This window comes from Zingiber officinale, chromosome 7A, assembly GCF_018446385.1.
Source record: "Zingiber officinale cultivar Zhangliang chromosome 7A, Zo_v1.1, whole genome shotgun sequence".
NCBI classification, from domain to species: Eukaryota; Viridiplantae; Streptophyta; class Magnoliopsida; order Zingiberales; family Zingiberaceae; genus Zingiber; species Zingiber officinale.
The window spans coordinates 85,648,957-85,709,904 of NC_055998.1; the positions used below are offsets into that span (position 1 = coordinate 85,648,957).

At 38.3% G+C, this 60,948-nt stretch overlaps 1 protein-coding gene across 1 annotated transcript; it reads left to right on the forward strand.

Moving 5' to 3' along the window:
* Positions 1-40,598: 40,598 nt before the first annotated feature.
* On the forward strand, positions 40,599-43,852 carry LOC122000228 (beta-eudesmol synthase-like). The gene is made up of 7 exons (XM_042554700.1): positions 40,599-40,793; positions 40,963-41,221; positions 41,691-42,063; positions 42,423-42,641; positions 42,826-42,961; positions 43,042-43,290; positions 43,358-43,852. The coding sequence occupies exons 1-7, from the start codon at positions 40,671-40,673 to the stop codon at positions 43,649-43,651; spliced, it is 1,653 nt and encodes a 550-aa protein (XP_042410634.1). The 5' UTR covers positions 40,599-40,670; the 3' UTR covers positions 43,652-43,852.
* The last annotated feature ends 17,096 nt before the right edge of the window (positions 43,853-60,948 follow it).

The following is a 60,948-nucleotide window of genomic DNA, read 5'->3' on the forward strand; positions in this document are numbered from 1 at the left end:
GGCTCAACTAGTGAGAACCTATTTATCTTGTTAGAAATATCAAAATATTTCACATCATCCTACTGAATTATTGAAGACTTCTATAGTATCTTGTCCTTTTGATCAATAGGGCATGGATATAGTAGGGTCTTTCCCTCTTGCGCCTACTCAGAGGAAGTTCTTATTAGTAGTTGTTGATTATTTTTCTAAATGGATAGAAGTGGAACCATTGGCGAGAATTATTGAATATGTAGTTATTAAATTTTTGTGGCGACATATTGTTTGTAGATTTGGTATTTAACACAAAATAGTTTCTGATAAGGAAGGCAATTTCAAGGTAGAAAAATTAAGAAATGATGTTCTTATTATGACATCACACAAGCTTTTACCTCTATGACATATCCATAGAGTAATGGATAAGCCGAAGTAACCAACAGAGAAATTATCAGAGGAGTTCAAACCAAATTAGATCATGTTGGTGGTAGCTAGGTAAATGAATTACCCAATTATGGGCATATCGTACTACTCCTTGAGAAGCCATAGGAATTACTCCTTTTCACCTGGTTTATGGGGGTGAAGTAGTGATTCCAATTGAAGTCGGAGTAGAGTCCCATCGAAGAAGGCTTTATGATGACAACAACACGGATCGACGCCTTATGGAGCTTGACTTAATGAAGGAAGCACAGGACAAAGCAGCAACCTGGCTTATTTCCTATCAATAAAGAATGAGACAGAATTATAACAAAAGAGTTATTCCATGGTTCTTTTAGGTAGGTGATCTGGTATGGAAGACATCAAGCCTATGAGAGATAATAACAAGCTAGACCCCCAATGGGGAGGACCTTATAAAATCATACAGAAACTTGTATCGAGCGTCTATTACCTCCAAGATGTGGAAGAGAGAAAACTCGAACGACATTGGAGTGTTAATCATTTGCAACCATATAGAACTTAGCGAATATGCCTATAAGTCATTTATGTATCTTGTTCAAACGTTGTTAATATAAATAACAGAGAAAAGTGCAGACAATATTATTTGGAGAGGTCATATCCTCTTCTTTAAACCTCCATACAGTCGATCGGGGACCTTAAGGAGTGACCAGCCTGGCTTCCTTAGGGGGAACCAGAGACTTTAAATCATAGCAGTCAACCGGGGACCTTAAGGAGTGACCGACCTAGCTTTCTTAGGGGGGGGGCCGGAGACTTTAAACCATAACAGTCGATTGGAGACCTTAAGGAGTGACCAACCTAGCTTCCTTAGAGGGAACCGGAGACTTTAAAGCATAACAGTCCATCGAGGGCCTTAAGGAGTGAACAGCCGGCTTCCTTAGGGGAATCGGAGATTTTAAACCATAACAGTCGATCGGGGACCTTAATGAGTGATCAACCTGACTTCTTTAGGGGGAAACTGAGACTTTAAACTATAACAGTCGATTAGGGACCTTAAGAAGTGGCCGACCTGGCTTCGTTAGGGAGAACCAGAGACTTTACATCATTGAACAATAGATCAGGGATCTTAAGGAGTGACCGGACAAGCTTCTTTAGGGGGAATAGGAGACTTTAAACCATAACAGTCAATCGGAGACCTTAAGGAGTGACCGACCTGGCTTCCTTAGGGAGAACCGGAGACTTTAAATCATTGAACAGTCAATCAGGGACATTAAGCAGTGACTGGTCTAGCTTCCTTAGGGGGAACTGGAGACTTTAAACCATTGAACAGTCGATCGAGGACCTTAAGAAGTGATCGAACATGATTCCTTAGGGGGAACCAGAGACTTTAAACCATAACATTCGATCGGGGACCTTAAGGAGAGACCGACCTGACTTCCTTAGGGGAAATCGGAGACTTTAGACCATTGAACAATCGATCGAGGACCTTAAGGAGTGACCGACCTGACTTCCTTAGGGGGAACCAGAGACTTTAAATCATTGAACAGTCGATCGAGGACCTTAAGGAGTGACCGAACAGGCTTCCTTAGGGGGAACCGGAGTCTTTAAAACATAACAGTCGATTGAGGACCTTAATGAGTGACCGGCCTGACTTCCTTAGAGGGAACCAGAGACTTTAAACCATTAAACAGTCAATCGGGGACCTTAAGTAGTGACCAGCTTGGATTCTTTAGGGGGAACCAGAGGCTTTAAACCATAACAGTCGATCGGGGACCTTAAGGATTGACCGACCTGGATTCTTTAGGGGAAACCAGAGACTCTAAACCATAACAGTCGATCGGAGACCTTAAGGAGTGACCAGACAAACTTCCTTAAGGGGAACCGGAGACTTTAAACCTTCTCCAAGATCAACCATGGGTTTTAGCATCAACATTTGTGCAGATGTTTAATCTCACTCGGGCATATAAATCTGACCAGTCCTTCATATAGTTGAGAAAGCCTAGATAAGCATTTATATGGTAGATATTCAATTTCGCTTGGGCGTACCAATCCAATCGGTCTCTCATGCAGTCAAGCAAAGCCCAAAGGAGCATATATATTAAAAATGTTTAATCTCGCCTGGGCATACAAATCCGACTGGTCCTTCATATAATCGGGAAAGCCTGGAGAAGCATTTACATGGCAGATATTCAATTTCACTCGGGCGTACTAATCTAATCGGTCTCTCATGCAGTTTGACAAAGCCCAAAGGAGCATATATATTAAAGATGTTTAACTTCACCCGGGTATATAAATTTGACCGGTCTATTGGACAAGCAAAGCATTTAACTTATCATACAAATCTAGAGATCATCAGAAAAAAGTTCATTCATCATTATATATCACTCAAAGGATAACTAGGAGATCTGCTTCCATTGATTATAATTTTTCTATGGGGTTTCTCTGCATATGGTGAACATATTGAAAAAGTTCATTTATATAAACACTTGGGTGGTTCTAAAGATAAGGAAATCACATAAGGAAAGACAGGTAAGTATAAATTTTCATTAACATTTTATAAGCAACAAGTAGTATACAATGGTTAGGAAAGTATGAAAATCGACAGATACCAAATCCCAAGATTACTCAAATTTGGTTAAGAGGTCTTTTGGAAGTTCCTGGTTAAGTCGTCTTCGATCTATAAATAGAGGAGGAGGATCTTCAGATAGGCAACCTCCCTCTCTTAATTGTTGGATTACTCCTTCAACAAAGTGGGTGAGAGTTCCTACAAAGCACTTAGCATACTCCTCACCAAACTCAGGAGAACTTAAATAGGCTCTGTGCCTGCTTTACCAGCGCTCTTCCTCGCCTTCCTTATATACTTGAAATTTAGATTGTAGGCTATCCTTTTCCCCTTGTAAAGTAGTTTTCTCTGCCTTAGCCTCGGCTAGTTCTTTTAAGAGCGAGCTTATTTGCAAATCTTGGGCTTGCAATCTTTCTTGTTGTTAGAACAAGGTAAAGTCTTTAGAAGCCAATTCTGGGGCTAACTCAGGGGACCCGAACTATGTGATTGCTATAACTGATTTAGCAGAGTAGTTTTGTGAGCAACATCTGAGAGAGCTTTATCCTTTAAGGCCTTTTCGACATCAAGCATAGAATTAAGCCCTTGTAATTATAGCTCTAAGTTTCTCTTTTCTTCCTCTCGGGATTGTAGCAATTGACGGGTGTCTTGTAAAGCCTTTTCTAGGCTAGCAATAAACTCAGCTTGTGACTTCACTTTATCACGTAGCTGAATGAGTTCATTGTTAGGGAGTTTGGAAGCAACTTATAATTCCTCCACTTTGCCTTTTAAGGTCTGATTAGTTCTCTCTAAATCTACAACTATTTTTCCCAAATGCAAGCTCAAAGCATATAGATGGATAGAATAATAGCATGGTTACATTTTGTAGGTATGAAATAAGGAAGTTAGAAATAAAAAGTTACTACAGTAGCTTGATGACTGTGGTCATCGACACACTTAGATAGGGTATTTCTCTTCATATGTGCCTGAGACTGTAACCAGGATTTACTTAGGGACCCCTTTAGTTGAAGTGGTCCATATGAAGCAGGGGAAGAAGTTTGACCAAGCTAGGAAGGTAATCCGTGGGCTTGTTTGAAAAAGATGGAGGAATTGGTAGAGGTTATAAATGGTGAAGAAAAAGAAGGAGGAAATTCAGAAGCCTGTAAAGATGGGTCAGGAGATGAGTAGCTCGATAACGAAGGCCCTTGTGTAGTGGGTATTATAATAGGACCGAGAGTAATTGATCTCCTGCAAGGAGTTCTTTTGGCACGAAGCTTAGTGGAGGAAGAAGGTAAAGCAGAAGAAGAGGCAATGGATCCACAGGAGAAGTGGGTACCTCCTTTGGTAAAGAAGTAGCTGGAGGAACAATAGGAGACATAGGAATGAGAAGTCCTGGTCTCATCATAATTATTGCAAAATTGGAATGAACATACGAAGGAAGAGCAGGTTCTTTACCTCTAGAGGGGGAGATTTCAAAAGGAGTAATAGAGACTTGTTCAAAAGTAGCTATGGTATGCGAAAGGGGACAAGGGGCCGCAACACGAGGTTTTTTTGCTTCATCACGAAGGGACCCTCCTGTTCGGAAGAGCTTGATGATTCCTGAAGTCGCGCAGAGGGAGGTAATAAGTCAAGAGAAGAAGAGGGTTGATTAAGATGACGATCCCTCAATAATTCTTCACCCATTCTAGTTAAAGCTGCCCTTGTCAAGCGAGTATTCTTGTACATAAAGACAGGAAGGATAGCATCAGCTGAAGAAAAAAGAGAAATTTATGTTAGAAACAACACAATAATAGTTCAAAACATGAGTAAGGAAAATAATTTTACCAAAGAAAACATCCAAAGTTGTGTCTTCTGTGCTAAGACCTAAGGCAAATAATAGGCCTTCGGGAATTAAGGTAGGCAAGTTAAACTTTGCGCTCTTTAATTTCCCCATAGAAGAACGAAGAACGGGATCTTCCAAGATATCACCTAATTGGGGAATAGGGGAAAGATTTCGATGCCAGGTTATTGGGTACGGTGGTGGAGAAGGAAGAGACATAAAGAAAAACTTGTCTTGCCATTCTCCTTGAGGAGGAATTCTATGAAACAAAGTGGTTTTATGGTGCGATTGAAACTTAAAAACACTATCTTCCATTTGACAAGGAACGAAGAAGTGATGAAAAAGTCGAGGAGATAAGGGAAAATCTAGTAAATAGGAAATGACAACAAAATCAACCATAATAGAGCATGATTGGAAAATGAGTTGATTTAGGGGGAGGTCAAAATATCTATTAATAACAACAAAGAAATGATGAATGGGAAATCTAAAACCACACAAAACTTGTTCCCAGAAAATCGTCACATTTTCTGGAGAAGGAAGATGAGGATGATCCCTAGAGGTAGGAATGACTAGGTATGTAGGGATAGTTCCATTGAAGCTCACAGGCTTCCGACGCAGAAAACTCGGAAGAGCACCCAATATACCACTCATCGGAGATCGACATTGTTAACAAGAGGGAGTGGGAAGAACAAGAAGGGTTAGTAGAAAGCGAAGGATGAAGGATACACGAACTAGAGGAAGAAGACAAAGTATTATGGATTTCCTCTCGTTTCTCTTTAAAGCCTTGGTAGGGTGTTGAAAAAGGTGTTTCAAGTAGAAACGTTAGATTAAGGTGATAAGAAAAGCGAGACTGAAGAGGAGCCGTTGGATGCATTAGTAAGGCAACGGACACAATAAAATAGGCACATACCAAACGTCATAGGCAGACGTGTCACCAATAAGGAAATGGTATGGGCAGGCAATATGGCAGGTTGCATTCCCAAGATACTAGAGTCATTATCAAGATTGAACTTAAAAAATTTTTTCGAGATCCCAGAATAGAGTAAAAATTATATATATTTCTTGTATTGTAAATTCGGTCGGTCAGTATTAGCCGATCAAATTTCAAGGCTAGTTTAAAATATATATAGATATATGTATATAAACTTGACCGGTCACCAAAGACCGGCTGAGTATTGAGTTCAGAGGAAACTAAAACATAAACATAAACTCGATCGGTCACTAAAGGTCGAGCGAGTATTAAGGATGAAATTGAGCATAAGTGTAAACTCGACCAGTCACCAAAGACTAGCTAAATATTAAGTTTGAATTCAAACATAGAAGTAAACTCGACGGTCACCAAAGGCCGACCGAGTATTAAGAATTGAGCATAAGTGTAAACTCGACCGGTTACCAAAGACTAGCTGAGTATTAAGTTTGGAGGAGACTAAACTTAAACGTAAGCTCGATCGATCACCAAAGGTTGGCCAAATGTTAAGTGTGGGAGAAATCAAACATAAAAGTGAGCTTGCCTGATCAAAAGGAGTCAAAAAAAAATAGTTATCAAAGAAACAAAAACAGGAGGTGCTAACAATTAAAACATCATAAGAAACAAGAAAAAAGTTAATAGTCGTTCTTCATTACAAAAATCTAAAAATTAAAATAGCTTAGGAAATAAGTCAGGGGGTATATCGTCAAGTAATTCCCGACGGTCCAAGACGTTAGCTAGAGGAGTAGAAACTAGGTGGCCTTTCTTCTTTAATTGCTTTACACCCCCCTTAGCTCCAAGAGTGAGGCTTTGGCAAGTGAGGTGGTGATGGGAGCATTAAATTCAGGAGATTCTAGCATTATTCTTTTTCTCTTCTCAAACCTATCATCTTCACCCGCCATGTAATCTGTCAAAGCATCTTGAGAAGCTTTTAATTCGGACTCCTTGGAGGAAAGTTCTACTTTAACTATGGTGAAGGATGACTTAGAGAAGTTAACTCAGAATTTTTAGATTCCAAAGTGGCATCCTTAGTAGCTAATTCTAGAGCATGAGCATCCTTCAAAGTTTGTAGCTGAGATAATAATTGAGTGTTCTCAGTGGTATACTTATCCACTTTGGATGTCAGTTTAGTGCGAAGAAGGGTCTCTGATTTAGCTTGAGATTCAAAATTTTCTGCAGAGACTTTCCATTTGCTTGAATTTTCAGGTTTCTCCTTGAGAAGCTTGCGAGTCTCTTGTAATTGGTTGGATAACTCTACCAACTCCTCAGAGGCGTGAGAAGAAGATGCTCCAGAGGCTTGTTGTCTTAGCTTGGCAACTTCTTGAGATAAATCGTATAGGTGTCGGGCCACACTCATACTGATAATCCACCACTGTCAAAAAGTTATAGTTAGAATGCATTAATGAAAAAATAGAGGAACAAAGGGCATGCTACCTTAGTTTCTTCAAAAGAAAACTTATCAGCCCAATCGACAGAGGTGAGATTCTCAAGTTCTTTACAAGCTTCTGCCCAAGCTGTAGTTAAAGAAGCCCCCCCCCCCCCCCCCCCCCAATAATATTGGGAGGGTAAGAATAGATGTGGAAGAGGATGATAAAGAACTATGAAGCAAAGGAGGCGAAAAGAGAAGAATATAATAACCCTGAGTTCCTGGGGTTGGTAAAGGAATTGACTCCGGAAAAGTCATCATGAACTCAGGGTCCGAACTAGCACTTGAAAGAGGGGGATCTTCTGGTAATTGAAGAGGGGAAGAAGCAAGTATAGGGTACAAGGAAGAAAGGGTAGGTTCCAGAGAAGAATGAGGAAAATCCCTTGTGAGTATATCTTTAGAAGTAGAGATAGCCCGTTTCTTAGGTTGGGGCGCTAATGTTAATCGCTGCTCGGTGTGTTTTCTTATAGGAGTAACCCCGGGTATCTGTTCTTATATCTCCAAAGGGGCATCCACCGGAGGTAAACTTATGGAGGCCTCCCCAAAAGTAGTATGAGAACTAGAAGCAAGCGTGGGTTGTGTGGAAGGCTCAGGTAAAGGAGCATCAGATGCTTGAGCTGATGCAATAACAGATTCTTCTCTGAGCTCTTGTTCCTTAGCTAGTAATTCCTCCTCTTCTAGGTGGATTGCCTTGTCAACCAAAGCTATGAATAAAGTATCCACTACAACAAACAAAAAGGTACTTTAGTTAGTAAAGGAGGGATAGTTAGAATTTTGAAACTTAGCAAAGGAATATTATAGGCTCTTTTGAACATGGCTCAGGCCAAAAAGATATAAGAGATCACTGCATATCCATTGGTGAATGTAAAAGTGATGACCTAATAATTTACTGGAGTATTCAGAAAAATTGATTGTTGATGAAGCTCCCTTTTGTCAGGGAGAGAAGGAAAGGAAGATTGCCATTTGGTGGACCACGCGACGGGACCGGGAAATTTAACAAAGAAAAAACATGATTTCCAACCCTTGATGGATGAAGGCATTTCGTCAAAGAACACTATCTTCGGGTGAGATTGAAAAAGAAATACTCCTAGATCTGATTTTTTGGGGTAAGAGAACATGAAAAAATTTTGAGGAGTAGGAGGTATACTGAAGAAGCGAAATACCATATACAACCCACATAGATATCTAAAGACATTTGAGGTAAATTGTTGTAAAGAAATGCCAAAATATTGGCTTATATCTATCAAGAATGGAGGAATGGGAAAGCGTAAACCTACAACTAGCTGATTTTTAAAAAAGGTAATGCAGTCATCAGGAGGAAGACAAGGATGAGCGTTAGGTTGTGGTACCCTAATACGATATTCTTTAGGGATATCATATAGAGAACGGATGGAAGTTCGGTCGGTGGTGGTAAAGGAAGAACGAATTTGAGCATACCAAGGGAGTAAAAATTCTTCATCCATGGTGAAAAATGGAAACACTGAAGGAATAAACGACTTACTGAATCCTTAAGGAGAAAAGGTCACAAAAGAAGACCAGGGAAGATGTACTAGGATGTTTACTAAAAGCCTTGCTTTTTGTATGAACATTTATTTTAAAATGAGAATCACATTGGTCAAATGTCTGCATTTAGTAAAATACAGTTGTCCATTTAATTTATATTATAGATAACATGGTGTGTAGTGTCACACAGAAGATCATGTAATCAGTTCCTTATAAATTATAAGTAGTAGCTAACAACCAAGATGGATTGGGACAAACCATTAGAATGATTGTAGTGTAATTTGGTATTAGTTTATCTTGACTATAAAATTACACTAATACACTATGTGTGTATTGAGTAGGAACATTTAAGGTTGTTCTTTTTATACTGACTGCATAAAAGAACACAACCTCTGTTATTATGGATGTGCGTACTCTTAATCTCGATATAATAACAAGCACATATATTTAGTATTTATTTCTTTAATTTATCAATGGGAGAGATTTATTCGTTAAATCAATAGGCCCGATAAGTTGAGAAATAATATTATTTATATGGTGTGTTGTTGATTATAGAAGGAAACTGTGTCCTAGTTATCTAGGTTGATGATGTCCCCTTGAGGAGCTTATAAGGATTGTCATGTAAACCCTGCAGGTGGATTTAGTCTGACATGACAATGAAGTTGAGTGGTACTACTCTTGGAACTAGATATTAATTGAGTTGTCAGTAACTCATTTAATTAATGGGTATTCGATATCTTAAACACAGGGAGATTAGTGCACTCATGATAAGAAGGAGCCTATAATGTAATATGGGATTGGTACGGTAGTTCAATAATAACTCTTTAGTGGTATGAGTTATTATTGATGAACTTGAGTTGGGTGTTCGGGTCAAACACAGGAAGCTCAAACTCATTGGGAGGCCAAAACCAATTCCTCCTCTCGGTCCCTGCTGTAGCCTCTATAAAGCCTCGCGTTCACCTATTTTGATTTGCCTTCTTACCCAAATGAGGGGCCGACCACATCCTTGCTTGTTGCCCAAGCAAGGGGCCGGCCAAGCCCTCTTGGTGCCCAAGATGTGGGTTGACCAAGCCATGCTTGGTGCCCAAGCATGGGGCCGGCCATACAAGAAGAGAAAAGGAAGTTTTGTTGAAAATAAAATTTTGTTAAAATATTTCCTTTTATAGCTTTCTACAATGGATTAAAAGAGAGATTTTAATTTTGTTAAAATCTTTCCTTTTTTGATTTATCTACAATGGTTAAAAGAGAGATTTTAATTTTGTTAAAATCTTTCCTTTTTATATTTATCTACAATGGTTAAAAGAGAGATTTTAATTTTGTTAAAATCTTTCCTTTTTTTGTAACCAACCATTATAGGAATAAAAGGAATATTTTGTTTAAAATAAAATTTTGTTATAATCTTTCCTTTTATAGCTATTTACAATGGTTTAAAAGAGAGATTTTAATTTCGTTAAAATCTTTCCTTTTTTGTAACCATCTACAATAGCAAATAAAAGGAAATTTTATTAAAAACTTTCCTTATTAGCCGCTAGCAAAGATTATAAAAGAAGAGCAGGGAGGTGCCCAAAAACTAACACAACCTAAGGCTCCTCTTCTAATTTCTTGTGGTCGGCTCTTCCCTCTTTTCCCTTTCCTCTTCATAAGGGCCGGCGGCACTTGGAGAAGGACCTTCACCTTGTGGTCGGTTGCTTGGAGGAGAAGAAGAAGGAGGAGGAGGCCTCTTCACTTTGTATTCCTTGGTGGCCGAAAGCTTGGAAAAGAAGGAGAAGGTTGGGTGTCTTTGTCTTGGTAGATCGTCGCCCACACGACACCCAAGAAGAGGAGAGGAATACAGAAGAAGATCAAGAGGTCTTTAGGTTACAAAGAAAGGTATAACTAGTTATTTATTCCGCTGCATACTAGTTTAGTTTTTCTTTATATGGATCCCGAAATACCAACACAAGAGGCTAGCGATTTTGTGTTTCGATTTTGTGTATCGATTTTGTGTTTCGATCTTGTACTTTGATTGAGGTCTCTTTAGTTAAACCTAGAGATTACTATAAGGTGTTTAAATATTCAATTTCTTTGAAAGGCTTTGCCTAGGAAGTGGTGGATGATCCCATAACCAAGAAGGTCAAGTGTCTCGCCAACGACCTGGAAGCCAATCCTTGAAATAGATATTTAATCAACTTTCTTTAATATGGTTTAACTTCTGAAGAACACATGAGTTGAACTTGGAGTAAAAATGTTAAGTTTCATTTCCAATCTAAGTTTAACTTATGAAGAACACATGGTTTGAACTTGGAGTAAAAATGTTAAGTTTCGTTTCTAATCCAAGTTTAAGAACACATGGGCTGCTAGGAAAAGTTCTGTGCTAGTACAAATTTTTGTACAGGGGAAACAGAACGGAATTCTAAGTAGCACCCAACAAGATGTAGAAGCGCAGGTTGTTGAAAGACGTCGGAAAAGAAAATCACCAAGGAGTAACTAGAGGAAGACGAAGGGTAAAGGGTTAAAAAAGACTGAGGGTTTTAGGGCGATATAAGGATTGCCGTCAAAATAAAATGATTCGATAAAGGAGAACCATTGATCTGCCAAGAAGAATGTGTGATATGACACGAACGAAAAGCGTACCAAGGGTTACTTAGAAAAGGGAAAAAAATGATACTTGGCGCTCGCCCAGGAAGAGACATTTATGATAGACAGAGCAGATCTAATCATATATTGAATCACCATATCTTTGAACATTCTCTTTCTGTTGAAGGACCAATTACCAACAAGACCATTTTGAAAAATCGCACGAATCTCAAAGTATGGTAAATATAATAACAAATAAATAAATAATAATAATGAGTTTAGTGAATAAAGAGAAAACTCAGGTTGAATCACTGATATGTATTAGAGTAAACTAGTATCTTAAGCAGTAGGATGACTAAAGTCAATAGAGATGTTTACAGGCTTGAACGGAAAACACCAGGTGAGCTTTAAAGGTGATAGACTTTAATTAGAATATAACATATAAGTGTCTAGGTAGGTATATATTTGGACGGGTGTAAGTCTGGCTAGATTTAAAGGCACTTGAACAAGCGAGGTAAAACGCATAATCAAACATAAACATATAACTTTATATTGCCATAAATAATTACACAATCATAACTCTTGAACTTTCGTGAAACTTACATAAACAGATACAGATACAGCAGATAAATAATTTTTTACTTGTCTTACTTCTGGGAGCTACCAGATTGTTCTGCCCATCCCAAGTATAGGCGTGGAGTAGAATGACAGCTTGGACAAAGAGAAGATGTTTGTCCTGTCCTCTTGCATTTATGTGAGTCACCCTCTTGGGTTTGTGGTAGATAAGCTAGCTCTAATCTAGCCCGATCTAGTTCAGTTTGTAAAAAATTTTACTTTAGCTTTCTACTGGTCCAAGTCTTGTTGTTGTGTATCAATAAACCGTCTACATGAACCTTCCTAGTCAAAATGGTTGTTTCTGAGGCATGTCGAGCTTTCGGATCATCTAACTCCTTAGTCTTGTGCTTCAAATCTAAATAAGCTTTGTCCCTCAAAGTCACTTTAGACCGAACTTGAAACTGAGCTGCTAGTAGATGTACCTCTAGCTCTCTTTAGTGCGAGTGATGTAGATCTAAGGCTTGCATAGCCTCCGCCAAAGACTTCTCTTTCTCGGATAATAGTTGATCCCAAGGAGGAAGATTTGAAGTCATAACTCTCAGTAACATCTCTAGAAGAGAGTGAAGTAAGAAAGAGTAAAGGTTGATGTTGTAGAAGTTAGGATCACACCTCTATTTAACTTGGTTACAGGATATATGTTGGGGGGTGTCACGGGATCACTGTAGTAGGTATGAAATGTTCAGAAAAAGGACAGAAGTAGACTTAGGTTGTAAAATACCGAAAATAGGCGAATATTAATAAGAGAATTTTTCGGAATTTTTAAAAATTTTCCGGGAATTTTTCGGAGCTCGTACGGATGAGTTAACGGGGATATAAAACGGGGTCCGGGAAAGCCTGTTTAGGCGACCCTGTTTTAGTGAGGAAAAGTTTTAATTTATGTTTCCTTTTCCCATTTTCTTTTCTTTTTCCCATTTTCTTTTCCTTCCGTGAGCCGACCCTTGCCCCAAAATCTTGCGGTTCCTTCTCCCATTCATACAAAACCTTCGGCCGAAGTCCATCTGCTCTCCAACGTCGCACACCGCATCCACCCGACTCCCTCTACCTCTGCGTGCCTGTCGATCCACCGCCGTCAGCCGAGAGCCACATGGGAGTCGTCGTTCAGAACGCCGACGTGGCGCTGTCTTCCTTGTGCCCTAGTGCCGGCCCTTTTGTTCTCCTCTTCGGAGCACCGTCACGCGAGTTTCATTCCAGCGGTGCCCTAGCACCTGATCCGCCTCCATTCTTCATATTCGAGTTGCGAATTCGGCTACGAGGCCGAACGCCGGTGCCTAGGTGTTGCTTTCTCTCGACCCGAGCAGTGCTATCATCTTGGTGCCATAGTGCCGGTTCACCAGCCATCCAGTGGGAGTCCTTCCATCACACTACTGCCTCCGCACCACCTTCTTCATTGTGGTCATGCCTCCCTTGCTCTAATCTCTGCTCTGTATTCTATGTGCCAGAGATCTGAGCCAGTGAGTATCTTATGCTTGTTTACCTTTCTATCCGATTTGTAGAAGGGGCAGATGTATTCGGAAACACTGTGAACTTACTGAATTTCAACCAACAAATGCTGATTTTGGGTATTTGATTTGGGTAGACAGCAGTTCCATCTTATTCCTAATCTCTGTATTGTATTGATTACTGATTAGGCATTTGATCCATGCTAGATACTTGATTTGGGGGCATTCGTTGGGTGGTCAGCAGGTATGGATGTTTTTCTATGAAGCAGGAATCGTGAGCAGTGTTAGCAAGAAACTGTTATATTGAGGTAAGGTGTAAGGGGATTTGATACTATTGGTTAAGTATGAATTGGGTTTATGTTTATATGTTGCGATTAGGGTTTTCCCTAATTTGATTGGGGAGTTTATTTAGTTATTTACTGTATAAGTAATTAACTAAATACAGTATGTGATTTCAGGACTTTGTTTCGAGGCGAGCGTCTCGACACGGGATAGCTTATCACGATCGACAGATTTTAAGGCGGGTACCTCTTGACTTATCTTTTATGATATTGTCATTGGATATGCATAGTATTTTATAACTACATGCAATGAACATGTTTGCCGTTGGTATGTCACTGTTTGATATCCTTAGCATGTTAGGTTTGTCACCTGTGATGTATCCGTGCTTATATCTCGTGATTTGTTGCCATGATTATCTTGTTACCATGAGTATCTTTGTTTCTAGAGTGACATACCATGCTTACTGAGGTTAAGACTAGGATTTGGATTGTTGTTTCTGGCCTATATATCTAGATTATCTGATACTTAGATTTTTGTGCCATATCAGATTTGTGTACCTCTATTTGTATATCATATATGATTCGGGTGTTTAGACCCTGATTCTTTGATCTGTGTATATTGTTGGTACATATGCTATGGAAGAGGGATATGATTTGGGTCTAGGTTGTTATACCTTAGAGGATTTGTATACCCTAGATCCGTGGATTTGGCTTACTGATACTGTGGTACCCATATTATGTATATATGGATTTTTCTATGCTGATCAGGATATTCCATACTTATTATGTTCAGGACATAGGTTTTTGATATTCTATCTGACCTGTGTACTTTAGATTTTGGTATGTGACCATCACTTTTACAGTACCCATTTTGTATATATGGATATGGTTATGTTGATCAGTTTTTGCTATGCATAGTGACATGCATCATGATTGCATGCTGTGTGATTGTCGGCTCCACTATGGTTGAGCCCATCGCCAGTTACATGTACTGCACACACCCCCACTCATGGTTTAGTGGTATATCAGGCAGGTGTGTGGCGGTTCTGCTGTTTGGCTCCGTTGGTCATCTGATAGTTCCGCTCTGTTTGGCTCCGCTGGCATTTAGTGTAGCAGTGTAGTAGCCGGCAGACGGTGGACTCTGTTTAGCTCCGTTGGTCAGGTGACTTAGCGTGGTAGCCGGCAGAGATTTCCTCCCCGTCATCGTGTACCGGGAGATGAGAGCATTGAGCTCCCCCATTTATGATTTGGGGTCATAGGACAGGAGTACTCCGACAGCATCCCGTCCACTCGGTCACTCATCAGGAGTAGTGACGACAGAGTGCACGGTTGTCACAACCCTACCCACTCGGTCTCACCATTTGTGTGTGAGATGACTGACTGGCGTCAGGGGTGACCAGGACACATCATTAGCATCATATGCATTGATGTATTTATATTCTTATGATTGTGTTTGCTGCATTTGGTTGCTGCATTTTGGTTGGATGCATACTTTTGACCTGCATACAGGATTATTGACACTTTCGGTTTGACGACCCTTTTGTCTGGATAGGAGTTCCTGGTGAGTACAACTTCCTCAGTTACCTTTCAGTTTTGCGTATTCCCTATATATGATTCGGAAGCTGTATTCCATGTTTGTTGCTGTTAGATATATCTTACTACTCATGTCCATTGGTATTCGCTGAGTTGTTGAACTCACCCCCGTTGATACTATTTTTTTTCAGGTACCAGGTTGGTTTTGGTGTCGCTTGGAGTATCCTGTCTGCTGGTCCCCACGTCACATCAGAGGACTTATCGGTTTCACGTATGTTTTGTTTGTTTTATGTATCAGTTTGTTTAACTCTGTACTCTGGTTTTATTTTTGGAGAGTTGATGTTGTTATGTGGTGTTTTGTATTTGTTATTGGTTGTGTAAGCCTAGCCGGCTAGCAGTGTTGTGTTTTGGTTTTGGTACAGCCGAGTAGGCTGAATTTGATATTAACTGCGTGATGTTTGTTTTCTTTTATTGTTATTATTCCAGCCGCATGTGGCTGAGGTATATAGTGCTTGTAGGAAAGTTTCAGATTGTCCGCCGTACAGGGGAGATGCTGCCGAAATTTCTTCGGACAGAGACTCCTCTGGGGCGTGACAATTTAGTGGTATCAGAGCAGGTATACGATACTTGCTATGTGTTTTGGATTTTCGAGATTTGTCTGATATCAATTTATTTGGTATCAGAGATCGACTTACGTGTCTTATTTTTCCGGTGTTTCGGATTTTGTGTTTTGGTCTTCTCGATGTGACTTTTCGGATTTTGGGACCTGGCAGCAGCAGGACATCTCCAAGCTATAGGAGGTATGTTGGTATACTGTTGTCCTACCTTTTTGTTAGTATATGCCCTGTTCACTATTACAGTTTATGACCTGTATTAGCATTATTTATTGGTACCTGTCTAGTTGATATATCATATAATTTATGTGTTAGGTAAACCACTGATCATGGTAGACCGGAATAGAGATCAAGGATTACAGGTCTCTGCTGATTTTTCATATCACACCATTAGTAGTATTAGCTTCTATCTTCTATTACTACTAGTTGATTAGCATATTGAGGCACATACCAGCCTCTGCTAGTATTAGCTGGGTAGTGGATAGTATCTATATCTTCATGTTGATCTAGCCAGTAGTATATCATTTTATCTTAATTAATTACATCAGTAGATAACTGGTTTACTCTTGTTAGATGGGTCAGTGAAAGACTGACTTACGCTTGTTGACTTGGGTAGTCGTAGATTGATATACCTTAGTAGCTTATGGAGGATTAAGGTATTCTTGATTAGTTAATAGATGACCGATTTAGCTTTATTGGTCCGATCTGAATCTTTGGGTAGTTTGTGCTTAGTTTGGTATCTAAAGCACATTTGAGTACATGTTTTGTACTGATGTGGAAAAGACTGAGTTGATCGTATATCATTGTCGATTTTGGTCAGTTTATGGAGGATCGATGTATCATATTCTATGGATACTTTAATTTTAGACTGTATGTACCTAATTGGATAACTTAGAAGGTGGCATATGATTTGTGTGATAGATTGGATTAAATATGTTGATTATGCATATATATGAAGTGTACATATGATTGTTATGAGTTGAAGGAGTTCTATGATGGATAGTTCATTTGTGGATAGTGTGGGTATTCCCATCTAGATATGGTTATTGTAGGTTCCTTGTGGATTATAGCTATTTAGTTAGCTGTACGTGTCTGATTGACATATTGGAGGTATCTTGTTGATTATGTGCGATTTGTGAATGCACCTGGGTTTTAGTATGCCTTATTGGAAGTATATATTGATTATACTCTTGGCATATGTGTATATTTGTCATGTGAGTGTTGTTTGGGGGTATTGTTGATTTTACCTACGATGATATATGCACACGGGTTCGGTATGTATTGTTGGAGATATCAGGGTGATTTACACCTATATTGTGAGTATGTTGGGTGTGCACTAATTAGGGGATTATGTTGATCGTACCTATGTTGTGTGTGCACGTGTGTCAGATGTATGGTTGGTAGCATCATGATAATTCTACCTATGTTAAATGTAGAATATTAAATGTCTACATTATGATATTGGTCGTTATACCCTGTCAACTAATTCTCCCATTAGTGGGTGACCGACCCACGAGGAGGATGATAGAGTTGACTATGGATTTGATTTGCTTACTGGGTGGTTATACCCTAGGCTACCCACATTGATCTGTGGTAGAGAGATCTTGTGCAGTCTCTAGCTAGATAGTTAGGTGCTTGGGCACTTATGTATTGTTGTGGTAGAGCGTAGCTCCCACATGTTATGGATCCTCCCACATATTCTGGATTGTTTGTGGTGGAGCGTTGCTCCCACATATTACGGATTGTTTGTAGCGGAGCATTGCTCCCATATTTATTGTGGATATATATTCTGGATTATTTGTGGTGGAGCGTTGCTCCCACATATGGAGGATTTCTTGTGGTAGAGCGTTGCTCCCACATGTATGATATTTCGTGTGATAGAGCATTGCTCTCACACTGGAGGTTCTATTCTTTGGTGATTATATATAGTTGGTGATTAGATCTATTTATTGTTGAGGATCTCATGGTTAGGAATGTCTGTGATACGGACATTTTGTGTCTTGGTTTTACCATTAGTGCTTGTGGTGCCCTAGATGTTATCATAGACTCGATGATATGGGTATTCCTAGGATGTTTAGATTGGTTTCCATTGTCTTTGTTGACGATGTGGTGATCTATTTCGGATCCGAGGTGAGTCACGTGCACCACCTTTGCATAGATCTAGAGATGATTCGACGAGAATATCTATATGTGATTATCAGTAGTGCTGATTTGGATTGTCTTATGTGATGATGTTTGGGACACACGATCACCAGTAGGAGTGTACCGTGGTTCCACAGGAGATAGAGGTTGTTACCGTTGGGAGCAGCCGAAATCAGTGCAGGAGATCCGCAGTCCTTGGGACTGGCAGGATATTACAGACCTTTCGTCGAGGGTTTATTTCGCATAGTTATGCTACTTTCACGCATGACCATGAAAGGCGTGAAGTTTACTTGGACTGAGGATTGCAAGACCAGCTTCTAGGAGCTGAAGCGGAGACTAGTGTCAGCTTCGATTTTTGGTTTTTACCTTCTGGAGAGAACGGATTCGTGCTCTATACCGACGCATCTCTACAGGGTTGAGCGCTGTTTTGATGCAGCACGGCAGGGTAGTCTCCTATTTCTCTGTAGTTGAGGGAGTATGAGGAGAACTACCCAGTACATGACTTGTGATTGAATGCCAGTATGTTTGACTTGAAGATTTGGCAGCATTATCGGTGCGGTGTTACAATTGAGATTCTCACTGACCATAAGAAATCTCAAATGTCTGTTCACTCAGCAGGAACTTAATCTCCGACAGAGGAGATGGATGAAGTTCCTGAAGGATTTTGATTGTACCATTAGCTATCACTCAGGGAGAGCTAATGTGGTTGCCGATACACTTAGCAGGAAGTCTAGAGAGACTTTAGCTTGCCACCGAGTTGTGGTCACAGACTTGATTAAAGGTTTCTTCGAGTTGGGCCTTGAGGAATAAGGACAGACAGGGCAGGGTACTCTGGTTACCATGGTTGCTCAGTCGTCGATCAGAACGAGGATCCGAGAGCCCTAGGCGGCTGATCAGTAGTTGCGGGTTATTTGCAGCCAGATAGCTTCCGGGTAGCAGACCGAGTTCACACGAGACGAGGAGTGTGTTATACACTTCCGAGGCAGATTATTGCGTACTTCAGTCTCATCCGGTCTTATAGGAGTTACTTCCGGAGGCTCATCGTTCATGATTTTCTGTCCACCTAGGCGGTACTCGTGTGTACTAAGATTTGAGGTGTTTCTATTGGTAGAACGACATGAATGGAGACATCGCGGATTTTGTAGCTAGATGTCTTGTCTGTCAGCAAGTGAAGGTCGAGCACCAGAGACCTGTCGGTTTATTTCAGCGGATTCCTATTCCCGAGTGGAAATGGGAATATATTACTATGGACTTTGTGGTGAGTTTGCCGAGGACATGACGAGACCATGACGCGATTTGGGTAATCGTTGATCAATTAACCTAATCCACGCATTTCTTAGTGATCCGAAAGACTGATTTCCTGGATCGATTGGCAGATCTGTATTGCCGGGAGATCATCAGATTACATGGTGGCCATTTGATTATTATTTCGGATAGAGACCCCCCGGTTCACGTCTCGTTTTGACAGAGATTGTAGTAGGCCTTGGGCACTCAGTTCTGTTTCAGTATAACTTTCCATCTACAGATAGATGGACAGTCGGAGCGGATCATTCAGACTCTAGAGGTTTTGCTGAGGTCTAGTGTATTGGATTTTGGAGGCTGGGGAGGCCCAGTTATTGGGACCTCATAGAGCTCAGCTTGAGACCGAGTTGGTCCGTACTATCAGACGGAGGATGTCAGAGGCGTAGGACTGCTAGAAGGGTTATGCAGACCTGAGTCGGAGACTCTTAGAGTTCTCTGCAGGCGACTATATTTTTCTGCGAGTCTCACCCACGAAAGGGGTGAAGGGATTGACCTCAGAAGTAAGCTAACTCCGTGATACATTGGACCTTTCCAGATCTCGGAAAGGATTGGAGCGGTAACTTACCGGTTGGCACCACCACCGTCTCTGGCAGGAGTTCACGATGTATTCCACGTATCTATGTTGCGGAGATGTGTGCCCGACCCGACGCATGTGCTGGCTGATATTCCAGTTCCAGTTCAGCCTGATATTTCATATGAGGAGATTCCGGTACGGATTTTGGACCGGAAAGAGCGTCAGTTGCGGAACAAGACTATCCGGCTGGTTAAAGTCGGATGGCAGCAACATTCGGATGAGGAGGCTACTTGGGAGCTCGAGGATACGATCCGAGTTCGATATCCCCATCTTTTCACTTGATGTATGTGATTTAATTTACCATTCAGCATTTTGTACTCTTTACTTGTTGTTAGTATTTACTGATGGTAGATAACGAAATTTGGGGACCAAATTTTTATTAGTGGGGGAGAATGTAAAATACCGAAAATAGGCGAATATTAATAAGAGAATTTTTCGGAATTTTTGGAAATTTTTCGGGAATTTTTCGGAGCTCGTACGGATGAGTTAACGGGGATATAAAACGGGGTCCGGGAAAGCCTGTTTAGGCGACCCTGTTTTAATGAGGAAAAGTTTTAATTTATGTTTCCTTTTCCCATTTTCTTTTCTTTTTCCCATTTTCTTTTCCTTCCGCGAGCCGACCCTTGCCCCAAAATCTTGCGGTTCCTTCTCCCATTCATACAAAACCTTCGGCCGAAGTCCATCTGCTCTCCAACGTCGCACACCGCATCCGCCCGACTCCCTCTACCTCTGCGTGCCTGTCGATCCACCGCCGTCAGCCGAGAGCCACATGGGAGTCGCCGTTCAGAACGCCGACGTGGCGCTGTCTTCCTTGTGCCCTAGCGCCGGCCCTTTTGTTCTCCTCTTCGGAGCACCGACACGCGAGTTTCATTCCAGCGGTGCCCTAGCACCTGATCCGCCTCCATTCTTCATATTCGAGTTGTGAATTCGGCTACGAGGCCGAACGCCGGTGCCTAGGTGTTGCTTTCTCTCGACCCGAGCAGTGCTATCATCTTGGTGCCATAGTGCCGGTTCACCAGCCATCCAGTGGGAGTCCTTCCATCACACTACTGCCTCCGCACCACCTTCTTCATTGTGGTCATGCCTCCCTTGCTCTAATCTCTGCTCTGTATTCTATGTGCCAGAGATCTGAGCCAGTGAGTATCTTATGCTTGTTTACCTTTCTATCCGATTTGTAGAAGGGGCAGATGTATTCGGAAACACTGTGAACTTACTGAATTTCAACCAACAAATGCTGATTTTGGGTATTTGATTTGGGTAGACAGCAGTTCCATCTTATTCCTAATCTCTGTATTGTATTGATTACTGATTAGGCATTTGATCCATGCTAGATACTTGATTTGGGGGCATTCGTTGGGTGGTCAGCAGGTATGGATGTTTTTCTATGAAGCAGGAATCGTGAGCAGTGTTAGCAAGAAACTGTTATATTGAGGTAAGGTGTAAGGGGATTTGATACTATTGGTTAAGTATGAATTGGGTTTATGTTTATATGTTGCGATTAGGGTTTTCCCTAATTTGATTGGGGAGTTTATTTAGTTATTTACTGTATAAGTAATTAACTAAATACAGTATGTGATTTCAGGACTTTGTTTCGAGGCGAGCGTCTCGACACGGGATAGCTTATCACGATCGACAGATTTTAAGGTGGGTACCTCTTGACTTATCTTTTATGATATTGTCATTGGATATGCATAGTATTTTATAACTACATGCAATGAACATGTTTGCCGTTGGTATGTCACTGTTTGATATCCTTAGCATGTTAGGTTTGTCACCTGTGATGTATCCGTGCTTATATCTCGTGATTTGTTGCCATGATTATCTTGTTACCATGAGTATCTTTGTTTCTAGAGTGACATACCATGCTTACTGAGGTTAAGACTAGGATTTGGATTGTTGTTTCTGGCCTATATATCTAGATTATCTGATACTTAGATTTTTGTGCCATATCAGATTTGTGTACCTCTATTTGTATATCATATATGATTCGGGTGTTTAGACCCTGATTCTTTGATCTGTGTATATTGTTGGTACATATGCTATGGAAGAGGGATATGATTTGGGTCTAGGTTGTTATACCTTAGAGGATTTGTATACCCTAGATCCGTGGATTTGGCTTACTGATACTGTGGTACCCATATTATGTATATATGGATTTTTCTATGCTGATCAGGATATTCCATACTTATTATGTTCAGGACATAGGTTTTTGATATTCTGATCTGTGTACTTTAGATTTTGGTATGTGATCATCACTTTTACAGTACCCATTTTGTATATATGGATATGGTTATGTTGATCGGTTTTGCTATGCATAGTGACATGCATCATGATTGCATCCTATGTGATGATTGTCGGCTCCACTATGGTTGAGCCCATTGCCAGTACTGCACACACCCCACTCATGGTTTAGTGGTATATCGGCGGTGTGTGGCGGTTCTTGCTTGGCTCCGTTGGTCCGAGGACTCAGCGTGGTAGCCGTCAGGTTCCTCCCTGTCATCGTGGCATTTAGTGTAGCGTGTAGTAGCCGGTAGACGGTGGACTCTGTTTGGCTCCGTTGGTCGGTGACTCAGTGTGGTAGCCGTGATTCCTCCTCATCGTCTCTGGGAGATGAGAGCATTGAGCTCCCCATTTATGATTTGGGGTCAGAGTACTCGACAGCATCCGTCCACTCGGTCACTCATCGGGAGTAGTGACGACAGAGTGCACGGTTGTCACATCCCTACCCACTCGGTCTCACTATTTGTGTGTGAGATGACTGACTGCGGGGGTGACCAGACGCATCATTAGCATCATATGCATTGATGCATTTATATTCTTATGATTGTGTTTGCGCATTTGGTTGTTGCATTTTGGTTGGATGCATACTTTGACTGCATACATGAGTTATTGACTTTCTGGTTTGACGACCCTTTTATGCGGATAGGAGTTCCTGGTGAGTACAACTTCCTCGATTACCTTTCAGTTTTGCGTATTCCCTATATATGATTCGGAAGCTGTATTCCATGTTTGTTGCTGTTAGATATATCTTACTACTCATGTCCATTGGTATTCGCTGAGTTGTTGAACTCACCCCCGTTGATACTATTTTTTTTCAGGTACCAGGTTGGTTTTGGTGTCGCTTGGAGTATCCTGTCTGCTGGTCCCCACGTCACATCAGAGGACTTATCGGTTTCACGTATGTTTTGTTTGTTTTATGTATCAGTTTGTTTAACTCTGTACTCTGGTTTTATTTTTGGAGAGTTGATGTTGTTATGTGGTGTTTTGTATTTGTTATTGGTTGTGTAAGCCTAGCCGGCTAGCAGTGTTGTGTTTTGGTTTTGGTACAGCCGAGTAGGCTGAATTTGATATTAACTGCGTGATATTTGTTTTCTTTTATTGTTATTATTCCAGTCGCATGTGGCTGAGGTATATAGTGCTTGTAGGAAAGTTTCAGATTGTCCGCCGTACAGGGGAGATGCTTCCGAAATTTCTTCGGACAGAGACTCCTCTGGGGCGTGACATAGGTCTAGTCAGTCTGCTATACATCCTTCGACTAGACTTGAAGGAGAGGCTAGTGATATGAGTTATGATAGATCGGCCTGACAAGTGAATAAGGCGTCTAGGTTGAGAAAGATAAGAAATGTATATAGTCGGTAGAATGCAGGGAGAGCGAGCACCCACGTGCTCATATATGCTCAGCCGAGCAAAGTCCGCCTGAGCATAAAGGCATTTACCCTTATATATGGTTCTCAACATATTACTGACCGACCGTAGACCGAGTGAGCATCCGTGTGCTCATATATGCTCAGTCGGGCAAAGCCCGCTCGAGCATAAAGGCATTTAACCTTATATATCGTTCTCAACATATTACCGACTAACCGCAGGCCGAGCGAGTACCCGTGTGATCATATATGCTCGGTCAGAAAAAGTCCGCCCAAGCATAAAAGGCATTAAGGCTTATATATGATTCTCAGCATATTGCCGACCGACCGCAGGCTGAGCGAGTGCCCACATCCTCATATATGCTCGGCTGGGTAAAGCCCGCTCGAGCATAAAGGTATTTAGCCTTATATATGATTCTCAGCATATTACCGGTCAACCACAGGCCAATCGAGCACCCATGTGCTTATAAATGCTCGGTCGGGCAAAGCTCGCCCAAGCATAAAGACATTTAGTCTTATATATGGTTCTCAATATATTACCGGCCGACCACAGGCAGAGTGAGCTCCCGTGTGCTTATATATGCTCGGTCGGGAAAACCCGCCCAAGCATAAAGGCATTTAGCCTTATATATGGTTCTCAACATATTATCGCCTGACCGCAGGCCGAGCGACCACCCACGTACTCATATATGCTTGGTCGGGCAAAGCCCGCCCGAGCATAAAGGTATTTAGCCTTATATATGGTTCTCAACATATTACCGGTCGACCTTAGGCCGAGCGAGCGTTCACGTGCTCATATATGCTCGGTTGGGTAAATCCCACCCGAGCATAAAGGTATTTAGCCTTATATATGGTTCTCAACATATTACCGGCCGACCGCAAGTCAAGCGAGCGCCCACGTACTTATATATGCTCGATCAGGTAAAGCTCGCCCGAGCATAAAGGCATTTAGCCTTATATATGGTTCTCAGCATATTACCGGTCGACCGCAAGCTGAGCGAGCACCCACGTGCTCATATATGCTCGGTCGGGCAAAGCCCGTTCGAGCATAAAGACATTTAGCCTTATATATGGTTCTTAACATATTACCAGCCCACCGCAGGCCGAGCTAGCACCCACGTGCTCATATATGCTCGGTCAGGGAAAGTCTGCCCGAGCATAAAGATATTTAGCCTTATATATGATTCACAGCATATCACCGGTCGACTACAAGCCAAGCGAGCACCCATGTGCTCCTATATGCTCGGCCGGGCAAAGCCATATTCAACTGAAGGTATTCCTAATATACGACCGGCTTGAACGACCAGCTGAGACATATTCAGCAGAAGATATTCCTAATATACGGTCGGCTTGAATGACCGGTCGAGACATATTCAGCAGAAGGTATTCTTAATATACGATCGACTTGTACGACCGACAGAGACATATTCAACGAGAGGTATTCTTAACAGCATATTTAGCCAACTTGAATGACTGGGCAAGACATGCCCAACAAGATACTTGGCAGGAAATATCTTCTAGAAGTTTCTTCAGTTATAATGATGTGCCCCCATTATAAATATAAGTCATAAATGACAAAACGGGTACAACCGGGGTATAGAAAAGATTCCTTAAAGGATTATTGCACAAAGTGTAGAAGATGACTTCATCTCCTAACAAACCTTAATGAACCGGGGACCATCTCATGATTACGGAGGTCACATGAGGTAGTATAAAAAGGGGAATCCTCTCCGTTGGCAAGGTACGCAAGTTTTAGCATCCAAACTCTGTTTCACTTCAGTTACTATTCTTCTTCTTCCACCTTTGGAGAGAGAAACTGACTTGAGCACTACAACAAAAACCCTCATAGACATCGGTTTTCCACCGGTGTCTATTACATTTTCGACCGATGTCTATGAAGCCGATGTAAAAGGTCTGCCATTTTAGACATCGAGTTAAAACCGGTGTAGTATCACTTAACGACACCGGTGTTCGAATCGGTTATTAACCGGTGTAGTATCACTTAACGACACCGTTTCATCAACGGTATAAAACCGATGTAATATTATTATATGTTAATAACACCAGTTTTGGCAGCGGTCTACGACCGATGTAAAATTAGTTAATAACACCGGTTTTGCAGTGGTGGAAAACCGATGAAATATTTATATTTTTTAACAGCACAAATTTGATTTCCGAAACAATGAAAAACCGACAGTAACCAAAAAAATACACAAAATATTCACAAATTACACAAATATTCTTCATTCAACAGTATCCATAAAATACACAAATATTCACAAATTACATAAATAATCTTCTTACAACAGTATCCATAAAATACATAAATATTCTTTTTACATCAAAAGCTAATAGATATCAGAATCAAGGTAGAACATTCTTTTAACAACACATCAAGGTAGAACCGCACTTCAAATGTAATCTAGCATGCATTCAGCCCACTCGAACCGCACTTCATCAATTTCAACTCTGGAGTACTTGAGATTTGTAAACTGTAAAAACACATAAATAATATATTAGTAAACCAAGACCAAAAATCATAGTTGAAAAGGCAGTAAGGGCACCAGATAACAAGATGACTAACTGAAATGCTTAAAAAAAGAAACATTCATCAATTATCACATAAATATAAGGGATTAATTTGTAACAACAACTCAACAAAATGAACTACCTCCCTAAACTAAGGGATTGGTGTGCATTGAGATCAAGAAATGTGAAACAAACAACTGTATATATCCACTAAAGAACTTGAGCTTTTCTGACTTGTAATTCTCTCCCCTAAACAATCCAAAACTCTTGTACGTATAAAAAGTGACAAAGAATAAATTTCCTTTAGAACCAACAGAACTATGAGATTAACTTGATAATCAAATTACTAATATTGTGGTCAATATATAACTGTATATAATTTCCAAGGCCTATAATATATGGATGAGGATGCTTAATAATACATCAAGTAAAACAAGAAATAAGTAAAGAAGTAAATTCACCATATATCATCATTGCTTATTGTATATTTTTTATAATGTGCATGTGTAGATCATATCATAAAAGAATAAAGTGGTAATTAATCACATAGAAATTACTTGAAATAGGGAAACAAGAGAGGATATGTATTCTTGTCCCACTGTCTTTAGTGCATGCAACTGATAAATGAAATCTTTGAACGGTATGGTCTCTTAAAAAAATCAAGAAAATCCCAAAACACTTTTTGTTGGATTCATAAACCCCAAGCGCAACAACTAGAGCAACGAATATGATACTGAAGTAGTTTTGGAAAATGCAACAAATTTTAGTTAGGGCTTATATGCAAAATGGAAGATATTGTATTATTATCATTGCTGGAAGTGAATCCTTGTAGTCAACTCCAAAATTTTCAATTATATCTTTCATATATCGCATGATATAAAAACCACATTACTCCGCATCCGGTTGTTGAGGAGCCTATGTTAGAAAAGAAATATTGGAAGAACTCCTCGAGGATAGTGAAACAGTTGCTAATCAAAAGGACATACCTTGACAACTACCCATGTTGGTTGTTTTTTCTCTTTCCTTCCCGCCTCCACATTATACATTTTCAAGGCCCTTCATGCATATGATCAGTGGGAATTGTATTGCCACATCAAAATACATCCATGTTTCAACAAAGGTAAGAAAATAAGCCAAAAAACTTACATGTTGACAACATATTTCCAATCTTGATCAAGAATGCGGTGACCAAGAGGATCTAACAAAAAATTAATCTCCTTCTCAACATTGATGATAGTCAATGTTATTCTTACTACAAGTTCTCAAAATATGCAAGTGAGAGTGATATATAATGTTATTCTTACTCACCCAACATTGCATGGCACAACAACCAATTGGCCAGTTGAGGTACCAATTAGCCTACTGCTTAAGTAAGAAGCCCTTTTATTCAACTGTTCTTGGATGAAATTTTTATTCTGATTTCTTGATGGTACATACTCCATAGGCACTGGATCCATCAATCTGAAATCCTGTAGCAACATCTTTTCCTGCATCTTTCTATATAGATGCCTACAATTGGAAAATATCCCCAAAAAATACAGCAATCTTGATGTCTGGTAAGTACGTGCTGAATCGCTCAAACTCATGGCAAATCTACACAAATATAAATATGAATCAAAATTCTAGAACCACCAAAATCAACAGAAATCATTCTTTAAAAATAAAGTCAAACATGGAAGGCCAATTCTCTTGTATGACACATCACAAGTGCAGCAACTTGGCCTACTGTTGGCTCAATTTATTGAAGAGTAGAAAGTACAAAAACCGCCATTTTACCCATTCCAGACTTTGCTTGACAAATAACATCCATTCCCAAAATAGCTTGGGGAATACATTCATGTTGTACTGATGAAAATTGAGGAGTACCCCAGTAAGTAAAAAATAATCTTCTGGATCCTTTAATGGAAAGGTTTACCCTATTCTCCACCAAACTGAGAAACATGCAAGTGATCTTTACCTGCAAAATACCATAAAGATTTATGCATCTATCCACTCGATGATGAAACGAGATATCTATTTAAATTTAAATAGGGTTCTCCTGATTTGCTCTCAAATTAAGAAAGTAAAATGAGCAGAGGACAAGTCTATAGTTCTAGTACTTTAATTGAAAAAAACCACTTCCATATAATTTCAATGATTACCTCATACGCCTAAGATGAAATTGAACTATTGCTAACACAATGCTCTCTTTTGTACCAGAAGATATTTTATATTATGAACAAACTTTAAAGACCAAAATTGATTTTAACAAATTAGATGCAACTACTAAGTGAATTGGAGTGTGTTGGATCGAGACGCGCTAGAGGGGGGGTGAATAGCGCTCGCTGCTATTTCGTTCGATTATCAGAATCGTAAGAGTTAAAACGCAGCGGAATAAAGAAAACAAGCATACAGAGATAGGAGAATTTACTTCGTTAGGAGCCTTGATCGACTCCTACTCGAAGGCCCGCGATCCTTGATCACTTTCCGTGGGCAACAACTATAAGCTCGTAAAAACTATTACAAACAAATTACAATTCAAAGCAGTAAAAAGATTATACCGACAACAAAGGACTAAATCTGAAGCTCCGGGTTGTCGGGGTGTCGTTGCAGCACTTCGGGATCGTCTCGTGGGCAGCTTGTAGCAAATAGTTCACTTGGAACAAGATATATCAAGCTGCTGGTCGAGATGTCCTTTTATTGGACGTTCAAGGCGCCTCCAGTGCCAGTCAAGGCACCTTGAACCCCAAAATTTATCCCTGTTCCTGCGCTGTGATAAGCTCCGCTGACTGCTGCTTATCCTAACCTGAAGGCGCCTTCATCAAAGCTCCAAGGCGCCTTCAATGGTCCAAGGCGCCTTCAATCCCTATGAAGGCGCCTCCAGCTCCACTTCGCAACCAGCTTCAGGTTTTGCACCCGAGGCGCCTCCAAGCTCCATGGAGGCGCCTCGGACACTGTTCATCCGAGGGAAAACATCATTATTTTGTACCTGCAAGATATGTTAGTCCCAAACAATATCCTACAACACAAAGTTAGCATAAAACAACAGTATAAATATGATAAAGAATATTATGACAGTCTCCGGGTCTGACTTCGGATTTCCGACCGGAAACCCTAGGTCGACCCGACGCCTACTGTTCCCTCTACGGGGAACGCGTCCTCACCTACTCCACTCGGGAGATTTACCTGCTGCCAGTGTGATCCTCCAGATCGACTGGACTTTTGCTCAGCACTCGACGCTTCCGGACTTTCTGCTGGACATCCGCTTCCCGGCTAGTTCAGTCTTTCACCTGGTTCGCGACACCAGGACTTTCCACCTAGGGTTACCACCCCCTAGGAATTTTGCCTGAAGCCATCGACCTGCCAAGCCTTTCCGCATAGGGTTACCACCCCCTATGACCTAGGGTTACCACCCCCTAGGGTTTTCCCTTTGCCTAACCGCAGCTAGGACTTTTCTCCACCTAGGGTTACCGCCCCCTAGGACCTAAGGTTACCACCCCCTAGGATTTTCACCTGCCTAACCGCAGTTAGGACTTTCCTGAAACACTCATTCAACATGTTAGATAACAACAACCCTTAACTTTGAATCCTTTGCCATTATCAAAACTCAGGTTCGATCGTCGGATGCTTCCCGCACCAACAATCTCCCCCTTTTTGATTATGGCAACCCAAATTCAAAGTTAAGTAAAACCCATGCATAAGTATATTAAAAAGTTTTAAGTGAGCAAGCTTAAGTATATAAATTCAAATGAATGCCTAACTTAAGCTAACACTTAAACTTTTGTGAAGCTCTCCCTTAATATAGGGTTTCCTTTTTGAATTTTTACTTTACTTTTGAATTTCCTACTCTCCCCCTTTGCCATTTATCAAAAAATAAGCCATTTGAAAATAATTTTCAATTTTTATTTTTGAAAAGGAAATTAGATTATGAAAAAAAACAGGATAAGTGCTAAGTTGAAAAATAAATTTTCACCTAAAATTTTGAAAGCACTGAATTAAAATTTTGCAAAATTATCTGAATGGTAACTTAGAAAATATCTTATTAAGAATTTATAAAGTTATGTTTCAAGATTGGCTAAGTTAAAAAAAAAAAATTGAAAGTTGCTCTATGAATCACTTAGCTAAGCCTTTTTGGAAACATTGAATTTTGAAAAGGGACTTAGCTTAATTTTGAATAAAATAGTACTTATTTTTGAAAAAAAACTTGTTAATTTTTAGGTTGAAGAGAGAGAGTAGCTAATATTTTAATTTAGGTTATTTATTTAGTTGGTCCTTAAGTCCAAGCATGAGTCCAGTTCAATAGATTGACTTTAAGAGGTATCAGAGCCCTAAAGATCAAACATGCTTAACCTGAATATTTGCATTTCCTTTAGTTTGAGAGATACATTTAGCTGAGATAAGGTTATTTTTGTCTTTAACAAGTAACTAAGCAAATTTTTGTGATATCACAACACTTTAAATTCTTAGTTTTTTAAAGAGGGAGTTTAGCTAAAAAAAATTGATCAGCTAAGATTTTAACTTTTTAAAATACTTTTATCAAGGACTTAGCTAAACTTATGAGGATAATAGTTTTGTTAAGTATTTAACCTTAAAAGATTTAGTTTTTCAAAACAAACTGTTTTGATGAAATTTTGAGAATGCTTTGGAAAATACTTAGCATTTTCAGCAGAACTTAGCATTTGAAAACAATTGTACTTAGCTAATTTTTTTTTAAACACTTTATTTAGCTAACTTTGAAAATACTTAGCTATGTTTTCAACTTAAACATGATTGCGTTGAGAAACTAAGTTTAGTTAGAGAAAACTTAATTAAGTACTTAGCTTTAAAAACATTTAGCTTCTAGAGAAGTTATAATTTCAGAGTCAGGTCATCAATAATTTTAATTTTAAAGCTAAAAAATAACTTGAATTTTCGAAGATATGCCAAAAATAGTTTTTAATTTTGAGGCCAAGTCAAAATTTTTAAAGAAAAAATAATTTTAAAACCGACTTAAAATCACTCCCCATTAATTAATGCCTTAATAAATTTTTGAGTTCAGGAGTTCAAGCATGAGAGGTTAAAAAAATATTTTCCTAATTTTCCATCTCACTCAATCTAGATTAACAAGCATGTTTAGCATTTGAGTGAACGTGAGATGGAGTTGTCTTTACAGTTGATATAAAACATAAGTTTTGAATTTCAAATAATTTTGAAATGAAGTTTTAAAAGATTTTAGTTTTGCAAAGATTTTTAAAATGATTTTGAAATTAAGTTTTGAAAAAAATTTCAAAATGATTTTGAAATTAAATTTTGAAAAGATTTTGAAAATAAGTTTTGAAAAGATTTTGAAATTAAGTTTTGAAAAGATTTTAAAAAGATTTTGAAATTAAGTTTTGAAAAGATTTTGAAATTATTTTGAAAAGATTTGAAATTAATTTTGAAAAGATTTTTAATAATTTTGAAATTGATTTTAAAAATAATTTTGAAAATAAGTTTTGAAAAGATTTTAAAATGATTTTGAAATTAAGTTTTGAAATGATTTTGAAAATAAGTTTTGAAAAGATTTTGAAATTAAGTTTTGAAAAGTTTTTTAAAATGATTTTGAAATTGATTTTGAAAAGATTTGAAATTAAGTTTTGAAAAGATTTTAAAATGATTTTTAAATTAAGTTTTGAAAAGATTTTAAAATGATTTTGAAATTAAGTTTTGAAAAGATTTTAAAATGATTTTAAGTTTTTTAAAATGATTTTGAAATTAAGTTTTGAAAAGTTTTTTAAAATGATTTTGAAATTGATTTTGAAAAGATTTGAAATTAATTTTGAAAAGATTTTTAATAATTTTGAAATTGATTTTAAAAATAATTTTAAAATTGAGTTTAAAATAATTTTGAAATTGAGTTTTAAAATAATTTTGAAATTGAGTTTTAAAAATCATTTTAGTTTTGAAAAGATTTTCAAATGATTTTGAAATTAAGTTTTGAAAAGATTTTGAAATTAAGTTTTGAAAAGATTTTAAAATGATTTTGAAATTGATTTTAAAAATAATTTTAAAATTGAGTCTAAAATAATTTTGAAATTGAGTTTTAAAATAATTTTGAAATTGAGTTTTAAAAATCATTTTAGTTTTGAAAATAATTCAAGTTAATTAAAGATAATTTAATTGTTAATTAACTTGATTTAAGTTCAAGTCAATTTTCATAATTTGATTTCTTAATCATCTCACTCAATCTAGATTGTCAATCAGGGAACCCTATAATTGTTGTGAGATGAATTATTGTGAAATTTAAGGGTCTGGTTTAACTTTGCGTTAGATTCAGGTTTAGCTTTGGGTTCAACAAGTAAGCATTCTTTGGATAAACTTCTGGGCTATGGTGAGTCACAAGGAGCTCATTAAAGTAACCATGCCTTCGAGGTTTCCCAAATAGTCCTACCCATTGAACTTAATACTAATCCTTGGTCTAACTAGTTAGGATCCATTTAAGGGTAGCTTCGGTCAGTTCCACTTGGCCAAATGCACCAGGTCGAAGCCATATCTTGCTAGACATGCGATGCCCAAGCTTCCCTAACGTACTATCATCCAAAAATTTCACCAGTACTGTGAGTCAAGTTAAACTTAGCCCGTTTTAGTCTAACCTTAATTACCCTGCCGGGTAATCTACTCTTGTTTTACCCATTTCGGATAGATTAAGTTCAGTTACCCTGTCGGGTAGTTCAGTGGGGGGTGCCAGCTATTCTGGATCCTCCATCTATATTTTGAATTTATGATTTAATTTTAAATTTTTAATTTGATTTTGATTTTTGAATTTTGAATTTTGAATTTTGAATTTATAATTTAATTTCGAATTTTTAATTTGATTTTGATTTTTGAATTTTGAATTTTTTTTAAAAATTATGTTCGTTTTATTAATATCGTTTTTCTTTTTTCTCCCCCTGGATCATAGCCTCGATAAGGTCTATCAAGGTAATAGACTTGATCCTTGGGGACCCAATATTGACCAAGTCCAACTTGATTGACCAAGTTGGACTTAGGTACCCATGCTTGGACTACCTCTTTATTATTTCTATTTACTAATGATAAATACGATTTGTATTTTCTTTTAGTTTTAAATCCAAGTCCGGATTTGTTGTAAACGACTCGCTGTTTTCCAAGAATCAGATCCAGATTCTTGGAACCCAAAGTAAACCGTTCCAACATGTTCTTGAGTTCTTTAACTTGAGTTTTCAAATTGGAATTTTCTTCCTCAAGTTGTTGGACTTGGGTTAAATTTCCAATTTGAACTGGCTCAGTTAAAGGACTCGAGTTAGTCACTTCCTTAAGGGTTGTTACCTCCTTTTGGAGTGACTTGACTCGGACGTTAGATTTAACCAACTTTTTTAGTAAGTAAGGAACTAAATTTTCTAAATTATCTAAGCAAATACTAGAAATTAAAGAACTTATAGTGGGTTTAGAACCTTCGGAAACGGATACGGATCCATGGCTTCGCTCGGACTCGGTTCCAGATTCGCTTTCGGTATCTGTCTCGTATTCGGACTCAGTTTCCGCCACAAATGCTAGTACTGGTAATGCGAGGAAGCTTGTCACTTCTTCTTCGTCAGTCTCTGATTTGTCTGAAGATTCAAACCATGTTGCCTTCATCATCTGTTTCTTTCTAGCTTCCTCTGTCTTGCTTGTACCTACTGTTAGGATCGATGGACGCGGCTAGAGAGGGGGGGGTGTGAATAGCCACCCCAAATCTTTCGTTCTTTTCTACAAATCAAGGTTAGCGCAGCGGAAATAAACAATAGAAATGACAACGGAGAATAGCAAACCTCAAACTCGTCGATGTAACGAGGTTCGGAGATGAAACTCCTACTTCTCGGCGTGTCCGTAAGATGGACGAAGCCTATCAATCCGTCGGTGGATGAGTCCCCGGAAAACCGGCTAATAAGAACACTCCTTCTGGGTGGAGAAACCTCACCCCAGAAACTTCTTGCAACAGCAAGAAAGGTGTACAAAAATACAGCACAAAACAGAAGACAATATGAATGTACAAAACAAAGCTTGCCTACTGTTCTTGTCGACTGGAACCCGAAGCAGCAACTTCAGGAAACTCACAGCAGCAGCTGATCAGTCGAGGAAAGCTCACCCGAAGCTTCAAGAAGGAGCTCACACGAAGCTCAGTAAGCTAAGAGCTCAGCAAAGCTCGATCACAGTCAGGAGTAGGAAGAAGAAGAGCACCAGCACTCACTGTAGAAGCCCTGAACTCCTTTTATAACTGCACTCAACCTGCACTGCACCTGCGAAGAACAGAAGACAGAAGACTAGCCGTTGTGAGCCAACGGCTAGTTCTGGACCGATCAGGCTTTAGCCTGATCGGTCCAGGGAACCTCTGATTGGTCCTGGGGACCGATCAGGCCCCAGTCTGATCGGTCCCCGGACCGATCCCACCTCTCTGTAAGAGAGGTGGCTGCGTCTCTGATCGATCGTGGAGACCGATCAGATGACTTACAGAACCCTTCTGTTTGTTATCTGATCGGTCATCAGACCGATCAGATACTCAGGCGTATCGCTGGATCGGTCACCAGACCGATCCAGGTTTAGAGCTCCAGCCCTAAACCCTAAATGGTCCTGAGAACGAGCTACCGAGCCCTCTCTTGACCTAGTCCGGAGAACAAGCTACCGAGCCCTCTCCGACTTCGTCCGGTCCAGAGAACGAGCTACCGAGCCCTCTCCGGCTTTCCGTGCCAAGTCTCCAACTTGGTCTTCTCCGTGCCAAGTCTCCATACTTGGACTTTTCCCGTGCCAAGCTCCCTGCTTGGACTTTTCACCAGATGTCTGGTCAACCTTGACCCATCTGGATTTCCCTTGCCTGGCTTTACTCACCAGGACTTTCCCTTGCCTGGCTTCACTCACCAGGTCTTCCCAACTGCCTAGCTTCACTCACCAGGACTTTCTCCAACTGCCTGGCTTCACTCACCAGGACTTTCACTTTCACCTAGCTTCACTCACTAGGATTTTCACCTGGCTTCACTCACCAAGATTTCCCGACTGCCTCGCTTCACTCACCAGGACTTTCCGAACTGCCTTGCTTCACTCACCAGGACTTTCCGAACTGCCTAACATCCCAGTTAGGACTTCCCAGTCAAGTATCCGGTCAACCTTGACCTACTTGACTCTTCTTCATCCAACCTGATCAGACCCTGATCGGTATCTCTCCGCATGGACAACTGCACCTGCATTGTCCATGTCTACATGTCTTTCTGTATTGTCAAACATCGAAACCATGACCAAGGTTTACGCTTGGTCAACTAGGTCAACCTTGACCTACTGGAAATTGCACCAACACCTACAACCAACGTAATACCTTCCTCGACCGAAGTAGTGTCATACTGTTCATCTAATTCAAATAAATTGTCTATTAAATTATGCTTACTTACTTTTGTATCAGGAATACCTTCGTGTAACTCAATCAGATTCTCCCACAGCTCCTTGGCACTTGAGAATGGGCCGGCGCGATTCAGCTCCTTATTCGTTAAGCCACACTGAAGTGTATACGTTGCTTTTGCGTTTGCTTCTACCTTTTTGATAAGGTTCGCATCCCAGTTCTCGTACGGTAGTGGCTTGCCGGCGCCGTTAGTTGGTAGTTGAAGCCCGGTTTTGACGATCATCCAGACTTCAAAGTGAGTCTGGAGATACGCCTCCATCCGACCCTTCCAATCTCCGAAATAATCTCCGGAGAAGAGCGGTGGGCGAGTAGTGTTGTAGCCTTCTTGATGGGTCATCTTAGAAAGGCAATCTCGCAAAATAAACACAATAAAACTTGTTCCAAGACTTAATCCTGGATTAGTAGTGTTGTAGAAGGATAGAAATAGAAATTTACGAGTTTCGAGAAAAAATAATAAAATAATAATAAAATATTATTAAAAAAATATTTAAAAAATATTATTTCAAATTTTGCCAAATTCAATATTTTATCAATACTAATAAACCGTGAAAGGATGAAAATAAAATTTTCAAAAATAATTTTGGAGGGAAAAAATGAAAGGCGTAAGGTTTTATTTTTACCCTATACAAATGACAAAGCCACGAAAAATGCTTGAATGGTGGTTGCACCAGTTCAAAGCGACCCCGCTCTGATACCAATTGTTGGATCGAGACGCGCTAGAGGGGGGGTGAATAGCGCTCGCGGCTATTTCGTTCGATTATCATAATCGTAAGAGTTAAAACGCAGCAGAATAAAGAAAACAAGCATACAGAGACAGGAGAATTTACTTCGTTCGGATCCTTGATTGACTCCTACTCGAAGGCCCGCGATCCTTGATCGCTTTCCGTGGGCAACAACTATAAGCTCGTAAAAACTATTACAAACTAATTACAATTCAAAGCAGTAAAAAGATTATACCGACAACAAAGGACTAAATCTGAAGCTCCGAGTTGTCGGGGTGTCGTTGCAGCACTTCGGGATCGTCTCGTAGGCAGCTTGTAGCAGATAGTTCACTTGGAAGAAGATATATCAAGCTGCTGGTCGAGATGTCCTTTTATTGGACGTTCAAGGCGCCTCCAGTGCCAGTCAAGGCGCCTTGAACCCCAAAATTTATCCCTGTTCCAGCGCTGTGATAAGCTCCGCTGACTGCTGCTTATCCTAACCTGAAGGCGCTTTCATCAAAGCTCCAAGGCGCCTTCAATGGTCCAAGGCGCCTTCAATCCCTATGAAGGTGCCTCCAGCTCCACTTCGCAGCCAGCTTCAGGTTTTGCACCCGAGGCGCCTCCAATCTCCATGGAGGCGCCTCGAACACTGTTCATCCGAGGGAAAACATCATTATTTTGTACCTGCAAGATATGTTAGTCCTAAACAATATCCTGCAACACAAAGTTAGCATAAAACAACAGTATAAATATGACAAAGAATATTATGATAGTCTCCGGACTGTCCGGGTCTGACTTCGGATTTTTGACCGGAAACCCTAGGTCGACCCGACGCCTACTGTTCCCTCTACGGGGAACGCGTCCTCACCTACTCCACTCAAGAGATTTACCTGCTGCCAGTGCGATCCTCCAGATCGACTGGACTTTTGCTCAGCACTCGACGCTTCCGGACTTTCTGCTGGACATCCGCTTCCCGGCTAGTCCAGTCTTTCACCTGGTTCGCGACACCAGGATTTTCCACCTAGAGTTACCAGCCCCTAGGAATTTTGCCTGAAGCCATCAACCTGCCAAGCCTTTTCGCATAGGGTTACCACCCCCTAGGGTTTTCCCTTTGCCTAACCGCAGCTAGGACTTTTCTCCACCTAGGGTTACCGCCCCCTAGGACCTAAGGTTACCACCCCCTAGGATTTTCACCTGCCTAACCGCAGTTAGGACTTTCCTGAAACACTCATTCAACATGTTAGATAACAACAACCCTTAACTTTGAATCCTTTGCCATTATCAAAACTCAGGTTCGATCGTCGGATGCTTCCCGCACCAACAGAGTGTACAAACATCTGACAGAAAACTAAATCTAAAATGCTGAGCTATTCAACAGTAGTTCTGGAACCAATCAAAATTTTCCATATCAACATCTCTCTAAAATTAAAAATATGTACGTTTAAAAATGATATTGTGTCTTGCCTTCGGAAGGATGCTCAAAACCACAATCAACGATAGCACGAAGGAGTTCCGGCTTCAACAGAAAGTCTCTGAATCCGGAACTGTGAATCCCAACGTAACCCCTGTACGTTTTATCATAGTTAGTAAACAGTATTCACCCTTTGTATAAATTTCGTGGAAATAAACCCAGACTAAAAAAGAAAACAAAATTATGCGACAGTAATAAAATAGACGCTACACAATGATATAAGGAAGAAAAAACATGAAAATAAATCTAATGGAACTTCAGTTAAGGAAAGAGAAAAAAAAAACATTTATCACATCCAATAATGTACAGTGAGGTTGAAAAATAAAATTCCTCTGCTTCAGCTTCAAAGAAAGTATGTGCATAACATAGCGGCCACACAGGAATAGTAACAACTCTAAGTTGTTAGATTCATGAGCATTTCTGTCCTAATAAACTTATTAAATAATTCAATTTGATTAAAAAAATCTAGCTTTGCATGAAAATATGTACATGAGAATGGGAAAAAGGAAAACAAAGAACGCCAGCACTAGATCTAGAATAAAACGAAGTTTCTGACTAGAGAAATCCTTGGAATGAGGAAATTTTTAAGCAGACCATAGCTATAAACGTGCAATAAATAAACAACAAAAAAGCAACTAATTGATTGAAATTGTAACGACAAAAAAAACCCTCAGCAAAGAAAAACCCTTTATACAGTATGAACCACGCCATAAATATGAAGTGAAAAAAAAGACAAAAAAAAAATAGTGGAAGACTGGTAAAAATCCGTTCTTACTTTTTCACTGCTTCACCGGAAACCTTGGCAGCGACCAAATCCGGAGCTTTCTCTTCCTCCTTTTCGTAGTCCAGGAGCTCCTTCTCGTAAACATCATTATCCTTGGCTTCTCCCATACTATATCGAATCAAGAGAAAAAAGATCAAGACAAGATAATATCAAAATATACAACGAAAACGCATCAATCACACCAAAAAACTAAAAAGAAAATGAAAAGAATCACCTTGGCAGACGAAAACTGGAAAGTGGCGCTAGATAGAGTTTGCAAGAGAAACAAATCAGGAGAAAAATAGAAAGCAGGACGACGAGGGTTTTGAGAAAATATCCTAAATGGGAGAGATCCGAGGAGGCTAGGGTTTGGAGGATGAATGGGAGGACTGGAGGAGAGGGGAAAGTTAGATAATAAAGAGGTTGACGAAGCCAATCCAATGGCAGACTGGATGAGTGGCGAACGAGAGCAGCGTGATCTCAGCAGCCCGTGTGTTGATGCTGTGTGGTTGGACGGAGAAGCAAGGGCGTCGTGTGTTGATCCTGATCGGGAGAGGAAGGGGCGTCGATCTAGGAAGGGGGAAGAGGGTGATGTGGTTGAGAGAGATGGTCGGAGGTTTAGGTTTAGGTTTAGGTTTAGGCTGAGAGAGATGGTCGGAGGTTTATGTTTAGGTTTAGGCGAGAGAAATGGTCGGAGGAAGGGGCGCGATATAGATTTAGGTTTGGAGGGAACTTCACAGTGTTGCAAATTTTGGCTGGTGGGGAAATTAAAATATTTTATTTTGGTTCATTAACACCGGGTTTTAAAAACCGCTGTTAAAATCGGTGTCTATTAACAAAAAAAAAGGGCGCTCATAGACATCGCCTAAAAAACCGATGTCTATGAGCGAAAATCTGCGCTTATAGACACTGATTTTTGAAAAAATCGGTGTAAAATATTCAAAGACATCGGGTTTTGTTTAAAACCGTTGTTGTTCCATTGATATCTATGAGGTTTTTTGTTGTAGTGGAGCGTCGGAGGGCCTAACCAGGAATCCCCACCCCGGTCTTAGGTCACTAATGCTTTATTGGTTTATCTTATTGTGCGTAGGATCAGAAAGAGCTTCTTCTAGATTTCAAGGAAGTTCTCTTCATTATGGATCATCGTTCACCGAAACTAGTACACATCTTTACAAATTTAAGACGGGAGCAATAGTCAAAGAGCACAACAGCTCATAATTAATTAAGAAGGAGAAGCAATCAGTAACTCTTGTGATCGTGATGGCCAAGGGATAGTTCGTAAGTCAACAAAATATCAATATTTTGTTTTCTTATTGGTGTCGCGGGTAAGAAGAGGATAGTAAGAGATCTCTCTCTTTCCAAAAGGTATTCGAAAAAAAGTATGTTAATAATGATACCGCTAGGCATGAGTAGGAACGAACCTTATAAAATTGAGATGTTATGTACTTGTGTTTTATGTCTATATTTTCACTATGTATTAATATCTTATAAACGAGCACACGATCGATAAAATCGAAAGAAGCAAATCATTATTCTCCCCCCCTCTAACGACATCATATTCATCGGTCCCAACAAGCAACTCTAAAGGCTCAAGCTCAACTATGGTGTTTTTCCTTGCAAAGGCCCTCGATATGATTTTTGTAGTGAAAACCAACGTAGAAAATGGGTCCGCAGAGAAATTTGAAGCGTTTACTTAGTTTCTAATTCTCTTTCATAGACGCAGTTGTTATATCTAAAAAAGTTAAGACTGCTATATTAATTTGGGATTTATAGATTATTTTAAATACAAAATTGGTTATTTTAAGAGGTGAGGTCCTTGTAACTTATACTATTAATATACAATTATATATTTCACATGAGATGAGGTGAGATCCACGAGATGATTAAACATTTTAACGTGAATTAATTAACTTCAAACGAGGCGATTATATATTTCAATGTGATTATATATTAAAACTATTAATATTTTATTTTTTTCTTGAACTGATTAATTTAGCAGATAAGCACAAGCGCTCATGGAGGCTCGTCTAGATGTTAGCATTATTAGGACCATTTTTGACTAGAGAGAAAATCTTTTATAGTGCACGATTTGAATCTTAGATTTCTTAATTATCCATTGAAAGACCTAACCATTGTATCATTGCCCGAGGTGCAATTACAACTATTAATTAATTTCATATGCTGTGATTATACATCTCATTAATTATGCAATTATTATTGATATATTTCACCAAATAAATATATGATTTATCATTAGGTAACCATTAATTATATTATATATTTCAGGCTTGAGAGTCATTGGTTAGGTGATTCCACAAACATATATAATGTGTGTGTATAAATATTATAACTCACGCCTAACCATGCTTAACCATGGTACTGCGTTACTTAAATTTAAGACGTTTGGGGAAGCAATCCATACAATACTTTTAACCATGTTCATCTGAGATTATAAATACCAAGCGAAAGGTAGCCAAAGAGCACAACAACTCATAATTAAGATGGAGAAGCAATCAGTAACCCTTGTGAGTGATGACCAAGGGATAGTTCGTAAGTCAACAAAATATCATCCAAGTGTTTGGGGTGATTATTTCATTCGAAACTCGTCTCTCAATCTATTAGAGGTATTTTATGAACTTGTTGCATTTTAATAGATATTCCTCACTAAGTCTTTACAATTTGAAGTCTGATTATTAGTAGTGACATATATTACTTAATTAGTTTGCTAGGTGCAAATAGGTGGTGATTAAATGGATATTCTTGAACGTATATCTAACAATTTAAATGATGCAGGAGTCCACTCAAAGGATGAGAGAGAGAGTGGAAGAATTAAAGGTGCAAGTAAAGAGCATGTTCAAGGAAACTAGTGACATATTGCAGATTATGAATTTGATTGATTCAATTCAACTTCTAAGATTGGACTATCATTTTGAGAATGAAATAGATGACGCACTAAGATTGATCTTTGAGGTTGACGACAAGAACTACGGGCTTTATGAAACTTCTCTTAGATTTCGATTACTTAGGCAACGTGGATATAATGTTTCTACAGGTAACCATAGAAATAAGTTAAAATTATTAGGTTGTTTATGCTTATGCTGCTATCTATAAAATTAAATATAGATATAATAAAATTGAAATTCAAGATAAATATATCTTTCTTTATATGACTATAAATTAACAATAAATGTTTTCATCATTTGCCAAAATGTTCATTTGTTTTTTACTTTCTAATCAAACTTACACTAATTTAAAAAATCATAGGTGCCTGATAGAAATTTTACATGCTATCCTAATAAAAGAATGATAAAACAAGAGGTGCCAACTTACCATATTGTTAATAGCTAAATTGTTGCCAAGGTTTAAGATTTAAAATTTATCATGAAAACCTACTTTCATTGATATTATTTATAAAAAAAATGAGAGGATATAAAACTAGTTAAATAGTTTGATATAATGTAGTATTTTCAACTAATTATTTTTCTAAACACTTACTATTGATTGTTTACTCACTCTTGTAGATACTTTTAACAAGTTCAAAGATGACAATGGAAGCTTTATATCTACCTTGAATGGAGATGCAAAGGGATTACTAAGCTTCTATAATGCGTCTTATCTTGCAACACATGGAGAGCTCATACTTGATGAAGCTAATTATTTTACAAAGTCTCAGCTAGTATCCTTATTGAGTGAGCTTGAACAACCTTTAGAGACACAAGTATCTCTTTTCTTGGAAGTACCACTATGTCGAAGAATTAAAAGTCTTTTGGCAAGAATATATATTCCTATTTATCAAAAGGATGCAATGCGAAATGATATTATTTTAGAACTTGCAAAATTGGATTTCAATCTATTGCAATCTCTTCATAAAGAGGAATTGAAGAAACTTTCGATGTAAGTAAATTTAAATAATCATTTTTTAGAAATATTTTACTAATATATGTGAACAAACAAACAACATAATCCTCACATTTAATATCAATATATAAATATAATAGGAAAATTTATAAGAATTTCAAAATTATTGCTTTATAGTTATGGAGATATCATAGCACTTAAAAATTATTTGCATGAACTTTACTAGCTATAGAACTGCACAAGTTTGATTAATGCTAGAGATCTCACACGATTTTCATACATTATCTTAATTGGTTAGTTCTAGTTTCCTAATTGTAAGTAATTTTGTTTTATTTACATTTGGGGTATAAATTGATTATTTTGTTTCTATTTTTTGATGGATGACATGTTTAAAGATGGTGGAATGATTTAGCACTTGCTAAATCACTAAAGTTTGCCCGTGATCGAATTGTGGAAGGTTATTATTGGGTTCTTGGTATGTATCATGAGCCTCAATTTTCTTGTGCACGAGTGATGTGCACCAAAGCATTTTGTGTTCTATCAATTATGGATGATATTTATGATAACTATAGCACATTGGATGAGCGCAGACTATTAACTGAAGCAATAAAGAGGTTTGTTTTTAGGATATCCTAACTTTAATTGTTTTGTGTCGTTTCCTTTAATATTGTTGTTGTACGTCATATATGATAGGACTACAAGGTTGTAAAACAAATTCAAGTCAAATGATAAGTTCTCATATTCAATCTTATACTAATATCATGGCCACATATTTGCTCATTTTTTTCTTACATTTAGGTGGAATCATCAAGCTGTCGATTCTTTACCAGAATATATAAAGGATTTTTATCTCAAGCTATTAAAGATTTTCGAAGAATTTGAAGCAGAGTTGGAAGTTAATGAGAAGTACCGTGTGCAATACCTTCAAAATGAAGTATGTTAATAGGAAAGAGATATTGACTTCGATCTGTTATCCTAAAAATTATTAACTAAACTTTTTCTTGATTTACATAGTTTAAAGCTGTAGCCATAGCATATTTTGAGGAATCTAAGTGGGGTGTGGAGGGATATGTGCCATCACTTGACGAACACTTGCGTGTTTCATTGATCTCCTCCGCATGTTCTATGGTCATTTGTTCCATGTGTTTGGGTATGGGAGAAGTGGCAACAAAAGAGATATTCAAGTGGTATTCTAGTTTTCCTAAGCCCGTGGAAGCTTGCTCTATAATTGGTAGACTCCTCAATGATATAAGATCACATGAGGTAATCACTTCCCTTGGTACAATAGCTTAGCAACAATGTTTGACAATTCCAATTAAAAACTTTGTAGATGGAGCAAGAGAGAGACCATGCTGCCTCTACAGTGGAAAGTTACATGAAAGAGCATGGCACGGATGTAAAAGTTGCATGTAAGAAGCTACGAGAGACAGTGGAGAAAGCATGGAAGGATTTAAATAAGGAAAGTCTTAATCCAACACCAGTAGCTCGACCTATAATTGAAAGAATACTTAGCTTTTCAATCTCAATGGAAGACGTATATAGGTACACCGATGAGTACACCAATTCTGATAATAAAATGAAAGATAATATCTCTTTGGTGTTGGTTGAACCTATTCCTATATAAGGGTGTGACTTCTTTAATAAATTATAGTGGGAAGAGTATGTTGAAAATCATTAGAGGCAACCACTTCAGTGTGAGGATGATCAATTCCCTAGCTATCAATGTTTGAATAAATCAAACTTATATTTGGATGGTGTATGGAAAGTTATAATTGATATGTAGTGATATCTTATGTATCTTTCTAAATAAAAATTGCACTTTTGCTTGGAAGATATAACATATTGCTTTCTCTTAATCAACAAGATATGAAAATAGTTGAATGAATTATTAATTTTAAACTCTTGAACCATCGACCTCAATGTTGTCTTTCACAACTTTGCTCAATCTCTTCCACCATCACCTGTGTTCCCCTTCCATCCTCTCCCTCTCAACTAATTTGGAAACCAGTATCAAAAAAATGAATATTTGCTTTTAAATAAATCTGTTGGATGCATTCCAATAGTTCATATGGAACATAAATTAAATATAATTGTGTTTATATTGCCTTAGAGAATTTGATTGCCATTCTTTCTACAAAACTTAGAGGCACTTACTAATAAAGTAGTAATTAAGTACTTGTCAGTTAGCATTTATAGAACGTGTTGTGCTGAAGGAGTTTTCATGTCTCTTTGAGCTGTTAAAACTGACAGAATAATACTAATGAGGAGTTTATCATACTGAAATTTCATTATGAGAAAACATTTAATAGTTAATTCGACAGCTAAATTCTTGTTCTGAAGCTTCTTAATTTTGTTGACAAATGGGTTACTTGGATAAAATTGTTGGTTGTCTCTTACAAATCTCTTGTTGTTACTAGGCAATTTGTAAAGATGAGTTTGGACTTGGACAAGAAAACCCGTCATCTCCTTACCATACATCTTAGTGACTTATGCATTGCACCATATCACCAAACTTAATCTTTGATGTGCGTAGATTATGCATATTTTTAGATATTGTTTATTACACATCTACTTGTATTTCATAAAAATATTTTACAGTGACCTCACCCTTTTTTATTATTATATCATACTTCTACTCTTTTGATTCAGAGGTCTGTTATTTTTATATTTTTATTGACAGTACATATTCTGGAAAAAAAAATAGAGTAAATCGGACGTTAGAGCAAGTTTTAGTAGCACACACGGTTGTATCTCACAGGAACATAATCGTGCCTTTCTTACAGAGCATTCCATCCAACGGTCGTGCCTTATATCTCCTAGGAGAAGCAAATTTTATGGTCAGGTCATGTCCAAAAAGCATTGTCGTGCCCTTCTTCCAACGGCTTCTATGGTTTGGCTGTGCCTACCAGGCACGACCATGTCTCCTCCAAAACAGTCTTCCACAAGTACGTCGTGCCTCACATCCAGAGGTTCGTATGCCATAGCAATGTCCAAAAGGCACGACTGTGCCTTATTTCCAATGGTAATTATGTTGGTGTTGTAAGTTCTAGATAATCGAATCTAGTTTTGATAATGGCAAAGGGTTCAAAGTTAAATTGTGCTATAATTTAACAAGCTTACCTAAGTGTGAAGGCAAGATCTAGTTGAGGTCATGGTCAAGGGATTGGGCACGAAGTCCTGGTTGAGTGGATTGGGCAGAAGACTTGGCAGATCGAGAACAACTAGCGGAAGTCCTAGGGGTCATGTACACTAGGCAGACGTCTAGGCAGGTAGAGGATCGAACGTCTAGGGGAAGTCTTAGAGATCAAAGTCAGATGTCGAGCAGAAAGTCCAAATAGGTATTTGGCAAAAGGTAACTCTCCTGAGAAAAATAGGTGAGGACGCATTGCTCGTTGAGGGAATAGTAGGGGTGGTTCGACCGATAATTTTGTGGGAAATCCGAAAGTCAGAATCAGATAATCCTGAGACTGTCAAACTAAGTTAAAATGTTATATTTTGCCTGTTGTGTTAACTCTATAGTGTGGAAAATCAAAGATGGAAGTTGGCTGGAAAAGGGACTTATATGTACCCGGGAAGGGTCCAGGCGCCCGAAAGTCCAGGTGCCTATAGTAGGTCCAAGCGTTCGGATTAGGCCAAACCTAGTCGTGCGTGCAGATGAGTTAGCATGCTCTGATTGGCCAACATATGTCAAAGTATAGACCCAGACTAGTCTAGGCACCCAGAGATGGATAAAACCTTCACATATAGAGCTTCACCAAGGTGGCCATCCCAACCGTCTAGGCGCCTGGGGGGTGGTCCAGGAGCCCAAAATTGGATAACTCCCCGATGAATCGGATAGACTTTGGTCCAAGCGCCCGAGACCGGTCTAGGTGCCTGGAAAAGGTTATAAAAAGAGGTCCAACCAGTAGCTTCAATACACAACTCTTCAAGCAACTGAACACCCAAAAGCTCGCCATGCTACTCTGATTTCCAACACTACTACGTTGTGACATTACTTAGACAACTGCACTCTACACCAAATTTTCATATTGTCAGTATAATTTATTTTACACAAACTTATAATCATCTCTCTATACGTTCTTTGCAATTATCAAATTACTAGTGTATTACCCAACAAAGCAATCGTCGATCGCGAGCCTTGAAGTAAGAGTCGTCATAGGCTCCGAACCAAGTAAAACAAAAAATGTTAGCATTGTCTTTATATTTCCATTGCTTTTATTACTCTGAGTTTTTTTATGAAAAAAGTGAAAAAGTTACAAGCGCTATTTACCACCTCCTCTAGCATTGTTTCTCGATCCTATAATTGGTATCAAAGTGAATTTTTATTTTCAAATTTTTTGTCATAAGTCAGAATTGGTATAATAACCTCTTTTAACAAATTTTTTATTTTTTCAATTTTTTTTCAAAATTGGTATAACACCATTTGAGCTGTTTTTTGCCTTATTCTCTTCCTGTATTATTAATCCAAGATAAAGTCTTAGTATATCTTTTTTTTTCTTTTATGAGATTTTTAAAATGGCCCATGAAGAAGACTATAGTACTATCGCCTGCCTACCTCTTTTCTCCGGCCAGGATTTTGGCTACTAGAAGAGCTGAATGGAGTATCATCTGAAGACCTAGGTGAAAATATGGATCATAATTCAAACTAGATTCACATTTCCCACTAAGAATGGAATGCCCATCGCCTACATCAAATGGGATGCACCTACAAAGAAGCAAATTAAGGCAATGCTAAAGCTACTCAGACCTTACAATGTGGCCTAACTAAAGAAGAGCTGAACCGAGTCAGTCCTTTCAATAGTGCCAAGGAATTATGGGAGAAACTGATCGAGTGGCATGAAGGAACCTCCGACACTAAGGTATCAAAAAGAGATTTAATTTTAAATAAATTATATAATATTAAAATATAAGAAGGAGAATCAGTAAGCCAGCCTCACGCCAAGATTTAGGATATGCTTAACGACCTCCACTCTATTGGTCAAAAGATAGAGAACCGCGACATCATAAGGTACACTTTGAATGCTTTTTCAAGGAATACTTTGTGGGCATCTATGGTAGATGCTTGCAAAGTTTCCAAGAATCTATCTTTAATTAGATTAGACGAATTATTTCCTGAGTTTAAACTTTATGAACAATCTAATGCTACTCTAACAGAGAAAGGTCTTGCCTTGCTTGTAGGAAAATTCAAAACTAAGGAGTTGAAGCCTAAAATTTGATCCAAACCCAAATCCCAATCCAAAGATGAATTAGATTATGATGATGAAGAGATCACTACCGAACTAGTAAGTTTAGTTTGAAAATTGTGCAAAAGAAGAAAGGATTCACCAAACACTAGATCAAAAAGGTGATCCAAATAAAAGACAAGAAGTCAAGTCTGAACACAAGCACACAAGGCAAATCGGACATAATCTACTACGGTTGTAACAAGAAAGGGCACTTCAAGTCAGCATGTCCAAACCTAAAACAAGAAAAGAAGCAAAGGAGAAAGAAGACCTTGAAGGCTACGTGGAATGAATCGTCATTAGAAGATTTAGAAGAATCAAAAGAAGAGGAACAAGCCCAAGCAAGCTTTCTCGCGCTGCCAGTATGACAACAAGTAATCGACTCCGAGATTGAAACTGAAGTCGAGCCCAAGTCAGAAGTCGAGTTTAAGAGAAGCCACTGATCTGTATTTGTTTTCGAAGGACCAAATAACACTGTAAGTTCTCCTTTAGTAGATAAGTTGTATAATTTAATAAATTGTTTGATGTGTAAATTAGCTAAGTCTAATGTCTGGATCAAGTCACTCTAAAAGGAGATAACAACCATTAAGAAAGTAATAAAACTAAATCCTTTGACATATCAAGTTCAAAGTGGAACTTCAACTCAAGTCCAACAACTTGAAGAAGAAAATTTTACTTTCAAAAGTCAAGTCAAAGAACTTAAGAGTTCATTGGAATGGTTTACTTTGAGTTTCAAGAATCTTGATATGATTCTTGGAAAATAAAGGGTCGTATACAATAAATCCATACTAGGATATAAAGCTAATTCTCGGGTTAAATTGTATATATCAATTGTAAATAGAAATAGAAATCAAGTCCAAGCATGAGTCCCTAAGTTAAGCTTGAATAATCAAGTTGGACCAACCCAAATTGGATCCCCAAGGGTCAAATTCATTACCTCGATATACCATATCAAGGTTATGATCCAAGGGGAGCCAACAAAAAAACTATTTTTGTAATTAGATAAACCTGATTGATTGTCTGGTTTACTGCTTTAATATGCATGTTTATTTTAATTTTTGCTTAATTTAGAATGGTTAGATAAGGACTTAGACTTGTTTGATACCAACCTAGTACCAGGGTGGGGCGAGATGATAGTATGTTAAAAAAGTTTGGTCTATGAGTCAAGTAGGGTAAGGTGTACCCTATTTGGTCTATTTAGCTAAGTGGAACTAACCAAAGGTACCTTGCAATATCCTAGGCTAGTTAGACCAAGCTTTTTTAATAGGAAAATTAAATATACAATTTTTTAAAAAGACTTTGTCTAGAAGTGGTCATTGTTTCAATACCTAAGAAGGCCCTTGTACCTCGCCACATCCTGGAAGTTAATTTTTAAAATATGTATTTAATTAACTGACGGTTAAACCTGAATCTAACTAAAATGTCAATCAATTATTATATTTAAAATTAAATTAATAAAGATAAAATTAATAACAATCTCACAAAACTTATAAGGTTCCTTATTTGAAAATATAGAATGAGTGAGATGCTAAGGTTAAATTTAGCCTGAGACCAAGACACTTAGCTTAACTTAATTTCAATTAATCTAATTTTGATTTAACTAAATTTAAACTAATCTAATTTCATTCAATTTAAGTTTAATTAAAATACATTCTAACTTAATCTTAATTAATTTAATTAATTTTTAAAACTTAAATTTCAGAACTTAAATTAAATTTTTAAAACTTAAATTAATTTTTTAAACTTAAATCAATTTTTCAAAACTTAATAATTTTTTAAAAAAACCTTATACAATTAATTACACAAGTCAAAAGTTAAACTAAAAACTTAATTATATTTTAAAAACTAAATCAGCGAATTTCATCTCACAAATATATCATAGGAATAACGTGTTTGATAATCTAAATGGGTGAGATGAAATAACTAAGTGAATTCTATCAATCTACCTTACATTCCTAAAAGTTGGATCCAAATCAAAATACTTTTTGTATAGGAACATAAAGATTTAGACTAATAAATGTTGGATAGTGGATGATCCAGATACATGATTGAAAATAGATTGAAGTTTACCAAATTAAAACTCAAGAACCTAGGATCCATTGCATTTGACAGCAATAGAAAATTTAAGGTAATTGGAAAAGGTAACATTGAGTTAAATTCCAACTTTATTATTCACAAAGTATTGCTTGTAAATAATTTTCAATTTAACTTGTTGAGTGTTAGTCAACTGTATGACTCAGGTTACTTAGTAATCTTTTCTAACCAAGAGTACTTAATTAAAAATATCAAAACTCCTAAAGTAACGCTTAAAGGGATCCAAAAGAATAATGTTTACATAATAAATTTACCCAGCTCACTACCTAAGTGTCTAATAACTCCACATGAAGAAAATAAATTGTGTCACAGAAGACTAAGTCACACTCATTTAAAACTAATCTAGAAAGTGAGTCAAAATGGATTAGTAAAAGATCTACCTAAATTGAAAAATCTGAAAAATAGAACCTGCAATGCATGCCAACAAGAAAAACAGACCAAATAAACTTACAAACCAACTAAAACAAATCAAATTAATTCTATACTTGAACTATTACACCGAGATCTATTTGATTCACATGGGCTAAGTCATTAAGCGGAAACTAATACTACTTAGTAATAATTGATAATTACTCAAGATTCACTTGTGTAAAATTCTTCAAAACCAAAGATAAAAATTTTGAAATATTTAGCACTTTATGTAAATTAATAGAAAATTAAAAAAGATATTAAAATAAAAAAAATAAGAAGTGATCATGGAGGAGAATTTAAAAATTATAGATTTAATTAATTTTTCCAAACTAATGGATATCTCCATGACTTTTCAGACCCTAGAACTCTCCAACAAAATGAAGTAGTAGAAAGAAAGAATAGTACTTTACAAGAAGCTAGAACCATGTTAAATGAATATAACTTAACTCATCAATTTTGGGTCGAGGCAGTTAGCATAGCTTGTTATATTTAAAATAGAATTTTAATTAATAAACAACATAATAAAACTTCTTATAAAATATACTATAATAAAATAACAAACTTAAGTTACTTAAGGGTATTTGGGGTGTAAAGTACACATATTAAATGTCAAAGCGAAAATAGGCGAATAATAATAAGGGAATTTCCCGGAATTTTTGGATATTTTTCGGAAATTTTTCGGAGCTCGTATGGACGAGTTTACGGGGATAAAACGGGGTTCCGGGAAAGCCTGTTTAGGCTGGACATTTAAGAGAGGAAATATTTATGTTTATAATTGCTTTCCCGTTTCTTTTTATTTTATTTCTTTTCCTTCGTTTTCCCTTCCTCGCCGAAATGCCCCCGCGCGCCCGACTTCTTCCCCCTGCCCTAACCGGCGCCGCACGAGCGGAAACCTAGACGTCGATCCCCTTTCTTTGTTCTCCTCTCCTCTCGGCACCTTCTCTACCCGACGCTGCCGCCGGCCGAGTTCCTTCTTCCCGCACGGTGAGCACATCCCGATTCCTCTACCCTCCTCTGGTCCGACGAGTCATCATCGGCCCCTCTTCTGTGCTGGTGCCCTAGTAAGCCGTCGGCGTCGCCCGGAGCAGTGCCGCTCCTCACTGTGTCGCCTCTCCTTTGTTAGCACCCGAACCCTCTTTCCAGCGTTGCCCTAGCCGACGCCACCACTGATCGCCGGAGGAAACTGTCGTTTGTGAGTTTTGGATTCTTAGAGTTTTTTTTTTGGTTCAATTATGGGTACGGGATGTTATCTAATTGAGTGGATGCCCCTGCAGTGAGGAAGAGGTCATCTTGATCTGGAGTCCAGCAGGTATTCTTGCTTCCAGCAGCTGCTCACCTCGTGTCCGGCAACGAGCAGCCACTAATTGTGCAGCAACGTTTCATCCAGTAGTACTTTGTCCAACATCAACTCTTGAGTTCTAGTAGCTGGCTGAATTAAGGTAAGGATTAGGTGTATTTGAATACTTGTTGTAGATCATGTTCCAAATTGGAGGAATTGGTTAGATGATCATGTGAATCTAGGTAAGGAATATGATTATGATACCTGTTGATTTAGGTAGGAATTGGTACATACATAATTGTTTATGTATTTGAATTAGGTGATTGGTTATGTAGATGTGTAATCATGTGTAAATGGAATTAAGTTTGGATTCTTAATCTAATGGTGGATCGTGGATTAGGTTTATGTTATTTTGTTAATTGGGGTTTGTCCCTAATTTAGTGTAAGAGATTTTTATTTAGCTATTTAAAGGAGTTAGCTAAATAAAAATATATTTTTTATCCGTAACACAGGACTTTGACGCGAGACGAGTATCTCGACATCGTATTCGGGCCAGATTGGACTTTTCGATTGGAGGCGGGTACTTTTGACTTATTGTCTTTGATATGCATAGTAGTGAAATTAACAAGTTGCATTAATTATGTTCCTCATTTGTTTCGGTTAATCACTACCCGATTACCTGTTACCTGCTTGATTAATTGTTTGTTTTGCATTTCGTGTTGTTATGTACCTGATTACACATGCTCATAGAGGTAGTGATATAACCATACCTTACCATGTTCAGGACCTAGGTTTGATACCTTATTTGATCAGTGTACTTTGATATGATTTGTTCACTATGGTGCACTTCATTATATGTCCATAGATTGGTTTAATATATTACCATGCTTAGTGGCATGCACCATTCGCATGATTTCATGCTGTGTGATAGATTGCTCCATTATTGTCGAGCACATTGCCAGTTTCATTACTGTTCGGTGCTCCGTTGTGACGATCATGGGTAGCGTAATGCAGCGTGATAGCACATCAGTTTGCTCTTCCGGTGCTCCGTTGGTCCGCTCAGGGGTAGTGTGACGCAGCATGTAGCACGTTAGGGATCCCTCCTCGTCATAGTGTATCGGGAGATGAGAGCATTGCGCTCCCCCATTTATGATTTGGGGTAGGAGTATGTGTGTACTCCGACAGCATCTCGTCCTCTCTGTCACTCATCAAGAGTAGTGATGCAGAGTGCACGGTCGTCACAGCCCTACCCACTCGGTCCCACTTTTGTTGTGAGTTGGCTGACTGGCGTCAGGGGTGACCATGACATTGGCATCATATGCATGATGCATTTATTGCTTGTGTTTGTGTTTGCTGCATTTATATGCTGCATATTGTTTGGATACCTATGTTTGACATGCATACAGGATTTTTATACCACTCGGATTGTTTGTCCTGATATCCAGGTCCTGGTTAGTACAGTTTCTCTCCTGTTTTACTTCGGTTTGCATTTACCTTTATTTTATCAGGAGACTGTACTCATGATTAGTGCTAGGTGTTATTTCCTTACTTTGCATATCAATTGTACCTGCTGAGTGTTAGACTCACCCCGCCTCCATTGTTGTTATATTTCAGGATGATGCTGTCAGGAGAGAGTTCTAGTTGCTGGTCCCCTGAAGACCCCGAAGACTTATAGATCTTTTGGTTTTGTTTTGCTTCTTATTTGACCATGTTTACACTTGGTTTTGTTTGATACCTGGATATTGTATGGATTGTCCTTGTTGATGGATTTTTATTCGATATGTTTTACTACATGCCTGCCTGGACGGCAGAAGAGGTGAGTTTGTTGGATTTATGTTTTATGAGTGTAGTGGAGTAGGAAAAATCGTATTTGAGCTTTACGAGTGTAGTTGAGTAGGGTTGATTTCGAGTCAGAGTATTGTTGTTCTGTTTACTTGTTATATAAACTGCGTGGAATGTCTGTGATTGTATTTTATTTCTGCTATTATTCCAGCTGCATGTGGCTGAGGTATGTGGATATGTAAAAAGTTTCAGATTGTCCGCCGTACAGGGGAGATGTTGCCGAAATTTCTTCGGACAGGGACTCCTCCGGGGCGTGACACTAGGGGCCTTTTTATAGCTCCGGAAAAATCCTATCCGTGGATGGAAGGCGCCTTGAAAAGGGTTCAAGACACCTTCAAGTGGATAAAGTTTTATCCATAACTCAACGGCAACAAACGGTTCTTCTTTTGTATTAGAGTTTGAAAGGTATTGCCCCCTTTTTGTGCAACAATTGGTATCAAAGCGAGGTTTTAGAAGATTTCTTCAATATGTCGGGGATGTCTTCTACGAAGTTTGATATGGTGAAGTTTGACAAAATCGGGAACTTCGAATTATGGTAGAGAATGGTCAAGGACTTGTTAGTGCAATAAGGTATGGTGAAGACTCTAGGAGAAAGGAAACCGAAAAGCATAGAAAGATTGGATTAGGAAGAACTTCAGGTGAAGGCAATGACAACAATTAGGCTTTGTCTTACGAATGATGTGATGTACCATATCATGAACAAAGAGTCATCGATGACAATTTGATAATAGTTGGAAAGTAGGTATATGTCAAAGTCATTAATAAACAAATTGTATCTCAAACAAAAGTTATACGGACTGAAGATGACAAAGAGAATCAATTTAAGCCAACACTTCAACTTATTCAACCAAATTGTGAGCAATTTGAAGTGAGTTGATGTGAAGATCAAGAATGAAAACAAGGTGCTGATGTTGTTAAACTCTCTACCTCTATCTCCTACATATAAGAATTTGGTTATTACTTTGATGTGGGGTAAGGAAACTCTTAAATTGGAGGAAATCACAGGTGTGTTGCTAGGTTTTCATCAAAGAAAGAAAATAAGTGACGAAGTTTCTCAGGGAGGACTTTGTTGGATAGAAACGTGCCAGACGGGGGGGGGGGGGGGGAATAGCGCTCGTGACTTTCACTTTTCATATTCGAAACGATTGAGTACAAATGCAGCGAAAATTTAAATAAAACGTAGAAGGACGCCAAGATTTACTTGGTTCGGAGCCTAGGGTGACTCCTACTCCAAGGTCCACGCTCGTTGAGCATTTACTTTGGGCAACAACTATAATCATGAAATAGTACAAGAGATTATTACAAATTAGATGCACAAAAACTTATACCGACAACAAGAATTCGAAATTCGTAGCTCCGAGTCGTCGGGGTTGTGTTATGGCTTAGCCGGAACGTCTCGTTAGCAGCAGACAGTTGTATAATCGCTTGGGAGTTGATTACCTCACTACTGGCCGAGACCTCCTGATAAAGGTCGTTGAGGGTGCCTCCAAGACTCTTGAGGGCGCCTCCAATCCTCAGGTCAGTCGCGCGTAGATAAACTCTGAAGCAGTCTTCGCCTATCCACTTGAGGGGGCCTCCAATCCCCTGGAGGGCGCCTTCAATGCCGTCTGAGGTGCCTCAAGCCTCCATGAGGGGCCTCCAACCTGGCTTCCTGCGCAGCTTCTGCCTTGCACCCGAGGCGTCTCCAAGCTCCATGGAGGGCGCATCGGGTACTGTTTATCCGAGGCAAAACATACTATTTTATCCTTGCAAGATAGGTTAGTCCACAGAACAACAACATATCTTGCAAAACAAAGTTAGTAGATAATAACCATAATAACAGAAATATTTTGACAGCCTCCGGACAGTCCGGTTCTGACTTCGAATTTTCGACCTGAAATCCTAGGTCAAACCGACGCCTAATGTTCCCTCAACGGGGAACGCGTCCTCACATATTCCACTCAGGAGAGTATACCCGTTTCCAGTCTTGTCCTCCAGACTTTTGCTCAGCGCCCAAATCTTCAGGTCTTTCCGCTGGACGTCCGCTCCACGACCTGTCCAGACTTTCCACCTGGTTCGCGACACCAGGACTTTCCACCTAGAGTATCCAACTCTAAGACTTTTACCCAAAGACCTCGACCCGCCAAGGCTTTCCGCCTAGGGTTACCACCCCCTAAGACCTAGGATTACCATCCCCTAGGGTTTTCCTACCTGCCTAACCGCAGCTAGGACTTTTGCCTAAGATACCTTAGAACTTTCCTGCAAACTCATTCACACATGTTAGATAACAAGATAACTTAACTTTGAACCCTTTGACATAATCAAAACACAGGTTCGATCGTCGGATGCTTCCTACACCAACAATCTCCCCCTTTTTTATTATGGCAACACAGTTCAAAGTTAAGTAAAAATACAACAAACAATAAATAAACAAATTTAAACATGAGCATTAATGTAAAGAAACTTATGTTATGTTTATAAGAAATTTAAATTTAAATTTGCTTAATTTTTGCTTAACCTTGATTTTTCTCTTCCCCTTTAACATAAATCAAAAAGAATTTCTATGTAAAAAATTTCTATGTTAGTCAAAGCTCCCCCTGAAGGGTAGCACTTAACTGAATTTAGTTTTCAAAAACTTAGATAAACATAAATTTTGAAACTTTTTATATCTTTTTTGAAAAAAACAACTTAGCTAAATACTCAGCTTTTAAAATGATTGAGTTGAGAAAATACCTTGCCAAATAGCTAAGTTTTAGAAAATCATCTAACTAAGTTTTGATTAAGTACTTAGCTTAAAGGGGGTTGTAAAAGCATAGTTAACTACTTAGCAAAAAAAACTTTGCTTGAATAACATAGTTAAGTATTTTACAAACTTAAAATATTTTCAAAAGTATTTTAACTTGATTTTTCAAAGACAACTTAACCAAATTTTGAAAATAAACATTTTGTCAAGTATTTAGCTTTCAAAACTTAACTTAAAAACATTTTGATAAATTTAGTACTTAGCTTTAAAATATGTAAATAAAATTTGATAAACTTAATTTTTGAAACTTTCTTTTTCACAACTTAGCTAAACTTTTTGTTTTTGAAAATACTTAGATTTTAACAAAGACTTAGACAAGCTTTTGAAAATTGTTTTCGAAAAGGAGTTAGAGAACAACTTAGTTTCAAAAATAAATTTTTTTATTTCAAAAATGGTTATAAAAATGAATTTTCTTTTTCAGAATATTTTAAACAAAAACATTAACGTTAAAGAAGAATTTAACTTGACTCCCTTCACTCCCCCTTAATTAATGCCTTAAAAATTTTGAGGATCCTAGAGTCCAAGCATGTAAATCAAAAATATAAAAGTTATTATTTATTTTTCTAATTTTCCATCTTACTTATTCTATGTTATCAAGCATGTTCAACTTATGAGTGTTTGTGAGACGGAATTAACTTTATTTCAATTTTATCAATATTTAAGAAAATTATTAAGATTTAAAATATAAGTTTAAATTTTCAATGAGTTTTAATTTTAAAAGAATAAACACTTAAAATTTTGAAGATTTTGAAAGTATATTAAGAATTAAGTTTGAAATAATAATTTTAAGTATGAGTTGAAAATTAGTTATCATGAAAATTAATTAAGATTTTTGAAAGTCTAAGAATTAATAATTTGAAATTTTAATTATAATAATTAAGATTTTTGAACTTTTACTATGATTGAGATTAATTAAAGATAATTAACTTTTTGAAATTGATTATGATAATGATTTGAAAGTAATGATCATTTTGAAAAATAATTTGAAAATATTTATAGAATTAAGTAAGATTTCAAAATTATGATTTTAAAATTAATTATAATTTTGAAATTAAGATTAAAATTAATTAAGTTAAATATATTAAATTGAATTAAGGTTGATTAATTAGATTAAATTAAATTAGGTTAAATAAATTTGACTAAGTTCATCCTAGGTCTATCTCACCCGATTCTAAGTTGTCAATCAGGGAACCTTGTATGTTGTTGTGAGATGATTAACTTTATATTCTGATTTAGATTATGTCTAAGGATTAATTTACATTTGTGTTAGACTTAGGTTTTTCAATTAGTCAATTAAATACACATTTCAAGGATTGGCTCCCAGGCTGTGGCGAGGCACTAGGTCTTCTTGGATATGGGATCATCCACCACTTTTAGACAGAGTCTTTCAAAGAAATTATATATTTAATTTTCTTTTTGAAACTCCTAGGACTAACCATTCAAGTGTAAATTATGCCTGGGAGATGCATTGAGATAGACTTTGATGTTATATGGGATCATGCAATGCTATACCCACTATCCTACAAAGCACATACCAAGTTCTCTCCAAAGTGAGGTAAATTCCGCTTTCGGTAGTGGTTTGGTAAATATGTCGGCAAGATTTGACTTAGAGTTAACATAGTTTAGTACAATATCTCCTCTTGTCACATGATCTCTAATGAAATGATGTTTCACTTCAATGTGCTTTGTCCTAGAATTGTGCACCGGATTTTTGGTTAGGTTGATGGTGCTAACATTATCACACAACACCTTAACTTTGGAATAGTGAAGCTCATAATCTTCTAAAGTATGCATCATCCAAAGTAATTGAGCTACACAACTACCCATAGCCACATACTCGGCCTCGGTTGTGGACAAGGCCACACAAGGTTGTTTTCTACTACTCCAACTTACAAGGGAAGGTCCAAGAAATTGACATCCACTGCTAGTACTCTTTCTATCTAATTTGCAACCCGCATAATCAGAATCGGTATACCCAATTAAATCAAATTTTCGAGTTCTAGGGTACCAAAGACCTACATTAAGGGTACTCTTGATGTATCTCAAAATTCTCTTTACCGCCACTAAATGAGATTCTTTGGCACATGATTGGTATCTTGCACACATTCCTACCGTAAATAATATATCCGATCTACTAGCGGTTAGGTATAGCAAACTACCAATCATGCTCCTATATTGCTTTGGATATACTAATTTTCCTTCTTGATCATTATCTATCTTGGTATTAATTCCCATAGGAGTAGATGCTCCTTTAGCATTTTCCAACCCAAATTTCTTGATAAGTTCTTTAGCGAATTTGGTTTGGTAAACATGGGTTCCTTCATTGGTTTGTTTGACTTGCAATCCTAAGAAGAAACTTAGCTCTCCAGCTAGACTCATCTCAAACTCACTTTCCATATGTTTAATGAAGTCGTGAATAAGTTCATTATTTGTTGAACCAAAGATGATGTCATCAACATAAACTTGTGCAACAAAAATATCTCTATTCTTAGACTTTAAAAATAGGGTTGGGTCAATTGTTCCTCTTCTAAAGTCTTTGGAGATTAAGAAGGATGAGAGTATTTCATACCAAGCCCGGGGAGCTTGTTTTAACCCATATAAGGCTTTCTTAAGTTTATAAACATGATTTGGGTAGTCTATGGCTTCAAATCCGGGTGGTTGTTCCACATACACTTCCTTCTTAATAAACCCATTTAGGAATGCATATTTCACATCCGTTTGATAAAGTTTAAAACTCATATAAGCGGCATATCCTAATAGTATCCGAATGGACTCTAATCGAGCAACCGGAGCATAGGTTTCGGCATAGTCAAGTCCTTCAACTTGATTAAAGCCCCTAGCCACTAACCTAGCTTTATTTCTGGTGACTTTTCCTTCATCATCCAATTTGTTCCGAAAACCCTATTTTGTTGTAACAATTGTACTATCATTGGGTCTTGGAACTAATTTCCATACGTCACTTCTCTCAAATTGGTTCAACTCTTCTTGCATTGCTAGAATCCAATCTGTATCAACTAAGGCTTCATCAATTGATTTTGGTTCAAATTGTGATATTAGAGCGATTTGACTAGTGTGATATCTAAAGTAGGATCTAGTCCTTACCCTTTGGCCCACATCTCCAACTATTTGATCAATAGGCTGATCTTGATGATGCCTTACGGTCCTCAAAGTTATGGAATCATCATTTTTGGGAGGATCATTGTCTACATTATTTCTTTCATCATCCGAACCATCTCTTCCTCCCCCTTGATCCATATCCCCTAAATGTAGGTTTTGTATTCCTTGAGTGATGAATTGATTTTGTTTGATTATATCCTTATCAATAGATGATTTCCTAGGGTAAGTACTAGTGGACTCATCAAACTCAACATTGGATGATTCCTTAACCGTTTGAGTCCTTTTGTTGTATACTCTATATGCTCTACTAGTAGATGAGTATCCAACTAGAATTCCCTCATTAGACTTGGCCTCAAATTTTCCTAAGTCATCTTTAGTATTAAGAATATAAACCTTACAACCAAAGACTTTAAAATAGTGAATTATAGGGATTTTGTCATTCCATAGTTCAAAAGGTGTTTTTCCTAAAAACTTGTGAATCAAGACATGATTTTGAATGTAACAAGCGGTATTAACCGCTTCGGCCCGCAAATAACTCAGTAAGGAATATGCATTGAGCATGGTTCTAGCCGCCTCTTGTAAAGCTCGATTCTTCCTCTCCACTACACCATTTTGTTGGGATGTTCTTGGACAAGAGAATTCATGCTTATAGCCATTTTCTAGACAAAACTTAGAAAAGTTCAAATTCTCGAACTCTCCACCATGATCACTCCTAATTCTATCAATTTTGAGGTTCTTTTCGTTTTCTACCCTCTTGGTAAACCCTATAATTGTTTCTAAAGTTTCCCCCTTATGTTTCAAGAAATAAACTCAAGTATATCTAGAGTAATTATCTACTGTCACCAAACAATATTTGTTACCCGTCAAAGAAGGTGTTCTATGACAATCAAAAAGATCCAAATGTAATCATTCTAATGGTAATGAAGTGCTAATTAAGGTTTTACCTTTGTGTGACGACCTTGACTGCTTACCCTCTTGGCATGCATCGCACAATTTGTCCTTGATGTACTTGATCTTTGGTAGTCCCTTTACTAGCTCCATCTTAGCTACCTTGGCTATGTTCTTCATATTGATGTGTTCAAGTCTTCTATGTCATAGCCATCCTTCCTCTTCTTTTGATATCAAACATTTAATAGAGGGGTTAGAAGCATATGAAAGATCAACATAATAAAGATTTGCTTTTATAAATCCTTTTTGTTGAAGCGTGATCGTTTGATAGAGGGGGGTGAATATCGATTACAAAAATTCGTCGAGTAAACGCAGCGGAAAATTAAAACAATGCTAACACAGAACCTTTTTACTTGGTTCGGAGCCTGTGTCGACTCTTACTCCAAGGTCTGTACTCGTTGAGTACTTTCGTTGGGTAATCACTATCAATTCGAATAATAGTTACAAAAGAGTTAAGTACAAGAATTGATAGAGGTAAAATACTGACAATAGAGCAATAATAAAGAAATCGAAGCTTTGTCGGAGTGGCGTCGCAACGTCGTAGGAGCGCAGGAGAGCAGATCTTCAATTTTGAGTTGTTGTTCTGAGCTCCACCCCTGACCCTCCTTTTATATGAGGCTCAGGGTGCCCCAGATCCCTTCCAGATGCCCTGGTGAGACGTGGCAGGTTCAACCAGCGAGCTCCATGTGGCGACGACGTGATAGGATGAAACTTGCCTCCCGAGCGCCCAGATCCCTTCTGGGTGCCCGGACCACCTTTCTCCAGAACAGGTCCTTCTCCTGCAAGACAAGGTTAGTCCAAGGTAAATATAATGAATTTCCTACAAAACAAAGTGTTAGCTCAGTTTATAGTTTAACAAAAAGAGTATAACTTAGATTCCGTCTTTCTGAGACCGGAATCTAGTCACGATCTCGACTTAGATATCCGAAATGGATCTAAGCCGGATCGATGCCTAATGTTCCCTTCCCGAGAACACGTCCTCACAGTCACTCTCTTCCAGTGGCTTACCTTTACTCACCTGCCAGACGTCCGGTCAGCCCTTCAACCCGTCTAGACTTCTCGCCAAGCGTCCGGTCAGCCCGTCGACCCTCTTGGATTTCTCGCCAGCTATTCGGTCAGCCCGTCGACCTAGCTGGACTTCTTGCCAAGCATCTGGTCAGCCCATCGACCCGCTTGGACTTCGTGCCAGACATCCGGTCAGCCCGTCGACCTATCTGGACTTCGTC

What these genes read in the sequence shown, in the direction of transcription:
- LOC122000228 (XM_042554700.1), top strand. Translation starts at nt 40,671, where the DNA reads ATGGAGAAGCAATCAGTAACCCTTGTGAGTGATGACCAAGGGATAGTT. An exon ending in GAATTGAAGAAACTTTCGAT is followed by an intron (nt 42,064 to 42,422) that starts GTAAGTAAATTT and finishes ACATGTTTAAAG; the next exon opens with ATGGTGGAATGATTTAGCAC. An exon ending in TGCAATACCTTCAAAATGAA is followed by an intron (nt 42,962 to 43,041) that starts GTATGTTAATAG and finishes TGATTTACATAG; the next exon opens with TTTAAAGCTGTAGCCATAGC.